Source organism: Nycticebus coucang, chromosome 8 (genome assembly GCF_027406575.1).
Source record: "Nycticebus coucang isolate mNycCou1 chromosome 8, mNycCou1.pri, whole genome shotgun sequence".
Classification (NCBI taxonomy): Eukaryota; Metazoa; Chordata; class Mammalia; order Primates; family Lorisidae; genus Nycticebus; species Nycticebus coucang.
The window spans coordinates 128,779,775-128,851,863 of record NC_069787.1 but is presented as its reverse complement, the minus strand read 5'-3'; the positions used below and the strand labels follow the sequence as shown (position 1 = coordinate 128,851,863).

Below are 72,089 nucleotides of genomic sequence, written 5' to 3'. Positions count from 1 at the left end.
TCGTAATAAAGATGATGATGTCAAATCTAAACAGCTCTACTTGCTAAGCTTTTGACAAAATCAGGAACACTCTCGGGTCATACTTAATTGAGCCATAAATGTTAAGGAGCAGGAACACAGAAATGGTTCCATTTTGTAGGTCCTCTCCAAAAGAAACTGTCTTTCAAGAGCAAAAATATTTTAAAGTTATCTTCTCAGGGAACACTTTTAAAAATTAAAATATATATATATATAATCACGGGATGACACAACTTGGGCCTTGGAGATTATGTAATTCATCTCTCTGTTTCAACAGAGAAAAGCAGACATGAAGAGGATGACATTCTAATATTAGCTTTTTTATAGCTTACTTTTTAATTTCTATAACTATATTTTTTTCCTGCTGTTCTTTTCCTTTATCTACAATACCTTCTACTTTTTAGTTCTGTGCTCTTTATTTCCTCCAATATTTTGAAATGCCTTATTTTTTGTTGGGTATTGTCAAGATAAACAAAGAGAAATAAGATAATGAAAATACCTCTGCACAATATTTGACAATATTCATCAACTTTATAAATGCAAATCATCATTTGGATTATTAATGCATTTCTGATAAAATGCTTCCAATATAGTATAATTAAAAATTCTATACAATAGTATGTTTATTCTTTGTCAAAAGACTGACATGAGATTCTTTAACACTCCTACTGAGAATTAAAACCTTTTCCATCCTCCTTGATCTGGGTTGCTCAGTAGATTATGGAGGATATGAGGCTGTGCCAATTTGAAGCATAAGCTTTAAGAGGAATGGAAGCACCTTGGTATCAAGAGTTCAGAGTTTTATTTTTATGTTTTTGCTTTTATTTTTTGAGACAGAGTCTCCCAAGGTAGCCTGTTGTTACATCAGTCTAGCTCATAGCAACGTCAAACTCCTGGGTTCAAATGATCCTCCTGCCTCAGCCTCCTGAGTAGTTGGAATTACAAGGCACCTGCCATAACACCAGGCTGTTGTTTTCCTATTTTTAGTAGAGACAGGATCTCTGTCTTGCTCAGGCTGGTTTTGGACTCTGGAGTTCAAGGGATTCTCCTGCCTAGGCCTTCCAGAGTACTGAGATTACAGGTGTGAGTCACCGCACCCAGCCAGAGTAGTTTCATAAGAACCTCAAATACTATGTTGGAAGTACCAAATGGAGACCACTTGAAGAAAGGCTAGCACCCAGACATGGGGATGTGTCCATTTGTATCACCCAGCCCCACTCAGCCATCATCTAAATGGTACTGAGTGAACCCAGTTGATATTCTTTAATCACAAAAAAAAATGTAGAGATGATAAAATGGTAGTTAGTTTAACTAATAAGTTTTAGAATGGTCTGTTTTGCAGCAACAGATAGTTGGACATGATGTGTGTACGATAAAATAATAAACAACTATAAATTGAAAGAATCAGCTCTCATTATCCAATATGGTCTTATCTCTGAGATAAATTAAGTGTAAGACTGAGTTAAAAGTTATTATCTATATTATGAGATAAATTAATCGCAAAAGAGAACTACAAAATGATGTCTGTTATGTTTCTACTCAAAATATTATCTATTATCTAGTTGTATGTTATAGCCATTTCATTAAAGGGATTGGGTACCTGAATTATATCCCTAAAACTTGTAAGACAGCTCAACTTTGGGAGAAAATAAAAAAGGAATTATATGTGTCTACATTGGAAAAAGATATAAATGTACTGTGCAACTTATAGCTTGGACTTTTATGTTTAATGAAAATCAATGCGAAGAAAGAAAATAGGACCGAGAGTAGTGTGGGCTTGAATTTCCTTAGTCTTACACTGCTTAGTACCTAGTATTATATAGATGCAGGAATTTTAGTTTGTGTCCTTGTCTTTGGACTGTCTTTTAAAATACTAGGATGATCAGTAAGTTACTATTGAGTGTCTTAGCAAAACATTTCATCAGATTCAATTGAAATTCAAAGCTACATTCCTTGTTGAGCAGATCTGGTCGGAGAAGAAATGTACAAATTCTGAACATCGGGTTTGCATTTCTAATCACCCTCCATACACCACGCAGCATACATAATGAAAGATGATTACACAGTCACTGGTAACACAGCTGGGAGGTGTTCTCTGAATAAGATTTTTGTTCTCTTTTCATTTCAAAACAGCTTTTATTTCCATGACATCTTGCCTAGAGCAGATGGTCTCAAAAGTTAAATTTGACCATGAATACTACATTAGTTGTCATGTAACTAGAGAAGAAAGATTATAAACAAGAAAAACTTCTTTTTAAAATGTTTCATTCATTTCACTTTTATATTATGTGTGTATGTTTTCATCTGGTGGAGAAAGTATTTAGCAAATATAGTTTATTTCTGTTTTATAACTCAATATTGCTTCGTTTTATTTCTGACCATTCAAATTCAAACAAGTATGCATCTCGAGAGTCATTAATATGCAATCATGCCTTACAATGATATCAACAGCACAGAAAAAGAAAAGTTTCTCTCATTGTTTTCCAACTAGAGGATCAATATAAGCAGATGTTCTGTTCTTGAGTTGGCAAGAGTATCAGCACTTTTGAAGAAGGTACACACAGAGTTGAAATATCCTCCAGTAATTGAAAAATGGATCTCAGCATGGCAATAAGAATGAGAAGTTGAACATTTTAAAATGGTGCTACCATCTGAAACGATCTAATACTTATATATTTTTTTTGCATTAAGTTCATAGACTGTGTGCCAGGTCTTTAGCCTTAAGAGATCATCTTCTGGCTCCCACTGATTAACATTATTTCCTCAGTATGAGAAAAAGAATAGGGGAGGAAGATGATTATCACAGGGCCAAAGTGTTGAAAAAGTGCGAAATATTCAGAAAATTTCAAAATAACACAAACAGAGAGAATCTCAGGAAATTATACTTATCGAGTGGATCTAATAACACATATTTTTATTTTTCCTAGGCAGTTATTATGTATTGTGTAACAAAACATTTGACAGAAGGTAAGACTAATTCGAGAATTTAGAAAAATATTCTAGTTGTTGATCAAAACACTAACTTGACATTTCTCATGTAAATATTAAAGATTATATAATGTAACAGATTATCTCAGTACCAACAACATATGACATAAAGGACAAAAAGATTTGTGTTCCCAGCTGATGGGATTGCTCAGGTGTGATTATTAACTAGAGAGAAGGACTAAATGCTTGATAGAGATTTTATCTTACCATTCAGCTGATTTTATACCTGGTCATTAAGCGACACCAACTTTTCAGAGTAACATTTGAATTTGGCCACTTTGCATTTATTCCAACGCTGATGCCCACCACCCTGGGGACAGATGTACACAACTAATTTGAAGAGAGAATGGTCAAAGCAAAGGTGATATTTTAACTAGAAGATTTCATGGGAAATCCATACACCCTTAATATTAGATAAAAGAACACTGGATTTGTTTATAATGAACATAATTGGGCATTTAAATTGGTATGTTAATAGCTTATCCACTAATTAACTTGTGATTAGTTTCCATAGGTAGTGCGGAATCAAGAAAATAATTTTATGATGATGTTTAGAAGGTTAATTTTAATTTTTCCTTTTTGTGTGTTAGAGGCAAATATTGAAAGTGTTCCCCATTTCAAAACTTAATTAGCATAAAGAAATATAACCTACATATTCATACACTTATAGAGGCTTTATTATTTTCATTATCTAACCATATATTTTTTTTCAGATGTAATCTAAACTTTACTTTTCTTTGTTCTTGAATAATAAATTGATTCTTTAAAAAAAAAACTCCTGAAATATATTTTAGTCATTATCACATTTTTGTGTTTTTTATATTCAGAGAAGAACAGCAATCATTAAGGCTCAGTTTGATTTGGTTTTCTGTCATAAGTGTCAGGTATAAAAAATACTTTACAGCACAGCTATAAAGTGTGTCAATATGATTAAAGTAGCAGTAGGATTTTTTTTTTTTTTTTTTTTTGGCTATAAATAGTGTTCTGTAGCAGCTCAGGAGTTCTGCAAATGACATTTACCCAACTAAAGTAATAAAAAGAATAATCATGTGGTGGAAATTTACATCTCATAAGGAAAAAATGGTAGATTCTAAATTGAGTTAGTATTGAAACTTTCTATTTTCTTTTTTCCATTAAAAAAAAGTATTTGATATAACAGAGGTTGCTGTCTAAGAGATTAGTATTCAAAAAGTGCCTCTGTGCTTACTTAGCTGCCTCAGCACTTTAGTAGTAAAGTTAAAAAGAAGAAGTAATAAAAACCAAATGAGATTGCTCAGTAGGTGCAGCTGGTCACTATTATGGAACCGCAGTGTAAACAGCATTGTTCATACACAATTTCTGGCTATGGGTGATTTTCCTGCAAGTGTCCTGATTACTGAATATCTAATAATATGCTAATCATGTAAGTCAGTCTATGTTTAGTATTATAAGTATTAGTATTAGCAGCACTTTCCTGTTATTAAGGTCTTAAATTAATATTTAAGACCTTTCCTATTAAGAAGGTCTTAAATAGTTTGAAACCTAGTTTATTTTTTTAAAAAAGCAAACATAGGGGCTTTGGAATCTTTGATTACTTGTTGATAATGGTTTGTTTCTGCAATAAAGAAAAGTTCATCTACAATGCTGATTGCACCTTCACAGGAACAGGAATTACATTTAATTGGAAATCATTTTCTCTGAAATAATTTCTAGCTTTAGGTCAACAGTTTTATGGACTCAACTTTCTGGAGGGTATATCTTAGTTGCCTGATTATATCACATTACCTAGATACACCTAGGAAGTCACTGAACACTTAGCCCTCTTGTGTTTCAATTATTTTGCAGAAAAATAGACTATAAATCAATATAGCTATTCTAATGTTATAAATGAAAACTAGCCAACGGAGCATATTTTTCTGCATATAAATTCAGAACGAAAGCAATCTTAGTCAACATTTTCTCAAAAATGTTGTATGCTATTATTGTTTAAAAATAATTTTTGTAGGAAAAATGGCAAGAAATTGTTATGGAATAATGAACAACACACTCTTTTGGAATAGTAACTAATAAACATCTTGATGATAAATAGAGATGGATGATGAATAGATGACAGATAGATAAATATAGATAGATACAATATTATTGATAAAGCTAATAGTAGAGTTTCACTTCCACAGAAAAGGAGAGGGTCATAGCTTTCAATATTTTCCCCACTAAGCATAACCCCAAACCCTAGACATCATATCTAAAACCAAACTAAGAAAACTTTCAAAGAGAGAAAATAATAGGCCAGATTTACTATGGACATTTTCACCCAAGAAAAGACGTGTAGTAAGTTCCTTATGCTTTCTGTTTTTGCCACATGGATCTCAGAGGTAGTAACTGAAAACACCAGCAACCCAGAAATGCCAGTTGCAGCAGATGAAAAGCTCCCTCAGTCTCCTGCTGTCTTTATTAAAGGACAAAGATACCGAAGTCTAGCAAAACAGGAAAATTTGAGGTAGCAATGCTGGATTGCAGAAAAATGGCTCAAGAAAAAAATGCTCTCAACTGCAATCAAAGCTTGAGAGGATAGGCAAGAGGCTATATTTCCACCCTCCTGATACTGTAACAACATGCCCCATTAATCCTCTACACTTGCCTGGGTGATATCCGAAAGGGCTATATAGGGATCTGGGACTTTCATCTGCTGGCATTGGGGGTGGGGTGGGGGCAGTGAGGCAGGTTGTCATGAATTATGGTAGTTTGTCCCCCTCAAGTATTAGAGAAAACCATGAGAGGTACCTGAACTTCAACTTGCTCCCCCATCTAATGTTATAAGGTGCCTCTCTCTCCCCGAGACGAGGTGATGTCAATGAAGGTCGAGTGGAGAGGCAGAACTTTCACCACTAACTTGTTCCAAAGCCACCAGCCTCCGTGTGGAGGCTACATGAGGAACAGCAATGATGCACTCTTCCTTCTATCGAAGGACATTTAGTGGAAGCTTAGTAGAGAATGAGAATGAGAAATTTTACCCCATGCAGCAGTAATAAAAAACCCCCATGTTTAGTTGTCACCAGAGGCTGAATGAGGAAACTGGAGTTCTGTTCCCAGCTACCAAAGACAAAGTAGCATTCCTTTCTCCTTGTCAGAGCAGCATTAATAAAATTCAAACAAACCAGAAGCTTTAAGTAATGTCCAGAGTCTCTTACATAATTCTCCAAATATGCAGACTTTAAAAAATTTAGTAAACATTGTCGCGGACCGCCAGTCGAATGAGTCTCAGTCCGAGGGCTTTCAGGGCGAACGGCTCAGGTTGATTGGAAGGTCGACGCAGGGTGATTTGACAGACTACTACACACCACGAGTGATGAGGAAAGTAGCTGCAACTTTATTGATTTTTAAGTCTGGTATTTATACATTTTCTTTCCAGGGTTAAAACAATGTAATCATTATTTTGCTTATGCTTGTAAATTATCTTTGTGCCTCCAATTATCTTTGTGTCTCCATATGTGGTTTATCATGCATTATATGTCTTCAAGGTTTTGCTCTTTGGAGGGAGGTGGTTTATTTTTTCAAGGTTTTTGTTCTAGGGAAGTGGTTTCATTAGTAACACCTGGTTGCTTCCCCTTATCTAGGAATGTCAAGGCTTGTAACTTCTCTTAGTTCTGTAATTGTTCTCAGTTTCTTATGATCTCTTTTAAAAACAGCTGAACATATTCTTTTATGTATAATACTTGACTACTACTATATATTTTTACTCTAATTAGTAACTATATTTTGATTTATAGTTAATTGTTTATTAAACATTAAACTACTCTATTGATTTGTGTTACATATGAAAATTAGTGAAGTAAGACATTTTTCTAAGTAAAGTTTTACTGCAGGAGGTGTCATGTTGGATCATCTTGTTTGCCGTGCCTGCATTCTCTCGATGTACTATTTCAATTCACTGACATTTATGGTGGGGACGTGCTGTTGTACAGGCTCTCTTGGAGCCACTGAGTCCGGCACAGCCATACTTGCTGTGTTTAATTGTGGATCAGTAAGTCACTGTGTTTATTCTTAGTTTCTCAAGACAATCAGGCAATAAACAGGCATTCAACTCACCAAGCAGGTTTCAAACAAATTTCAGGGTAAAGGTCCTTTAGGCTTTTATGCCGTACCTCATGAGTTTTTACGTTCACTAAAAGGCATGCTAGGCAACTTATGCGCTGCTGTCGCAAGCCAGGGGGACTGGGGGCAACGCTCCGGGGAGCACTCACCGCCTTACCACAGTTTTTACAACGCGGACAGAGCCATCCCGCCACGGCTTGATGCCGGGGGTGCGGCAAAACATACAAAGAAGCAGAAAGATCTCTAACAAGTGAAAAAGGTACAAAATAAATGCAAACACAAAAGTAGAGTAGTAGAGATAGTGAAATATGTGACAAAAAAGTTAGAGTAGGCATCAAAATAATATTTCAATAAGCAATTAGAAACATCCCTGGAGTTAAAAAAATAGTCTCACCAGCATTATATGACCAAAAATTATAGTTTAAAAAAAATAAAATAAAATTATAAAAAGCCTCAGTGAATGGGACCAATAGCAGAATGGAGGGACAAAAGAGAGAATGAGCTGGGAAAAGAGCTAGACTGACAACCTGTGAAAATACAGAAGAAAGCAGCAATGGCGGGCCTGACAACCTTTGATTACTGCTGAGCACATGGGGATTGTAGCTCACGGATCCACTCAACTATCTCAGCAGAAGCCAGGAATAGCAATGACATTACCCAAGACATGTCTAGAGAAGAGGCAGAATTGTTTGATATTTATATGTGTGTTTTATTCCTTCATGACATATAGAGATACCCACAAATTTCTGAGACTTTTATATCAGGAGAAGCACTACCAGCTTGTACTGAAAGGAAAAAAAAAGAAAGAAGGATTTCAGAACCCCCAAATCCCACAAGCAGGAAATAGGCTTATAAAACTCCTCTGCTGGGCAGCACCTGTGGCTCAAAGGAGTAGGGCGCTGGCCCCAAATGCTGGAGGTGGCGGGTTCAAACCCAGGCCAAAAACTGCAAAAAAAAAAGAAAAACCCAAAACATAAAAGCTCCTCTGCTACACATGTGTCTCCTTACACGAATGAGGACGTCTCACTTCTAGGGCAAGGCTACAAAACTAGATGATAAAATCCTGAGCCCAGAGAGAGAATAATTGATAGAAAGAGCATGCCTTGAAACCCACCAACATTTTTCTTGTTGGATTTCAAAATTGCTTAGGTCCAGTGATACCTTCTACTCTTTCAGTGTTCTCCTGTTTGGAATAGACCCGCATAACAGTTACGTATACCTTCCTCACTAGTGTACTTTGGATATAAATAAAGTTTTCCCAAGGATAAATTATATCCTGAGACCGTACCTGATTTGAATTATTTAGATGAGAGAGAGGGAGATTTGATGCACACAGAGAGTAGGTTGGAAGATGCTGGCCTTGGAAATTGACATGATAGAGCCATTAAGTGGAGGAATGCCCACAGCTACAAAATGCTGGAGAACACGGTATCAGGTTGTGCCTCACAGCCCCGAAAGGAGTCAGAGCTAGGAGTGCGCCCACCCAACTAACACTTGATTTCAGCCCAATAAAACTAATGTCAGACTCTGGTCTTCCAGAAATAGGAGAATGGTTTTGTTTGAAACCACCAAAGTTATGGTAGTTTGTTAGAAAAGCCATGTGAACTAATACAGATAACCATCAACCGACAGGATCCAGTTGACATGTATAGAACCTGCCACCAATAATAGCAACAAAAAATTGTTTCCAAGTGCTCATAAGAAAGATGCTAAGACAGACCATATCCTAAAGTATACCTCAATACATTTAAAATAATTTAAATGATAGAAAGTTATTAATCACAATGTAATTAATGTTAGAATCAGTAATATAAGAGTCTTCAGACACGTGGAAACTAAACAACACACTTGCAAATAAACTAGAGGTCAATATGCTGAAGAATGAAACTCAACCCCTGTCTCTCATTATATATAAAAACCAATTCTAGAGGAACTAATGACTTGATAGTAAAACTTGAAACTATGAAAATTATGAAGGAAAACCTAGAAAAAACATATAAACCTATAAAAAAACCTATAAACATCAACAGGATGTTTATAGCCCTAATCATTATATAAGCTGTCCATGTAACAAAAACTTTTCTACCCTCTTAATATTTTGGATTAAAAAAAAAAAAAATCCCAAAGCATGGGCACCAAAACCAAAAGTAAACAAATGGGACTTAAACTATGAAGTTTCTGCACAACAAAGAAATGATCAACAAAAAGAACAGCCAGCCAGAAGAATATCTGCAAACTATACATTCTTCAGGGGACTAACATTCAGAATTTGCAAAGTATTCAAGCAGCTCAACAACAAAGAAACAATTTACCCCATTAAAAAAGCAGGTCAAGGGGTGGTGCCTGTGGCTCAGTGAGTAGGGCTCTGGCCCCATATACAGAGGGTGGCAGGTTCGAACCCAGCCCCGGCCAAACTGCAATAAAAAATAGCCAGGCGTTGTGGCGGGCGCCTATAGTCCCAACTACTGAGGAGGCTGAGGCAAGATAATCGCCTAAGCCCAAGAGCTGGAGGTCACAGTGAGGTGTGACGTCCCAACACTCTACCAAGGGTGACAACATGAGACTCTGCCTCTAAAAACATTTTAAAAAGCAGGCCAAGGACATGAATAAATATTTAAAAAAAAAAAAAAAACACAAACAAATGTCCAACAACCATATGAAAAATGTCCACTATCACTAATCATCAGAGAAATAAAAATTTAAATCATAATGAAATATCTGCTTACACCAACGAGAATAGCTGTTATTAAATAGACAAAACATAACAAATGTTAATGAGAATGCACATAAATCTGACATCAATAATTTTAAGCTTCCACCTCAAGGACCTAGAAAAAAGAAGGGCAAACAAAACCCAAAGCAAGCAGGAGGAGGGAAACAATGGAGATAGCCGCAGAAATCGATGGGGCTTAAAATAGAAGACAATAACAAAGGATTACTGAACAAAGAAACAGTAAAATTGACAAACCTAGGGCAAGACTGACGGAGAATAAAGAGAAAAGGCACAGATTACCAACATTCGAAAGGAAATAACCCAACATCACTCTGGGTGCTGCCCATACCAAATGATATTTAAGGAATAATATAAAAAATTCTACCCACATAATTTGGCAACTTAAATGAAATGGACAAAGTCTTTCCAAAAAGTATGAACTACCACAAATCACCAAAAATTATATAGATAATTCAAATAATCCTGTATTTACCAAGGAAAATTGATTTGTAATGTGCAAAACTAACAGATAAATATATTTAAAAACTAACAAACAAATCTATGGACCCAAAGGGTTTAACTAAGGAATTCCTCCAAACCTTTATAGAATTAAGTCTAATCTTATATCTAAATTTTCTAAATCTATTCTAGAAAACGAAAGTGGAAGGAACACTTTCTAAATCATTTTATAAATCTAGTATTATCTTTATACCAAAATCAGATGACAACAGTGTGGATAAAGATATTTAAAGACAAATATCCCAATCCATTATCTATCTATCCAAAATTATAGATAGATAGATAATTGTACCATTATCAAGTGGGATTTATTTCAGGAATGCAAGCCTGGTTCTATATTAAATAATTAGCCAATGTATTCCACCATAGTAATGATCTAAAAATTGAAGTATCATATCAATTAATAAAGAAAAAGCATTCAACAAAATTCTATACCAATTCAAAATAAGGAGTCTCAGAAATTGGAATAGAGGCAAATGTTCCCTACTTGCTAATGGCATTCACAAAAAGCACCCTGCAACTGGCATACTTAATTGTGTAAGATTAAATATTTCCCCCTAAGATTGGGCATAAAGCAAAGATGTTTGCTCTCCCCTTGGGAATAAAGTGAGGATATTTTCGTTCACCTCTTTTATTCCACATAGCACTGAAAACTTTAGGCAGTGCAAAAGGAAGAAAAAGAAAATAATGTCAATAATGTCATCCAGAAATAAAACCATCTTCCTTTGGAAATGGCATGATTTACTACATTGGAAAACATAAATAAAATTTTCTATAACTCCTAGAATGAATAAGAAGAGTCCAGCAAATTTTCAGCACACAAGATAAACACACAAAGCCTGATTGCCTTCCTACATACTAACAATAAACAGATTACTACTGAAATTGAAAATACAGTGCCATTTGCAAATGCTGAAAGAAAAATAAAAGGAAATACTTAGATGTCAAACTAGCATAACATTATAGGACTTGTATGTTGAAAACTATACCATTCTGATTTTTAAAAAATCAAAGAAGATCTATAAGACTATACTTTCAGGGATCATTTCTATAAAAAAAAAATCAAAGAAGATCTAAATAAATAGACATTGTGGATATGGTTTCAAATACAACATAATAAACATGTCAATTCTCTTCAAATTGGTACAAAAATCCAAGCAAGAATTTTGTAGTTAGGGACAAGAATATTCTAAGCTCATATGGACATACAAAATAATCAGAATAACTAAAACAATTTTAAAATATATATATATCATCAGAGGAATAAATCTATTCAACTTTGTATTCTAAAATTATAAATGAAGCATATAATACAGCAATAGTAATAAAATCTATGTGGGCTTTCAGAGGGAGAGACATATGGAAAATGAATGGGATGGAAAATCCAGACCTATACCCACACAGATAGGCCCAAGTACTTTGATGAACACACACACACACACACACACACACAGATTCAAAGGGGGAAAAATAGTCTTTTTAATGAATAAGTCTACTATGCAGAATGCACATATATGGGGGCAAAAACCCCTCAAACTAAGTCTCACAACTTATGAAAATATTAATCAAAATGAATCACATATTTAAATGTAAAATATAAAGCTAAAAAACTGTTAGAATAAACATTGGAGGAAATTTCTAGTACATGGGGCTAGGAAACCTTTTATAAATCACATAATCCATAAAGAAAATTTTGATAATTTGTATTTTCTCTGTGCAAGACCTTATTTAAAGATAAAAATGCAAGCTACAGACTAAGAGAAGTATTTTAAAAATACATATATGAGATGTTCCAAAAATTAACATACATAGGAAAAGTGGTAATTTATAACTAAATATAGATTTATTTACAAAAGATTTGTTAAAAAACTTTATAAAATACCCTCTATATGTTGGCCGCCTGTTTGTAAAATTTTGCATTGAGTACTTCCTAAATAAAGCTACATTTAATAACAATTTCCTATTTATCCTTATGTATGGTGACTATGGGACAACCTGTAAAAGAAAGGGCTTACAGGGGTCCTCAAACTTTTTAAACAGGGGGCCAGTTCACTGTCCCTCAGACAGCTGGAGGCCCGGATTATAGTTTAAAAAAAAAGGGGTAGAGTCCCGGGCGGCCTGCGGCTGCGTCCTCTGCTAGGCGCTGCGAGACACCCCAGTGTGAAGATTGCTCCTGGAACAGTTGTATGTGTAGAAAGTGAAATCAGAGGAGATGTAACTATCGGACCCAGGATGGTGATCCACCCTAAAGCACGAATTATTGCAGAAGCTGGGCCAATAGTGATTGGTGAAGGTAACCTAATAGAAGAACAGGCCCTTATCATAAATGCTCACCTGGATAATATCACTCCTGACACTGAAGACCTGGAACCCAAACCTATGATCATTGGTACCAATAACGTGTTTGAAGTTGGCTGTTATTCCCAAGCCATGAAAATAGGAGATAATAATGTCATTGAATCAAAAGCATATGTAGGCAGAAATGTAATATTGACAAGTGGTTGCATCATTGGGGCTTGTTGTAACTTAAATACCTTTGAAATCATCCCTGAGAACACGGTGATCTACGGTGCAGACTGCCTTCGTCGGGTGCAGACTGAACGACCACAGCCTCAGACACTACAGCTGGATTTCTTGATGCGAAACTTGGTAAATGTAGAATATAAATGTTTTGGCACAGTAACTGAGATAACGCCGGAAAGGCTATGTTAACCACTGTGATAAAAATGTGTCAAATGGTTTATGAAGTGAGTGTATGATGCCCCATAATCATATCATTGTATACACTTATGATTTAATAAAAAAATTAAAAAAAAAAAAAAAAAAAAGAAAATCTTGCCAAATTACCACCACCTAAAGAAGACTATGAAAGGAAGCTCAACTCCAGTTAAGAACTAAGAACAGTGTATGATGTCAAGATAACATTTCGTCTTTGACTGTCTTTTGAAAGGACCACAGTGTTGTGTACTTTTAGCAGTTCATAAAATAGTACATGTTAACTTTATTTTGTAAGGTTGAGTTAGAGAGGAAAGTAATGGATTTTCATTGTAATTGTCCCCTACAATTTATATAAAATGTATTATTAATATTTTCCTGTATCCTTGCTTCTTTTCTGATAACTTACAGATTTAGTTTTTCTTCTGTAATATGTATATATTGTTAGCCACATACCTTAGTTACGTAAAAGACTACCTGTGATAAGAAAGGGCATATTGTATGTGTTTATGTTCTAGCATATCCTAAATTAATAAAAATGCTAATAACAGGAAAAAAAAAACTATGAACAAATTCCTATGCACACTGCACGTATCTTATTTTGAAGTAAAAAACAAAATGGGAACAAATACAATCACACCACCTCATGTGGCCCGCAGGCTGCAGTTTGAGGACCCCTGATTTATAACCAAACCATTTAGGAAACAGTAAAACCATGAAGAGACTTTGCACCAAAGGATACACAGAAATGGCAAATAAACATATTAAAAACATGTACAATATCATTAGCCATTAGGAAATGAAAATTAAAACCAATGATATATCACTACTAATCAGTCAGAATGATAAGAAAGTACTGGCAAAAATATAAATATATGTGCATACACATACGTTTTCTTTTATATTGTTTGGGATTCATTGAGGATGCAAAGAATTAGGTTACAGTGATTGCATTTGTTAGATAAACTCCCTCTTAACAATTGTGTCCCACCCACAAGGGAGGCTATACACCATGACCCCTAATCCCCATATCTCCTCCCGTTTCCCAGCACCCTCATTTCCCCACCCCCCACCTTGTGTTAGATCATCTACTGCCTTCATATTAGAATTGAGTACATTGGATTCTTGCTTCTCCATTCTTGTGATGCTTTACTAAGAAGAATGTGTTACACCTCCCTCCAGGTTAATACAAAAGATGTAAGGTCTCCATCTTTTTAAATGGATGCATAATATTCCACAGTATCTATATGCCACAGCTTGTTAATCCATTTTGGTGGGTATTTAGGTTGTTTCCACATTTTGGCAATTGTAAATTGAACTGTGATAAACTATCTAGTGCAAATGTCCTTATGATAAAATGATTTTTTTTTTTTTTATTCTCGGTAGATGCCTAGTCATGGGTTTGCAGGATCAAAGGGGAGGTCTAATTTGAGTTCTTCATACTTACTTCCAAAAAAAGGTTGCAATTACTTTGCAGTCCCACGTGTGAAGGTGTTCCCTTCTCTCCATATCCACTCCAGCATCTGCAGCTTTGAGAGTTTGTGATGTGGGCCATCCTCACTCCATAAAGGTGATATCAAAAGGTGGTTGATGGGCATCTCTCTGATGATCAGGGAAGGTGCATTTTTCAAATGTTTGTCAGCCATTCAGCTTTTTTCATCAGCGAAGGTTCTGTTCAAAACTCTTGACCAGTAAAAGATAGGATTCTTTACTCCTTTTTTGTTGATTAAGTTGAGTTCTCTGGAGATTCTAGTTGTCAATCTTTTTTTCTAGATGGATATCCTACAAATATCTTTTTGCTTTACTTGTGTCCTTAGCTGTGTAGAAGCTTTTAGACCTAATTAAGTCCCATTTGTTGTTAATTTTTGTCATTGTTACAATGACCACTGAAGGATTGTCATAAAATCTTCCCCTACACTTTCTTGGAAGATTTGTATCATTTTGTGTGTTAGATTTAAGTCTTATCCATCTTGAGTCAATTTTCGTAAGGGGTGAAAGGTGAGGGTCAAGTATCGGTCTTTTACATGTGGCTATCCAGTTCTGCCAGTACCATTGTTGAATAGGGGCTCTTTCCCCCACTGTTTGCTCTTGTTTGGTTTATCAAGGATCAGATGGCAAGTAGAAACTGCTTTCATCTCTTGGTTTTCTATTCTATTTCATATGTCTATGTCTCTACTTTTGTGCCAAAACCTGCTATGTTGATTACTGTGGACTCGTGATATAGCCTGGAGTCTGGGAAAGTGGTGCCTCCTGCTTTGTTGCTTTTACTAAGAATAGCCTTCACTGCATGGTTGTTGTTTTTTATTTTTTTTTTCTGGTTGCATACCAAATGAAGTACTCATTTTTCCAGTTCTTCAAAATATGATGTTGGTACTTTAATGGGGATTGCATTGAATGCGTAGATTGCTTTGGATCGAATAGGCATTTTGACAATGTTGATTCTTCCCAGCCAAGAGCATAGTATGTTTTCCCATTTGTTAGTGTTTCCTGCAAATTCTATTCTTAGGGTTTCATAATTCTTTTTGAAAAGATCTTTCACCTCTTTGTTTAGGTATATTCCTAAGTATTTCATTTTCTTTCAAGCTACTGTGAAGGGAATTGTGTCCTTGATTTGCTTCTCAATTTGTTATTGGCATATACAAAGACAATTGATTTGTGGACGTTGATTTTATACTCTGTACATTACTCTATTTCCTGATGACTTCCAAGAGCTTTGTGGTTGAGTCTCTGGGGTTTTTCAAGTATAAGATCATGCCATCACCAAAGATGGAGAGTTTGACCTCCTCTGCCCTCATCTGGATGCCCTTTATTTCCTTCTCTTCCCTGATTGCATTGGCTACAACTTCCAGCACAATGTTGAATAATAATGATGATACTGGATATCCTTGTCTGATTCCAGTTCTAAGTGGAAAAGCTTTGTTTTACTCCATTCAGTATGATATTAGCTGTGGGTTTATCAAAGATGGCTTCAATCAGCTTAAGAGGTGTGCCACCTAGGCCTATTTTCTTAGGTGTTCTTGATAGAAAAGGATGCTGGATTTTGTAAAATATTTTTGCTGCATCTATTGAGAGGATCATATGATCTTTGCTTTTGCTACTATTGATGTGATGTATTACACTTACAGATTTGCATATGTTAAATCAGCCTTGCATCCCTGGATGAGGCTACTTGATCATGATGTGTAAGTTTTTTTTTTTGTTTGTTTGTTTGTTTGTTTGAGACAGAGTCTCACCATGTGGTCCTTGGGAGAGTGCCATGGCATCACAGCTCACAACAACCTCAAACTCTTGGGCTCAAGAGATTCTCTTGCCTCAGCCTCCCAAGTAGCTGGAACTACAGGTGCCCACCACAACACCCGGCTATTTTTTGTTGTTGTTGCAGTTGTCATTGTTGGTTAGCTGGCCTGGGGCCAGGTTCAAACCTACCAACTTTGGTCTATGTGGCTGGCACCATAACCACTGTGCTACAGGAGCCGAGCCCATGATGTATAATTTTTTAATGTGTAGCTGCCATATATTAGCTAAGATTTTCTTGAGTATTTTCACCTCGAAATTTATTAGTGTAATTGGTCTGTAATTCTCCTTTTTGGTTGAGTCCTTTCTTGGTTTTGGGATCAAGGTGATGTTTGCTTCATAGAACATGTTGGGGAAGGTTCCTTCCTTCTCAATGTTTTCTAATAGATTTTGCAATATAAAAGATTTGCAAGCACATCTTTGAAGGTTTGACAGAATTCTAATGTGAAGCCTTCTGATCGTCGGCTTATTTTTTGTTGGAAGCTTTTTTATTGTTTCTGTAATCTCAGTGCTTGATATTGGTCTATTAAAGAGAGCAATTTCTTCCTGGTTAAATCTAGGAAGATAGTGTGATTACAGGTATTGACCTATTTCCTCCACATTGTCAAATTTCTGGGCATAGAATTTTTGATAGTAGTCAGAAATAGTCTCTTGTATTTCTGTTGTATCAGTTGCTATTTCCCCATTTTCTTTCCTGACAGAGGTTACTAAAGATTTTACTTTTTTATTTCTGCTTAATCTGGCCAATGGTTTACTGATTTTATTTATCTTTTCAAAGAACCATCTTTTTGTTTCATTAATTTTCTGAATGATTCTTTTATTTTAAATTTCATTTATTTCTGATTTACTTTTGGTTATTTCTTTTCCTCTGCTAGGTTTGGGGTTAGACTGGTTAGATCGTGCTTCCTTTCCATTTCTTTAAGATGATGCATTAGGTTGTTGATGTACTCCCTTTCTGTTTTTTGGATGTAGATACCTAATGCAATAAATCTCCCTCTTAGGATTACTTTTGCAGTGTCCCACAGGTTTTGGTAGCTTGCATCTTCATTGTTTTTATGCTCAAGGAGGTTAGTCATTTCCTTTTTTATCTCTTTTTTCACCCAACTCTCATTCAGCATAAGGTTGTTTTATTTTCATGCCTTTGTGTGAGGATGACAATTTTTGTTGGAGTTGAGTTCCACATTTATTGCCTTGTGGTCTGAGAAGATACAAGATACAATTTCAATTCTCGTTGAAGTCTGATTTGTGTCCTGGGATATGATCTATTTTCAAGAATGTTCCTTGAGCCAATGAGTATAACTTATATTCTTTAGCTTTGGATGGAGGGTTCTGTGTATGTCTGTTAAGCACTGTTGTTCTAGGGTAACATTTAAGTCCCTTGTATCTTCATTTAGTTTTGATTTAGAGGATCTGTTCAGCTCTGTAAGAGGAGTCTTAAAGTCATTTGCTATTATAGTGTTACAGGTATGATATTGCTCAGACTAATTTAGGTTTGTTTCAAGAATCTAGGAGCATTTAAGTTGGGTGCATAGATATTTGGAATGTCCTCTTGATGTATTGTTCCCATGATTAATATATAGTGTCCATCTTTGTCTTTTTTTTTTACTTTACCTGAAAATAATTGCAACCCCTCCTTTCCTCTGATTTCCTTTTAACTGAAAAATTGCTGAATCATTACTTCATTTACTTTGTTTACTTTTTCCTTCAAGGCTAGGTGTGTTTCCTGCTATCAGCAAAGGATGGCTTCTGTTTTTGTTTTTGTTTGTTTTTTTTGTTGTTGTTGTTTGTTTTGTTTTCCTAATTATCCAGCCTATGCCTCTTCAGTGGGGAATTCAAGCTATTAACATTTATTGAGATAATTGATAAGTGTGGTAGAGTTCTATTTATTGTATTTTGTGAAAGTCTATTGCTTCCTTTTATCTTTTGCATCATTGTGGAAGCTAGGTTTTGTATTTTGGCTTCTGGATGTTTCGTTTGCTGATGGTTCATGTGTGTTCAGTGTGTAGAATAGGTATAAGTATTTCCTGTGGAGCTAATCTTGTTGTGGCAAACTTCTTCAATATTTGCATATCAGTAAAAGATTTGATTTCTCTATCAATTTTAAAGCTTTGCTTAGCAGGATATAGAATTCTGGGCTGAACTAAGGAGTTAATTGGCACTTACTCTTGGCTGCTTGCCAAATCTTCTTTTCCACCTTGAGTTTGGATAGATTCATGACAATGTCTTGGAGAAGATCTGTTTGAGTTTACATGACTTGGATTTGATATCACTCTGACAGGAGTGTGTCAGAATCTTTCGTGATACTTGGGAGATTTTCACTTATGATAACCTCTAATAGGGCTTCCATTCCTCTGGAGTATTCTTCGTCCCCTTCTGAGATACCTATAATTCATATGTTTGAATGCTTCATGAAATCCCATAATTCTCTCAGGGAACATTCTGCTTTCTCTCTCTCTCTTACCCCCTCCCTCCTGGTCTCTTTAACTTCTTGTGTTAGCTCAAGAGCTTTATCCTCTACCTCTGAAATTCTTTCTTCCGTGAGGTCTAATCTGTTATTGATACTTTCTACTGCAACTTTAAGTTCCTTAAGCTCCACTATGTCCTTTCTATATTCTTCATATCATTCTTCATATCATTCATCTCTTATTTGATTCTGTTTTTAGTTATTTTCAGTTTTCTCAGCAATTTCCTTCATTGTTTTTACCATCCATGTTTTAAATTCCCTTTCTGTCATTTCTAACATTTCTTAATAGGTGGAATGCTCTGCATTAGTTACCTCATGATCCCTGAGGGGTTGCTCTGTTCTGGTTTTTTTATGTTGCCGGGATTTTTCTGTGGTTTCTTCCTCATCAGTGTTTTTTTTTTTTGTTTGTTTTTTGTAGAGACAGAGTCTCACTTTATGGCCCTTGGTAGAGTGCCATGGCATCACACAGCTCACAGCAACCTCCAGCTCCTGGGCTTAAGCGATTCTCTTGCCTCAGCCTCCCGAGTAGCTGGGACTACAGGTGCCCGCCACAACACCCGGCTATTTTTTTGTCACAGTTTGGCCAGGGCTGGGTTTGAACCCACCACCCTCGGCATATGGGGCCAGTGCCCTACTCACTGAGCCACAGGCGCCTCCCCCCTCATCAGTGTTTTCTTTCTGTCTGTTTCCTTGCCCGAATTTTCCTTTCACTTCTTCCTGTTTGTTAAGTTACCATGCCTCTGACTTAAGTTGTTAAAGTGTCCTTTTGTTAAAGGACTAAAAGAAAGAGAAGATTAAAGGGCAAGAAGGGATAAAAGATACTTAAAAGAGAGAAAAAAAGAGAAAGGAAAGGGGGAGATAAAAGGGAAAATTGACAAAAGAAGGAGGAACATAAAGAGAGAGACAAGAGTAATAGTAGTGCACAGTAGGGGACTTGACCCACACTCACAAATCCTAACCTCTGAGGGGCTGGGTTGGGTAGGTCCCTCAAGGTCTGGAGCTCTTTACCTGAGGAGATGCAAGACCCCACTTCCACCAAATAGAGAAGAAAGACAAAAATACTAGAAATCAAATTAAAACAAACAAACAAAAAACCTTGAGGGATGCAATTGGGGGTAAAAAAGAATAACAGAGCAGAAAAACTAACAAAACTAAAGCCTTTATTATTAAGGAAGGAAATGAAAAATTATAACACATGAGAAAAAAGAAGAAAAAAAGAAAAAATCTAGGAGAAAAAAGTTGACAAAAAATTTAGAAAGAAAAACTATATTTTTATGGTTTATATAATATAGTATCATATATATATATATTGCCTGGGCAACAGATGATCTTATGGGGTTTGTGATGCTAATCACCACACTGATACAGCTATATAAGATGGAGACTGGAAGTCTTTGCCTTTCTGAAAACCATGTTCCATCTTCCTGAACTCTTTGCCCTCAGACCCCACAGGGTTGGGAGCCTGAAGCTCTCCTCAGCCTGCTTAATAGACACACCTTGACCTTTTCCAAACTGTGTCCTTTGGCTACATACTTGCTTTGCCCAGGAAAGCATATGGAATTCAGATCTTTCCAGGAGTGCCTGCCCTGCTTATCAGGTACTGCAGAACTGGCCTCACACTAGGACTCTGAGTGTCAAGACTGGAAGTCAGCTTTCCCACAATGGCTGTGTCAGCCTGCAGCTGAACAACAAGCACTCTGCTCTGCCTGGGTGGCTCAGTCCCAGCCCCTGGGAGCTGCTCAAAATCACTCGCTCGCTCACCCAAGCTCTCCTAACATAACTCAACCAAGGTCCCAGTTCCAAAAAATCCCCGCAGGACAGGCCTTCTCTGTCTACGAACTATCCTGGCTGCAGCCACAGCTGCACCAGATGTCCTCTACTGGAATGCAAGTACTTGCCACTTCTTCACTACTTTCCTCCTTGTCTTGGGGTCCTGAAGTGTTCTGCTGCCTCCCTATGTCTCCAAAGGTATGTTTCTGGGCACAGACCAAAAGCCAGAGGTCCCTGGAGTGTTTTCTCCCCAATATCACCACGCTTGCCTGTGAAGACAGCTGTCTCTAGTCTGCCATCTTGCTCCCTCGCTATACATTTATATTTTGAAACTAGCATGAACTTGTAGCACCCTGGATATAAAGATATCCCTGGATTGAGGATACAGAGGAACTGGATTATTCTTACACTGCAGTGAGAATGTAAATCATTACAGCCACTCTGGAAAAAGGTGGGAAGTTTCACATAAAACCAAGTACACCATTATTATAACTCAGTAATTTGTCTCCTAGGCATCTGTCACAGAGAAATGAAAATTTATATTCACACACACACACACGGATGTAGATGTGGATGGTTACTTTAGTCACCATAGGCTTTTACACGACATAAATGAATAAAAGTTGCCCTCCGATGGGTAAATGTTTAAACAAACTACATAGGAATTAACTATTGATATTTACATATCCGGGGTCAGAAAATTACGTTTGGGAATGCATCCTAGGAAAAGTGCTACATACCTTATTGCTATCCAATATCCCTATGGTCACCTCCAGGTACTTCGCCTGGGAAGCTATGCTCAGAAGCCAGCTCCTAGTCTACCATTCAGGGTGCTTTTTGTAGGATGAGTTCCCAAACTTAATTGTCTGACACTATATGACAAGTGCTCTGCTAGGTATTCCAGGAAAATAATTCTACAATGGCTTTGAGGGGTGAACGAGGCACTGGCCGTAATGCCTATCTTCCCCTGCTTCCCATTGAGGATGATTGTAGTGATATTCAGTGATGAATTATATAGCATTTTTTTTTATAAGTTAGTGAACTTAATAATATAGATTAATCTCAAGAAAACTATGCAGAGTTAAATAAAAAACAACTCCCCAAAGGTTGTAAACTATATAATTCTATTAATATAATATTCTTGAAATGACATTATTACAGCAGAGAAGTTCCCAAAGATAAAGAAAGTACAGGTGATATAGGGTGGGTGGAGGCCCTGGTCGTGCTGCCGGAGCTGGGAGGAAGACCTACAGCAACTTCTGTGTCCCTCCCAACCCAGGGGTGTTGGTGCAGCAGGGGCAGAGGAGCCAGTGGGTTGGAGGGTAGGCAGAGGGGGCCACAGGAGGCTCCAGTAGCCAGAGGGACCAGACAACTGCTGGGGAGACACCTCCAGGTTGCCAGCTCAGGGCATGTGGTAGTGACTCACTCCCCAGCCACTGTCTCCCTCCTCTTACACTGTTCATTTTTAGAAGTAATTGCATAGAAGTTAGCTAGCTCCATAGTTCACAAAGCTCCTTCTCCTTTCTGTCTCTGGTGTGTCACACCAACCCACAGGAGGTGACAGGGCAAGCATTGTACCATACTGATACAGGGTTCCCCCATTCATGGCCAAACATGGGAACCCCCCATTTCCTAGGCCTGATCAATTTCATGTAAGTTTCCTAGGCCTGGAAAATTTCATGAAAGGAACACACTGACATTTTCCCCAAAAGTGACTGTATCCATTAATTTGCCAACACATTCATTAACCTTGCCCCACTGGAAGGGACTGTATCCATTCATTTGTTAGGCTATATGTATATACCCCTGGACAAAGGACCCAGGCTGAGATGTTCCAGCTTGGGGTCTTTCCTTCTGCCTGAAGCTCTGGAGCTTTTTCTGTATTCTGTTCTGCATAATAAATCCTATCCTCTGTATTCTGTTCTGTATAATAAATCCTATCTGTGGTCTGTGTGTTCATTCTTTGAATGCCCAAGACACAGGACCTATTGAAAAAAGACATTCTGGCAAATAGGGGCTGGAGGCAGGTTAGGTAGCGATAAATTAATAATGTCAGGAATTCTCGTGGTGACAGAAATGTTCTATAAAAGCAACAACACAATATATATCAATATCCTGTATTAATATCAATATCCTAGTAACGATATTGTAGAGTTTTACAAGATGATACCATTGGAGTAAACCAATTAAAGGGTACACCAGATATCATTGTATTATTTCTTACAGCATCAGGCCTATCTTCAATTATCAGAAAATTAAGAGTTTAATTTAAAAAAATTAGAAATATTTTAAAAGCCAGTAGAATGTTATATTAGGAAATATGCCTGAAACAGATATATGTTATTAATCTTCATTGTTAAGTGGCTGAATTCTTTAAGATCTTTTTAGTAGAGGAGGCAAATATTAATAGTAGAGTTAATTCCGAATTCACTTTACCACACAAAGAATGTTTTGTTGAAGGTCTATGTTTCATCACCTTTGTAACTTCTTTTCAAAAGTTTACATTATTATCAGAACAAAATAATAATTTGTGACCCACGAAAACAGGTGCATTATCTGCTGTAAGTAAATAATAGTCTGTTCTCTGTCAGAAACTTGTGGTAGTGCTTCATATAATATTAACAAATAAAATTGTATAGAAATAATATTTTGAGACACAGTAGTTCCTTTGAATTAATGAAATTAGCATTTTTCTTTAAAATTAAAGAAATAACTTACCAGTCAAGTGACGTCATAATAATAATAGAATAGAAAAATCCTTCAAGGAGAGATTTAAATAAGGCAGAGTAGCAATAACGCTTGGAACTTTGACTATGTGGAGACATTTCAACAGAGTGCCGAAATAATTAATATTTTACGTATTTTAGGCTGATTTACAGGCTTATAGATGAAAAGATTCTTTGCTAGGCCAAACTTTAGTCAGACTCATGAACCTTCTCCCAGGCTCATCTGTGAACTTACTTGTACAATTCAGTTTTAAAAAGAACTCTGCTCAATCAGTTCAGAGAGAATGTCCTACTCCTAGTACACTATCATCTTCAACATATGTTCAGGTTTCTCATCCTCCACTGTCCCACAGGTAATGTCTGATCACATGGCCTGCCTGCAGCAAGAATCCTGCTCAATTTCTTTAGCCAGCATTCCCCTTAGCCTGGTGGTTCCTCTAAGTAATTTTCTATCCGTGCTCTTTGGCTATAAATTCTCACCTGCCCACACCATATTTGGAGTTGAAACAGTGATCCCTGTATCTATCAAGATGATCCTATATGAAGCTGTTGGCCTTACCCTGCTTTAGCAAGTGCCAACAAATAACTTTTTAATATAAATTAGAAAACCTCAGAAGAATGAATAATGAATTTTAGTATTAATTCTTAAATAAATGCTGCTGTAAGATAATTATAATAGCTGAATTATTAGACATTCATGACAGAATTCCTGATAGATATATATGATAAATATGTGCTATAAGAAAGGCTGATATATACATACATTATATATATATATGAATATGTATACATGTATGTATGAAATTAGGAAACAGTCCACAATATCACTTTCACTCTTGATGCTACATACAAATTTAGGAGGGGTTTCCAGAATCACTACAAGGTTCAATAATTCACTGAAAATAACTCACTTAATATAATACTCATGATGATGGTTTATTGCAGTGAAAAGACACTGATTAATTTTAACAATCAGAAAAGCTCACCTTGGCATGTTGTCCAGAGTCTTTATTGGGGCTCCATCACACAGACATGGTCATACAGTCAACTACCTACACGGTTGGCCTCACTCTCCAGGCCTTCTACTATTCAGTGGTTACCACATGATGGAAAGTTCCTACCGTAAGTCTAATTGTTAGACTACCTGGCACATCCCAAATCCACCAAGTAAAAAGTACAGTACCTTCTAAAGTATGGCCTTCCCAGGCATTAGTAATCCCTCCCAGGAGCTGGAAGGGAGAGCAAAGCCCATACGGCCCTTCATGCAACATTAAATTCTTTACTATGGAGTATTTTGATAAAACACTCCTAGGTTTTAAGTCTGGAACTAACAATACAGAGTCAGTCTTTGATTTTCAAATGAAGACCAATGATACCAATAGCCTGCTTTAAAATTTGAAATGATGAGTAAGACTTTCATATGGAAGTGAGACCATTCATATTATCCACTTATTAAGACTCAAACAATCTTCATCAGCCTAAGGTTCAAGTACTTCTTTCAATAAATGCCTATTCAGATATAAGCTAATAAACCGATAAAATTACCTTGCAATTTTCTCCAGCAAATTCTTTTTTTTTTTTTTTTTTTGTAGAGACAGAGTCTCACTGTACCACCCTCGGTAGAGTGCCGTGGCGTCACACGGCTCATAGCAACCTCTAACTCTTGGGCTTACGTGATTCTCTTGCCTCAGCCTCCTGAGCAGCTGGGACTACAGGCACCCGCCACAACGCCCGGCTATTTTTTTGTTGCAGTTTGGCCAGGGCTGGGTTTGAACCTGCCACCCTCGGCATATGGGGCCGGTGCCCTGCTCACTGAGCCACAGGCACCACCCAGCAAATTCTTGAGAAACAATTTATTCAGACAAAGATTTTGTTCTTCTGGGCAACAATTGTTCTATTGCAGAGTAAGTTATACATTTAAGAAAACTATTGACTTATCAAAAATAGATTGCTCACCAATACTTTTTTGTTACTGTATTAACCAATCTTAAACCTCTAGACAAATTACTCATTTGAAATACACCTTACAATAAAAAACAAGCAAAATACCAAACATACATGGATATGCATTTTGATTAAATGTGAATACTTCCAAAGAGACTCAGATTACAAAATTATTTTTTCAAAAACTTGTAACCTAGGTCAATTTTTAAAAATGTGAAAAACTGCAGTATGTCTCTCTCTTAGATTCCCCAAACAATAAACTGAACATATGGCTTTCATCCCACCGTATCTCTTTCCTTGTTCTATACACTACCTCACTGTTTCCTTCCATTGAACAAATGCCACTGACAACCCAAGAACTTTCAACGTTCAGTTGCCTGTGAAAGTTAAGCCATAATTAGAAGACAGCATGCCCCTTACAACTTATTTTAAGCCATAGTCTTGGTGGGTGAGAGCTGTTGTTAAAGATGTTCAGAAACCTAGAAAGATGGACAGAAGATTATATAAGAAATTAGAATGCATACAGTTCTAGGAATGGAACCCAGGGATGCAAATAAAATATGGAAAATACTGAGTATTCCTCACTTCGCCTCTGGAGTTTCTTCTTTGTGAAGAAGACTACAGTTTAATGAAGTCCTACCAACAAAAAAGATAATTCCTTAGAAGGCTCCAGGAACTGGTCCTTTTACACTTTTATGTAACAACTTTGTGTAGATCCTGAAACAGAAGTGCCCAATCTCTCTCTTCATGGCTTGTGGCCTTATGCCAGAAATAGAGAATTTAAAATATAGCAGAATCTTGGATGGAAAGTATTTCTTCTGCCAGATCGCCTACTATTTTCTGCATAAGTTGAAATAGTCTTAGAATAAAAACAGAATAAGACCAGGAAGCACCCATGTTGATTAACTTTACACACAAAACAGATGGCCTCTTCCATCCCGGCATTATGTGTAGGAAAGGGAGCCTTCAGGCTAAAACACCCTCAGAACTCCAAGCAGAGAACGAATTTGGGTAAAACTGTCCTATGTTCACTCACAACCTGAAGGAGAAATAGTATCAGTCAGCTAAGCAATAAAGATGTTTGAGTCAGAACAAAGTGCCCAGTTTCCTGTTTCACCCATAAATGATAACAAACAATACATCTAAATATGAAATGAGAACTCTGCAGGTGTTTCATAGATACAGGCATGGAATATCATCATTCAACTGACACTCTCGCAACAACTCTGCTCAGAGTCTTTTTTAAATAACCCACAGATAAGACACTTCCTGTGCCTAGGTCTATAACCTCTATACTTGCTGTTATTTTACAACTAAAAAGTAAATATCCAATTTTCTTTGTGTTTTGTACCGTTAGAGTTAAGTCTCAGGGGGTTACTGAAGTACTCTCCCCTTTGCAGGCCTTCGAGGTCTCTTGGATTTCCTTAAAATTCTATCCTTATCTAAACATGCAGATGACCTTTGCTATGTCTTCAATCTAAGATAATGAGTTCTAAGACAAAGTGCAGCTATCAGCTACTTAAGCTCAGAAAGAATAGCAAACTTACAAATTCATAATTTAATATTAAAAAATTCCTCTAGGATATGGCTTATACCCAGGAAGCAAATTCTTATAACATTTTTTCCTCACATATTTACACCCATTTCTCCTTTGACTATCAAAATAGAAAATTCCTCAGTGTTCTAGTATCTTTCTGACAACATTCCATATTCCAGGTACATTTATCAAAACCCCCCAGCAAGTCTCAGTTCAGTCTGGTTTTGAGGTCCATACTTTATGACAGGAACAGGTGCATATCTTATCGGACGCCTACAACATGTCCCCTTACAAGACGCACATGCTGTTCAGATTGCAGAACTCACATCGTTCACTGGAGCTTGCTGAATGGTTAGAAAGAAGAGAGATAGTATATTCACTGACAGCAGCAAAACTTTGGGGGTTGCCCTTAATTTCAAATGTTATAGAGACTGTGAAGTTTCTTGATTTCAGCAGAATCCTCCTTAAAAATAATTAAAAGATTGAAAGTATTTGTAAATGCTCTGTTGCCTGTAGTGGCATATAAAAAGGAATAATAGAAAAGAAATTACTTTGCTTAGCATTATACCAGATAAGAAGCATTCACTAAAACTTTGTCTTGTAATGCTTCAAAGTGCTTTTTGGAGAGTTTCAAGAAGCCCTTCATAGAATGTCAGCAATATTCTCCAGAATCTGAAAAGACATACACAGAAAAATATAGTTGAAATTTCTGATAACCCCTGGCACTTTTAGAACAACATTTGATAACAGCAGATGTTATCAAGTGGAATCATGCAAAAAAAATTGCATCAAATTATCCAACACACACAAAATACATTGCCAGTACACTCTGTCAACATCAGTGGACAACTTTTACTAAAACTGTTGATATCTTTGGTGAACATCTCATATACCACTAGCATAGTACTGGTAAAACTGTAAAACTTTATCATAGAAAGAAAGATCTTTGGCCTTGAGATTCTTTTCAATGCCTCTAAATAGATTTTATACAACTGGGGTGACTTTTGAATAAATCCTGATTATCATTTTTTATACAAAAGATGAATTTAAATTTTACTTTCCTGGAAAGCTATGGCCATGGAGGTAGCAAAAATATGATTAGATTTGAGTTCTCTACCTTAGGTTGAACAACTCACAATCTAAGAACTTTAATGACAAGGATGATGATTTTATTGAGGTACTGTTTTCCTTTGGAAAGAGCTTTGCAAAGCCTTGCCATTTATAAAGATATTTTTATTATTTCCTCACCAAAATTTTCATAAAAAGCAGAGAAAAGCAATAGCATTTTGAAATTAATACTGTCAACCAATCTGATATAATTGGGCTTTGTTAGCCAATCATGTTACCACTGACCCTCATGATCTGTTACTATCATTGATCCTCACAATAAAATTTATTGATGGTCATGCTGTAACATTCAGCTTTTTCCCTGAGTTCGGAATCCACATTAATTCAAGACAACATGAAAAAAATGTCGAAGGGACTCATGAAATACATTCAGCCTCCTATATCCAAGTACAACCTGCCTTCTCTCAGGGCTTTTCCTCACAGTCTACTCATGCACAAAGATTATGGACTTCATCTTCTGGAAAAAAAGAAATATTTCTTAGAATCACATTAGAAAATATTTACCATCTACTTTATTTTTTTTTTATTTTTTGAGACGGAGTCTTATTTTATCGCCCTCAGTAGAGCGCTGTGGCATCACAGCTCACTGCAACCTCCAACTCCTGGGCTTAGGTGATTCTCTTGCCTCAGCCTCCCAAGTAGCTGGGACTACAGGTACCCACTACAATGCCCAGCTATTTTTTTTTTGTTGCAGTTTGGCCAGGTTTGAACCCGCCACCCTGGGCGCATAAGGCTGTCACCCTACCCATTGAGCCACAGGCGCCACCCTTTACCATCTACTTTTAACACTGGCATAGCAATTACTCACCATCAAGTAGGGCCCTGGATTCGTCAGAGAAGATACACAAGTTTTATTCGTCATCAACTGTGTTTTTATCCAAGTGAGAGAAATAAAACCACAGATTCTCAAAAGTCCTTTGTAAACAAAAGACATTGGAAGAAAGAGAACAACCCCAAGGTCACAGAGCCATGCTGATGAAAGCGGGATACACGGTTTCTACTTACGGTACTGGATTAAGAAATTGCCTCTTCTGTTGTTTCTTTCTCCATCAGGTTTGTTTTTGTCTGCGTCTGGATTGGTTCTGTGCTGTTTGCCGTTTAGTGAAGTCATCCCACTACCCTTCTTCACTACCTACTTTCTGTCACTTAAATGAGAAACATCTTTTGTGTGTGTGTGTGTGGTTTTTGGCCGGGGCTGGGTTTGAACCCGCCACCTCAGGCATATGGGACCGGCGCCCTACTCCTTGAGCCACAGGTGCCACCCAATGAGAAACATCTTACTCCCTCTTCCTATGAAGGCCATTGGTTATTTTATGATATGATCACAATAGTTGGTTAAGAACAGTCAATACTGAAGAAAACAACCTCAACTTGGACTTTACCTTACAAAGACAAAGTAACTTAACCCTATGTAACCTCATATTTTCTGAAATTTTTTAAAATATCAAGAAAAAATTTTAAAAGAATTACATGATATTAGATCATCTAATACAAGGGGTAGGGTAGGGGAATGAGGGATCGGGGAGAGGGGAGGAGGTGGGATGGGGCATTGTGGCAGGTGCTATACTCCCAGCTATTTAGGAAGTTGGGCAGGAGGAATCCCTTGAACCCAGGAGTTGGAGGTTACAATGAGCTAGAATGAGGCTATGGCACTGAATATAGTCAGACACAAGCTAAAAAAAAAAAAAAAAAAGTAGGCCAGACAGTGGCTTACGCCTGTAATACCAGCACTCTGAGAAGGCAAGGCAGGTGGATTGCTTACACTTAGGAGTTTAAGACCAGCTTGAGCAAGAGGGAGACCACGTCTCTAACAAAACAGAAAAACTAGCTGGGCGTTGTGGCTGGCACCTGTAGTCCCAGCAACTTGGGAGGCTGAGGTAAGAGGATCTCGTGGGCCCAAGATTTTGAGATTTCTGTAAACTATGACGCCATAGCACTCTACCAACTCAGACTCAAAAAAAAAAAAAAAAAGAAAGAAAGAAAAGAAATTTTTATTTTCAATTTTTTGTATTTCAACATAGTTTACAGAAAAGTATATAATTCACCTTCATCTTTTCAGAATATTTAATTCTGATATTATTTCTATATTACTATTATTTTTCTTTCAATGTTTAAAATATCTTTTCTTTAACTCGTGGCATCCATCACTGTTTAAAGAGCCTTTCTAGCACTGTTCTCTGGACGTACCCTGCCTTTTTTTTCTCTCGTTACTCTCGGGGCTGCCTTCACTTTGGGTCTTAGGAAGTTTGGCTGCAGCATTTCCACATGTGATTTTCTCTGTGGTTTCCTTTTATGGAGACTTCCCCAGCAAGACTCTGTGGGATGAAATCTTCCTTCAACTCTGAAAAATCATTTTGCCACCACTTCTTTGAATATTGTTTTTACTCTCAATCTCACCTGCATTCTGGTATTCTATTTAGACCAGGGGTGTCCGACCTATAATTTTGTGAGGACTTTTTTTACTTATCTGCAGTGTTTGTATTACTCATGGGGGGGGAAAAAGTTATCTAAACACCACAGATAAGTAAAAAAACCAGAACTTTGGCCTGTATTCCACAGCTCTTTTAAACTTACTTTTGCATTGTCTTTTTTCATTGATTTTTTAAGTTCCTCTCTTTCAGTTTTTTTCTATTCATCTATTTATTTTCACCATAATTTTCCTCACAATTTTCTATTCATAATCCTTCAGATTAACAATCCTGTATTCTGCCATTAAACACATGCAATAATTTCTTAATTACAGATATTTTTCAAATTCTAGAATAGATTCTAATTTTTCATTTAAATTACTTAACACTTCCTATATTCAACGCATATTGTCTTTCTCAAATAAATTATTTCTCAAATAAAATAATTATAATTCTTTTAAAGTACATAGTTAACAACAAATATATTGGAATTACTTAGAGACCTATTTTTATTTGTTTCTTTTTCCTGGTTTTTGGACATTTCTTCTCTATGTTAGTATGCTGCATTTTTTTTTTACTTTACCTTTAAAAAATATTTATGATAACCTTACAGATATATGAAAGATTTAATGCATAAACTTCTTGAATAAGATAGGTTATGCCTAAATCTTATGAAATAAATGTACCACGTCTCTCTTTAAACATTCAGAAAATGCACAAACTTATAAAAAAGAAAATAAATTATCCAAACTGTCATGCCTCCACCTCAATGGCTAAGAATTTTTAAATTCTCAGGAGGTGCATTTTATTTTATTTGTATGTTTATTTATATATTTGTAATAGTCAACAAAGTTGAAAAAGTACATAAGGAAATTGCAAATGCTCTTTGCCAAGTTTCCACAAGTTAGAGCAAGCCTCTTACTCCTTAATAATTCAGAAGTTTTTCATAAAACCAAAGCATTTTATTTAAATAACAATGCTATAGCTGTCACATTTACAAAATGTAAACTTGACACACATTTTAATGAGAGGTATGCATTGAAATTTAGCAGACTTCACAATGATGTACAATTTTGTTTGCTTTCCCTGAAAGGATCCCATCAGGACAAGTTTGCCCCTGTTTGGCACGCTTGTTTTCATCATCTTTAATCTGGAATCTTTCCCCAGTCTTGAATTGTCTTTCTTAGCATTGAGGATTCCAATTATTTCCATTTAGAGTAATTCAAATTGTTTTCCACATTTCTTCCTCATTTAGTTCAGGATATGCATTTGGCAACAATAAAATGAAGGTGATTATTTCATCATAGAGCATCACATTTCAGGCACATGCTACCTGTTCTGCATTATCAATTATGTTAACTTTGATCATTAGGATGGAGTCTGCTTTCTCTTTTTCCTTTTCAAATTGTTAAAGAATTAATGTAGAAACATTTAAGACCATGGTAGTGCTAATACTAATACATTAAGAAACATGGTAGTTCTAATACTCTATTACATATTAAAACACCATTGTTTCCAGTATATCTCCTGGGATTTAATTTTAATTTTTTTTTTTTTTTTGAGACAGACTCTGACTTGGTCATCCTCAGTACAGTGCCATGGCATCTTAGCTCAGAGCAATCTCAAACTCTGGGGTTCAAGTGATTCTCTTGCCCCAGCCTCCCAAGTATCTGGGACTACAGGTGACTGCCATCGCACCCGGCTAATTTTTAGAGACAGGGGTCTCACTCTTGCTCAAGTTGGTCTGGAATTTGTGAGCTCAGGCAATCCATTTGCCTCAGCCTCCCAAGTGCTGGGATTGCAGGTGTGAGCCACCGCACCTGGCTTCTGGGAATTTTTTAATCCTTAGTGATGACATTAAACTCATACCACATGGCATAGTTGAAAAGTAGATGATGGTTACTGAAGTGCAAAGGTAAAGCAGATGTTAGGGATCGGGAAAGTTGCCACTATTCTTAGGATGAAGGTTTACTGGAGAGGGGCACCAAGGGGTGATTGCTATTTCAGGCTCCATTTGAAAAAATGAAAATAAAAAAAGCAGTGAATAGTCAAAAAGAAAAGTAGTTTAATTGTTTAAAAGAGAAAAATGCTAAAAATTTCACCTCTGGTCTATTTAAACATGAGAGTTGTTTTCAAATCTCACATTTTGGATATAAAAATGTGTTTTTGGAATTCAAGGTAATTTCAGAGAATGTATCAGACTTTTTAATTTGTCACGTTTCATTTCTCTTTTAGAAAAAGTAAAATCACTACACATGCTTTGCAGAAACAGCAACAAGAACAACAACAAAAACCTTTAGTACCTCATCTGTGAAGCTATTTGTTTCCTGAGTCATTTGCTTTAAGCTCTGTGTATGACATGCAGCAGGATTATTTCCCATTCACAGCATTTTTGTATTTTTTGTGTGAACAAAATTAAAATGCCATAGAGGGAAGACGAATGTTTCATTTTATTTATACATTTGTGTGTGTACATATGTGTGTTTGTATACACAAATACATATTAAAAATGTATGTTCAATTTTTAAAAGTTTGAGTCATATACAAAATTTAAATATGTTAGAAAAAATAAATATATGCCTCTTTGTAAAGCTCCGTTTTAGAATTTAGTAGTATTTCCCAAATGAAAAGTAATTTACAAATGTATTAGACATCATCAAAGTAGAAACATTATTTAAATTGGCTTTGATAATAGACAAGGATTAGTCCTTGATAAGTCTGCAGTCAGTATCAACATCAATAATATTAAAGATGCAGCAGAAAATCATAACATAATATAAACCGTCATCACCGAATTTTAATAATAATAATATTCACTTATACAGAGGGTGCTCTGAAATAATTCACTTGCACATTTTTTTTTTTTCTTTTGGCCGGGGCTGGGTTTGAACCCGCCACTTCCGGCATATGGGACCGGCGCCCTACTCCTTGAGCCACAGGCGCCGCCTCACTTGCACATTTTTAAGTAAATAGCAATTTGACTTATGTCTTCTCTCTAGAATGATTAAAACTGAGAAACTCAGTATAAAAATTTGGAAACACTAAACCGTAAAACTTTGAGGTTAAATAATAATATTTAAATAACAAAGAAAATATTTTCAAAGCTTTGCTCCAGAAAATGAACTTTCTCTTTTTACATTCTATGTGATTTTCTCAAATGTGACCTCTGCATTCCTCATTTGGTTTTCTATAATTATCTTTTGTGGCTTGTTAGCCCATCCTGTATTCGAAACAATAATTAGCGTGCTTACATTCAATTTCTTACTACTGCCGGCTTCATTTTGCATTTCTCTTACTCAACTAAGACTTACAGAATCAGAGAGCACATATACAAAAATAACTTAGGGATATTTTCTTGGAGAAAGTAAATTGTGCAAAAAATAGTAGAGAGCCCTTATATTTGGAAGAGGAATGTAGACTAAATGAATACCTAGATTTCAAACAACGCAGGATCAACATGCAGTAGACGTCTTAGACTAGTCTCCACAATTCTCAGAGACAAAGCCTAAAGGCTGCCTCAGCCAGGTGGCTGCCGAGTGCAGCTGAGGAGGGAGAGTCTGCGCAGGGCAGTGTTATTTATTCTGTCCCACCCCCACAAAGAGCAACTGTGTGTTTCACTTAGTGGAGCCATCTTTGGACAAACTAAACTGCTTTCCCCTCAGCCCTTCTCGACAAGAATGGAGAATTTATACACTGACTGGAGTTCTCCTATTTATTAAAGATTTGCCCCCAAATTTATTACTTCTGCAGTATTCCTGGAGGTCTTATATTTTGAGTCCTCTTCAAGTTAGCCATCTTGATGATTTATTATTTTAGTAGTGGCTGAAAAAAGAAAAAAAATTGGAACAAAGAGATCTAGAATAGTTCATAAGAAATGTTTTTGATATAATAGAAAAATTTAATGATAAAAAATCATCAAAAGCATCTTTTGCATTTTAGGGGAAAGAAAATGCATTTTATATAAATGTTGGAAGAAACAATTCATCCACAGAATGAACAAAATGGGCTAAGCTGAATTATATCTTACAGGTTGCTAAGAGTAAGAACAGCATGAATAGTTCAGACTTTGGGATAAGAATACAAAAGCACTGAAAGTAAAAAAAGAATATAAATATATCTCCGTTAATCTTGTAAGCATCTTCTTTTAGGATGCATTGTTTGTGTTTGTCGGGTACAGTCCAAGGTGCAGCTGAGCCCTTCACCAAGGATATGTGCTATATACGTCTACATTTTACCTGATAGGTGAGCATTTACCACACCCTCCCCCCACCCCACAACTTAAATGTGTTTTCCTCCTGTGTGGACATGCTTGCATTTCCATTATTGTGGTACTTTATTTAGGAGGATAGTCTCCAAATCCTTCCAGGTAAATACAACAACATGTGAAGTCTCCATCACTCTTCATGGTTGAATAGTATGCCATGATCCATATACCACCGTTTATTAATTCATTCCTGACTTGATGGGCACTTGAGTGTTTCCACATCTGGGCTATTGTGACTTGAGCTGTGATAAACATTTGAATGCAAATGTTCTTTGGTTCAAGTATTTCTTTTTCATCTTGGTACATACCTAGTAATGGGATTGCAGGATCAAATGGAAAGTCTATTTTTAGCTCTTTGAGGATTCTCAGTACTTGTCTCTAAAAGGACTGTAATAGTTTACAATACCACCAACAGAGTATAAGTATTCCCCTCTCTCCAAAACCACACAGCATCTGCAGCTTCGGAACTTTGTAATATGGGCTGTTCTCACTGGGTTACACAATGTCTCAAAGTGGTTTTCATTTACATTTCTCTCATGAGTAGGGACTATGAACATTTTTTCATGTATTTGTTAGCCATGTGTCTAACTTCTTGGGAGAAGGTTCTGTCCATGTCTCTTGCCCAACGATAAACGGCGTTGTATTTGATAACGTCAAGGAATGTGGCACCACATGCTGATTAGTTGGAGCTCTCTGTAGATTCGGTTATTAGGACTTTGTCAAAGTTGCAGCACTCAGGGAGGCTGAGGCGGGTGAATTGGCTGAGTTCATGAATTTGAGAACAGCCTGAGTCAGAGTGAGGCCTCGTCTCTAAAAAAAAAAATCTGGCTGTTGCATCGGGCACCTGTAGTCCCAGCTCCTTGGGAGGCTGAGGCAAAAGAATCGCCTGAGCCTGAGAGTTTGAGGTTACTGTAAGCTGTGACGCCACGGCACTGTACCAATGAGTGAGACTTTTTCTCAAAAAAAATTGTAACATGTAAATATCTTCTTATTCCTAAGGTTGTCTATTTGCTTTAATTGTTGTGTCCTTAGCTGTGCAGACGCTTTATAGCTTGATCATATCTCCTTTATTTATTGTTGGTGTTGCTGTGATTATCAAGAGGGTCTTCATCATTAATTCTTTCCCAAGGTGGATATCATCAAGAGCTTTTCCCACACTTCCTTCTAGAATATTTATCATTTTGTATCTTAGATTCAAACATTCTATCCACTTGAGTCACTTTTTTTGTAAGTGTGAGAGGTGTGGGCCCAGTTTCAGCCTTTTACATATTGGGAACCAGTTCTCCCAGCACCATTCATTAAATAGGGATTTCTTTCCCCCAGTGTATACTTTTGTTTGGTTTATCCAAGATTGGGTGGCAATAGGTGGCTGGATTCATCTCTGGGTTCTCTATGCTGTTCCATAGATCAATGTCTCTATTTTTGTGCCTGTACCATGCTATTTTGATCACTGTGGACTTATAGTATAACCTGAAATCTGGTAACGTGATGCCTTGAGATTTGTTCTTACGAAGTATCTTCTAATCAAAAAATTATTAAAAAGTGAAATGTAAGCCCTAAACATAGAAAAGACACATGAAGCTTGTTTTATGAAGAAAGATTAAGAAATACTGAATGTTCTTTATTTTCCACAAACTTTTATTCAATTGTTACTGTTTATTATTTGACTTAGTTCTTTTTAAATGGATATTGTCTCTGCAATTATAATTTTGGAGATTTTTGCAAGCCGATTTTTCTAATTCTTTTCATACTGCTCTATCAAATCATTTAGTTAAAAAACTTCACATTTTATTTAAACTTTTTCTATATTCTATACACTACAAAAATACTCAACACTTACGCATATGTATATATTTGGATGCCAGACTGGATCGTATTGATCACACTGTCTACATAGCTGTGTAATTTTAAAATACAATAAAGAAAAAAAGGCAAGAATAATGCATAGAGGCCAAATAAACTAACTATGGGAAATTATATAGTAGCAAAGAATTCAAGCATAATAGTCACATTTTTCCAAATATAATGCTTATATCCACTAATATTTTCTCTCTTATTTAGTAATAAATCTTCATATTTGATTACATCCTTACGAAGCTATTTTCTATAAATAGCATCACTTCTTCTAGCTTGATTAGTCTGCTAATCAAATATTTTAACAATAAAATGAGACCCGCACATATATAAGTATATAAATGACTATGATACATTAAATAGTTCTCCCAAAGTCATATTACTGCTAAAACCATGAACTAATGCCAGGGGCTAGATATACTCTTGCCTTTTAATTAAGACAGATTGAAGCAGAGGATTGAAGCTCCAACTCCCTGAGGAAAAATTTCAACTCATAATCATTTTATATTAGCCTATTTGCCAAAGCAATATTTCCTGTATGACTAATATAGTCTGTTAGAAGGGTTGACCCTTCAGTCGTAACAAATTAATTATTGAAAATCACTTTTGTAACACTTGCTAGAATATTATGTTAAGTAGCAATGCCTACTTTTTAATATTCTAGTTCCTCTCTCCATTGGTTAGGATATAACATTTATTTTATAGCATCAATGATTATGGCTTCCCATGTTATTATTATAATGTGTAAAGTGCTCAGATAAACACAGGAAGAGGAAGAAGACAGGAAACAATATATAATTCATATTTAATTTACTAAAAAACGTTTGAATTTAAGTGTTTCTTTACTTTTAAAATTCTGTTTTTGTTGGTAAAAACATTTTACATGGCAAAAGTGCTATCTGATTCCAATAAGTGAAAAGTCAGTGACTCTACATCGTAACTAAAGGAATTTTGAATTTAGAAACTATGAGTTAATGTGTTCTGTTCCAAAATGGAAAATAGACGTGAAAAAAACATGATGGAAGTGTGTGTTCAATACTAACCATCGTAGGACGCTGAGACCCAGATGAAGGACATTACACTCTGAGACATAATTAGAGCACTTTAATAGGTAAGATCAAGGTCCTTAAAGTGATTTACTGAAAATTGGTAGCATAAGTAAGACATAACAATAATTATTCTAAATGGTAAAGTATATTTTATTTAAATAATAGTATTATGATTAAGATAGCAGTGCCTACTCATGCTCCAGTCATAAAATAATCCTTCCAGTTGGGGTATTTCTTGAATTTTAACAGGAATAAAAATAGCATAGTCAAATACATGCTCTAAGTTTGCGAATTTTTATAATATGAAAACCCTTAAAGTGTGCATGTCTAAATGAGCATATTAGATATGATATGCTTTATTAGGATCATATATTTTCTGATAGTCTAAGCTTTCTCCCTGAATTATTTATTTCCAGGAAGAATAATAAGTCATTGAATACAATACCATGGTTAGAGTTCTAACATATTACATAATTTTTTCCAAATTTTAAATTCATTGAATATTTACAAATTCATTATAAAGGGAGACATAGTAAAATAAGAGGTAAACATCTAACAATATGTATTAAAACAAAATCACATTTTAACCACACTATGTATTACTATTCTTATTCTTCCTACTACTATCTCTACTAACAAAGAGATATGGCCATCAATTCATTGGCAGATCAGAGGAAACTTTCTAAAATGAGCTTTTAAAATAACTATATAAAATTCACCAATACTTAAAAATACCTTGAAAATGGGATAAAAAACCAACTTTTCATGAATGAAATATTCTTTTCTTTAATGTTTCAATGCATTTTTTAATAAACAGTAGGCTTAGATTGGCTCCTTACACTGATATATTAAAATGCTATTTACAAAATAATTTTTATTTGTTTTATTAAATCATAGATGTGTACATTAATGCAATCATGGGGTACAATGTGCTCGTTTTATACACAACTTGAAATATTTTCATCTAACTGGTTAACATAGCCTTCACGGTATTTTCTTAGTTATCGTGTTAAGACATTTATATTGTACATTTAGTAAATTTCACATGTACCCTTGTAAGATGCACCCTACATGTGGTCCCACCAAGAACCTTCCCTCCACCCATCCTCCCCCGCCTCCTCTCCCTATCCCCTTTCCCCATGGTCTTGGGCTATAATTGGGTTATAGCTTTCCTATGAAAGCTATAACTTGGTTTCATAGTAGGCCTGAGTACATTGGATACTTTTTCTTTCATTCTTGAGATACTTTGCTAAGAAGAATATGTCCCAACTCTGTAAACATGAAAGAGATGAAATCTTCAACTTTTTTTTTTCTTTTTTTTTTTTTTTGGCCAGGCTGGCTTTGAACCCACCACCTCCATCATATGGGGCCGGTGCCTTACTCCTTTGAGCTACAGGTGCCACCCATCTCCATCTTTTTTTTAAGGCTGCATAATATTCCATGGTGTACACATACCACAATTTATCATCTTACACAGCTACTGGACTGTGTAAGAGTCAATGGGCACTTGGTCTTCTTCCATGACTTACAAATTATGAATTGGGATGCAGTAAACATTCTGGTACAAATATCTTTATTATAATGAGGTTTTTAGTCTTTTGGATATATACCTAGTAGAAGAATTGCAGGATTGAATGGCAGGTCTATTTTTAGTTCTCTAAGTGTTCTCCAGACATCTTTCCAAAAGGAACGTATTAGTTTGCATTCCCACCAGCAGTGTAGAAGTGTTCCCTTTTCTCCACATCCACGCCAACATCTCTGGTTTGGGGATTTTGTGATATGGGCTAATCTTACTGGAGTTAGATGATATCTCAAAGTAGTTTTCATTTGCATTTCTCTGATGATTAGGGATGATGAGCATTTTTTCATATGTCTGTAGGCCGTGCGGTTATCTTCTTCAGAGAAGTTTATCTTCAAGTCCCTTTAGATCTTATCTTTTAAAGTAAAATTATTTATAAATTAACCTTTGTGTATAAAATGAATAATTTTACTTTATTGTGACATGCAAAATGTTAAATATGCTTACATTTGGCAAGAAATTTATGGAGATTTGTATTTTTTTTACATGATGTGATGTCATGCCTGCAAATATGTTTTAGTATTTCTAGGTATTTGTCATTATGCATGTAATTATTCTACATTAAAAGCAAAACCAGTAAGGCCACTTTAATCATTCAACAGATACTACTGACTTGCTCTCTGTAAGGCACCAGACTGTGTAAGTTACTGAAGTAATTGCCATAAATACAAAAAATAAAAATTCTAGACATCAATATCATGTTTTAGTTTGATTAGAAGTAAGGGAGGGATCAAAGAGGCTGAAACTGAGTAGCTTATATCTGCCTTTCTTATCTTGGGCATGTTTTGAGTTACCAATAAAAATGTGTAGGAACAAAGAGCACCGCTACCCAAAGCTGTTTAGGGAGGTGTGCTGTATTTGCGTATTAACCCCACTGTGTGCCGGGCACACCACATACTTTGTTTACAACCAGAAGGGAATGTGGTGTAGTGAACTTGGGTAGCTCACTTCCACTACGGACCTTGTGTAGGTTGAAGAGTTTGCCTCATGTCTCCAGATGCACCGTATAATCTCATCACCAAGTCCTGTCTGATTCCTCTGGGACCACCAGGGCATCACTCCCGATTGACTCCTCTGACTTTGTGTAGGTTGAAGATTTTGCTTCATGTCTCCAGATGCACTGTATAATCTCTTCACCAAGTCCTGTCTGATTCCTCTGGGACCACCAGGGCATCACTCCCGATTGACTCCTCCGACTTTGTGATTCATGTCTGGCACCTGAAGATCTGAAGCCTGCTGCCCTCACAAGCTAGAAGCCTCTACTGGAGTAATTCTGATGTTAGTTTCACTCCCCTGAAAATGACTTTAAAGTGCAAGCAATGGTTCTTACCTGAGTTTAGAGTGAAGGGGAAGTTGATCTTAGTTGTGTATTTTATTGTTGTGTTTACATAAACTTTTCCATAAGTACAAATAAACCAGGGAAAAGCAGCAGTGGCAGAATCCCCAAATCATGGTTTTACTTAATTTTGTTAACAAGGATAATATCAAACTTTAAAAAATAAACGTGAAAAATCTTTACTACCCAAAAGCATAAAACATGTATTGTTTCTATTACTTCAATGTTTCAATACTAAATTACCAAATGGTACCTATGAAATATCCCTGTAATTATAATAATACTGGTATTGCAATGTCACTTTTAATTGATACCATAATAAAAATGAGACAGAAAATTAACAATATATAAAAGCATAATCATGCATTTTCTTATCGCTTTAGCAGCTTTCATTTTCTTTCACATTAGTAGAATGTAACCAAGATCAACAAGCTGACCATTTCATTTTTGCACATTAAATTTTTGTTTGTTATTTTATCTTATCTTACTACTGTCTCATCTCAGTAGCTCATAGTGAAAACCTAATGGTCTGTAGCAAAGCTCAGCCTCAGAAATCAGAATCGCACGAATGTTAAGAAAGACACATCCTGTAAAATAAAGTCTCAAACAGCCTTATTATCTAGTCTTCTAATTTCAAAATGCTATTCTCACCAAAGCTTATTCTTCCCTCTCAAATGCCAATAATTACCAGACATCACGCCCCATTAAATTCCTTTCCTTCATATGTTATTAAAATACAATTCACTGTCTCCTTTATTGTTTCTTCTTGCTCTCTCTCAAATTCATTTCTTTCCAAATATGTTGAAAACATGATCAGGCTTAATGACCCCAAGCCTGTTTAAAGACAGATGGCCGAGCAAAATCTTTGAATGGTTATATGACCCCCATTGTTGTAAAGGAATATAGGTCTCTTGGAATTTTTCTTTTAAGTTGGTTTCTGTTCACCTCATTTTCTAAATGTCAGTAAGAAAATCAACTACTAGCATGTGTGTAAGGCAAAATAAGAAGTGAGCGAACTTATCAGGGGCAGAATCAGAAAGTATATTAATCATGTATCAAGAAAAATCAATTGGAATATTCGGTAAACATGTAATGAGTAAAGTAAGCAAATTAAGGACAAAATACACACACTGTCAGGTTTATTTGGATTATGAAATCAAAATAAATGTAAATGAAATAATTAGAAAGTAGAGGCTGAAGGCAGAAAGTTCTTGCAATGAGTCTTGGTGTTTTTACTAAAAAAAAAAAAAAATGGAAGAATGGGTACTATAGAGTTATATGAAACTAGCATGTTTAGGAACCTCTCGAGAACTACACATCTACTTTATCTGCCTTTGCTCTAGACATGGTCTGGAAAAGTAGTAAAAACTGTTCCTTGCGCACATGTTTCCTTATTTAACCTGCTGATGATATTGTTACATGGAAAGCAGAATGGGAACGAGGCGGTGCATGTATTCCTAAAGAATGCTGCTGGCAATAAATACACTACTGACGATGGAATTTATTCGTATCATGAAGTCCAAAGCTATCATGGTGGCTCAAAGTCGTTATTGGGAATTCAGGCTGTTTTCATTTTTTCACTTTCGCCCTACAGGGCCCAGTTTTCCACCAGTTGTTTGTGGTTTGGGGGTTTATACTTCTCCTTCTTTCCCCAACAAGGCACAAAAAAGCTGGATGGGAGACAAAGAAATGATTGTATTCTTAATGGGAAGGTGATCTGTGTTCCCTAAAATGCCCATGTGAATATGTACCATTGACTATAATTATGTCTCATATATTTCACATCCAGATTGCCACCCTACACAGATTTGGGAGTATTTTAGCCTGAAATAATACCAGAGAGTAATCAAATATTTATATCAGACTCTGCATCCACAAATATGATCCTTGAGGAGAGGAATATTTATAATATTTGGAACATAGTAGGGAAAATGAAAGAGAAATGATACAAAAAAATAACTCCAATATTAGAAACAGCTGGAAGTGGCCATTACCATATGCAGACTGGAAGAAAAAGAACAGAGAACAGGTACTGTTGTCCAGAAAGACAGAGCTGTAATTGCAGGGGAGGTCTCCTGAACAGTAGCTGTGCGCATCTACAGGCTAGCAGGGGGTAGAGGGGGTCCCCCAGTATCACTACTTTTCCATCCCTGACTTGTTGCTGATGACATCTGCCACTGGTCAAATCCAGTGAGAGAACGGAGGGTGAGGGACTTGTTAAAATAGTCTATAAATTTTCATCTCTTGGGTGAGGTGGGAGGGGTAGGCCAATCAGGAGTCAAATGGAAAATTGTCAGTGCAGAACACAAATCCCAAGTTAAATGTGTGGAAGAAATGACCACCAGAGAAAGATTTAGAGAGTTATAGACCTTCATGAAACCTAAGAATGATTAGGCTAGTGGTGCAAATAAATAGTTCAGTTGGTTGTCCAGTTAAGATCATCTTGGTTAAATGTACTGAAGCCACTTACACTTCTGTTTAGCACTTATCAGACATTTTCCTTATATCATTACTTGGGCTTCATCTGTCCTTGCAAACTGCACTGTGTATATTCAGAAGGAAAAACGATGATTGAGTTGTTCACTGGGTGTGGTAAATAAGTGATGAGAACATGTTACGGATGAGAACACACAACTCTTCCATCGCAGCCATATGAGAGCCACAGCAGAGAACCAGTTACACTGTGCCACCCCTGACCTTCAGGACTGATCTGCAGAGCCGGGCTGCTTCAAGCCACTGAGTCTGTCACAGTGAAAATAAACTCCCGCACTGCTATCTCCACAAGCACAGCCATTACTCCAGAACAGATGAACAACATTGAATTAAAATTTTTTGAGTACATGAGAAATAAATCAGAATGGGAATCTTATAGCTCATATACGTCATATTTCTTATTTGCACCTTTGAGAACAGAAACTCAGAAAGTTTGTACATTGGTGAACAGACAGGTTAAACTAGCTAAAAACTCTTTCTGTCCTCCCGTCCGTGTCTACACCCTCCACACTTATGTTTCTTCTGAAAAATGTCTCAGATATAGAGCATGGCACTTTCTATCTTTCCAAATATCGCAATGCTTAATGAGCAGACTGATAGTAATCTTGGGAAATAGATTTTTAATTTAACTTTTAAATTGCTAGAAAATTGATAATCCCCTCGATTCATGGAAATTATAATTTTATTTTAAGTATGTTTATACACTTACCCTTTATCTATATAAGACATATTGAACAGAATAAGAAGATTGTAAATTTAAAGTTATACTAGAAAGGTATTTTACATGTGTTCATAGTTCACAAAATGGAGAAATATTATGTTACAGGAAGATACTTAATTTGGATCATTCTAGGAATAATTTCATTATCGGTTTTTGTTGTACTATATTCTGGTACACCATTACTGAGTGCTTCCCCACTCAGGGTAAAAAAAAAAAAAAAAAAATGAATCAATAAATTTTAAAAAGCACACACAAACAGAAATTTTCCATTTGGTAAACGATGTAAGAGCTAACAGAGTGGAAACTATGTCTTTTAAAATTTAATTTCTGGCGTGAATATGTTATTTTGAACATTATGTCTTGGATCTAAACATAACTTTCAGGGTTTTAATTTATAATAAATTAAACATAACTTTCAGGATTTAATTTATAATAAATTAAATTTTGAACAATGAAAGCTTCCTGTAAAATTATAATATTTAATTTTATATAGACATAAGGAAAAGATGTTATTCTAGCAAATAAAATTTGATACATGAAATTAACTCACATGAATGAAATTATCTTTATAAGAACTTAACTATTTTATTAATTATAGTATAATTATGGCATCAGAATTTTCTGTTCATTGTAAGTAATGGCAGAACATCCAGTCTTATTAAAATTACGTTTCCGGCTACAAAAATTCAATAGGAAAGTTGTCACTCAACTAATTAACTAATTACTAAACATGACGGGCTCTGTGAGGCCTCTACTTAAAACCAACATTTTATTAAGTAAAAATGTTTAATTTAATTATATCTAAAGTTTGCTTTTAAATGATGCAGAAAATATCTTTACTTAGATTTTTCTGAAAGTTAAAAACACTAAAAGTTTCAACAATTATAAAATTAATTACAAAATTCAACAATCTATAAAATTAATCAGGACTTTAATTGGAATGTTTATTTTAAAAAGTTGAAAATTGGGAGGAAAAGTTTTCTAGATACTAGAGTGTATTAACATTACCATTTAAATATAATGAATTAATTGAAATTTAAGGACCTTTATTTCAAGCAAATAATTGCTTAGTAGATATTGTGTGGATGTGTATTGCTTTGCATTGCCCCTAACTGTATTGTTTTCCCAAATTTGGACTAATTTTGAAACTTACACCTATGTTTAATTTACAAGTAAGTTTAGCAGTTACTTTCAATAACTCTTACTTCCCCTGCTAAAAATTAAAATGGAATTAAATAAGAGAAATTACCTTTTTACATTAGCATAATTTAATTAACCAAAGCAAAATATACATCTACTTTGTCATGCTATGACTTTATATTTATCATGCTATGACTTTCTCTTTGATAAGTCCTCATTGCCTGCACAAACTGTAATTCACTCCACTATAAGGTTTGAAATATCAATAAAAATGGTTAACTTATCTTTTATTAAAGCTAAAATTAGTCATTTTTTTTTTAAAGGACACTAAATACTATTCAACCTAGATTGACATAAATAATAGATACTTACACCTTATTCTCATGAGCAAGCCAATGTTAAAATTCTAATTCAGTCTATATTGGGTCAAATTTTTCAGGATTGATAACTACATCTAAATATTTAATATAAGCACTTTTCAAACTTCATGTAACCTTATCTGACATCCTGATAACCAACAACACATCATTTAACAATCCTAACTTAAAGTCACTGAACTTCTGTGATAGCTGGTGTTTTGTTCTTCCTTTCCTCAGGCCTACCTATTATTTTAAGCACCTCCATTTTTCTGTAATCAACTGAGAACTGAGTCTTAGCGTAATTGCCATCTTTCAACCAACATACCAATCTTACTTTGCATCTCATTAAATAATAAGAATTGTTATTTTACTTGAGCACCTTTGCTAAGTAGCAGAGAGAACCCACAAATGTTTTGGACAGGAGTTAAGTGACGTTCATGCAGATGAACTTCGAACAAAATATTTCATTGCTTATTAGTAAGGGTAAGTAACATGAGATGATATAACATCTCATATCTTAAAGTAAATTTAATATCTCAGTGCCAGAGCCTTTTAACATACAATGTATACTTAATTTTTCTTCATGCAACTACTCACAGTGGTATTTCCTGGTAGATGATTCTCCTGAACAACTTCATCTAAAGAGAAACTCTGTTGCCAACCTTCTTCCATTTCTGTAGCTCTCTTGGCACCAGGAGTATCAGAGTCTCTCCAGTTAGCTACTGGGTTGAAAAAAAAACAAAAAAACACTTATTGGAGAAGATACTTCCACTTTTCAGCAGCTCCGCCTAGAAATGACTAGTTGGTGAAAACTAGTCACAGTCATTTAGATTCAATGAGAATGAGCTATGTGGTCTAGTTGTTACCTTCAGGGACATTAGCACCGGCAACCTCTATCACAAATTATTATAGGTTTTGTCAGAATATTTTAAATTCCATTCAATAAAAAAGGTACAATCTGTTTTTAGGGTCTTTTGTGAATAACCTTCTTAAGGCAAAGCACCTTTACCCAGAGACAGAGGGGAGCAGAAATTTGGTTCGCAATTTTTTTCCATCCAATACGATGATAACAGAAGCTATGGATACTCCAAGTTTGATCTGTAAACTTGGATTTGCAGGCTGCCTATGAAGTCAAAGAGATTTTACTAGCACTTAGATCCACTAATTAACTAACTAACCACATGACAGTTCAAGTGACTTTTTTTTTTATTAAATCATAGCTGTGTACATTAATGCAATCATGATGCACCATACACTGGTTTTATAGATCATTTGACACATTTTCACCACACTGGTTAACCTAGCCTTCATGGCATTTTCTCAGTTATTGTGTTAAGACATTTACATTCTACATTTACTAAGTTTCACATATACCCTTGTAAGATGCACTGCAGGTGTAATCCCACCAATCACCCTCCCTCCGCCCACCTCCTCCCACCCTCCCCTCCTTTTCCCCATATTCCTAGGCTATAACTGGGTTATACCTTTCCTGAGAAAGCCATAAATTAGTTTCATAGCAGGGCTGAATACATTGGATACTTTTTCTTCCATTCTTGAGATACTTGACTCAGAAGAATATGTTCCAGCACCATCCATATAAACATGAAAAGGTAAAGTCTTTCGTTAAGGCTGCATAATATTCCAGGGTGTACATATACCACAATTTATTAATCCATTCGTGGATCGATGGGCACTTGGGCTTTTTCCATGACTTAGCAATTATGAATTGGGCTGCAATAAACATTCTGGTACAAATATCTTGGTATGATGTGATTTTTGGTCTTCTGGGTATATGCCTAGTAGAGGAATTATAGGATTGAATGGCAGATCTATTTTTGTATCTCTAAGTATTGTCCAAACATCTTTCCAAAAGGAATGAATTAATTTGCATTCCCACCAGAAGTGTAGAAGTGTTCCCTTTTCTCCACATCCATGCCAACATATCTGGTTTGGGGATTTTGTGATATGGGCTAATCTTACTGGAGTTAGATGATATCTCAAAGTAGTTTTGATTTGCATTTCTCTATGATTAAAGATGATGAGAATTTTTTCATATGTTTGTAGGCCGTGCACCAGTCTTCTTCAGAGAAGTTTCTCTTCAATTCCCTTGCCCAGCCTACAATGGGATCACTTGTTCTTTTCTTGCTTATACGTTTGAGTTCTTTGTGAATTCTGGTTATTAAACCTTTGTCGGAAACATAACCTGCAAATATCTTCTCCAATTCTGATGGCTGTCTGCTTGCTTTACTTACTGTGTTCTTGGCTGTGCAGAAGCTTTTTAGTTTGATCAGGTCCCAGTAGTGTATTTTTGAAGCTGCTTCAATGGCCTGGGGAGGGGTCCTCCTAATAAAATACTCGCCCAGACTGATTTCTTCAAGGGTTTTCCCTGCACTCTCTTCTAGTATTTTTATAGTTTCATGTCTTAAGTTTAAATCTTTAATCCAGTGAGAGTCTATCTTAGTTAAGGTGAAAGATGTGGGTCCAGTTTCAGTCTTCTACAGGTTGCCAGCCAGTTCACCCAGCACCATTTGTTAAATAGGGAATCTTTTCCCCACTGAATGTTTTTAATTGGCTTGTCAAAGATCAAATAACGTAAGTAGCTGGATTCATCTCTTGGTTCTCTTTTCTGTTCCAGACATCTACTTCTCTGTTTCTGTGCCAATACCATGCTGTTTTGATCACTATCGATTTGTAGTATAGTCTGAGGTCTGGTAGAGTGATTCCTCCTGCTTTGTTTTTATTTCCGAGTAATGTCTTGGCTATTCGAGGATTTTTCTGATTCCATATAATACAAAGTATTATTTTTTCAAGATCTTTAAAGTATGACAATGGAGCTTTAATACGGATTGCATTAAAATTGTATATTGCTTTGGGTAGTATGGACATTTTAACAATGTTGATTCTTCCCAGCCATGAGCATGGTATGTTTTTCCATTTGTTAACATTTTCAGCTATTTCTTTTCTTAGAGTTTCATAGTTCTCTTTATAGAGATCTTTCACATCCTTTGTTAGATAAACTGCCAAATATTTCATCTTCTTTGGCACTACTGTGAATGGGATAGAGTCCTCAACTGTTTTTTCAGCTTGACTATTGTTGATATACATAAAGGCTACCGATTTATGAATGTTGATTTTGTAACCTGAAAAGCTGCTGTATTCCTTGTTCACTTCTAAGAGTTTTTTAGTAGAATCCCTGGTGTTTTCGATATATACAATCACATCATCTGCAAAGAGTGAAAGTTTGATCTCTTCTGACCCTATATGGATACCCTTGATCACCTTTTTGTCCCTAATCGCAGTGGCTAAAACTTCCATTACAATGTTAAAGAGCAGTGGAGACAATGGGCAGCCTTGTCTGGTTCCAGATCTAAGTGGAAATGATTCCAATTGAACTCCATTCAATATGATATTGGCTGTGGGTTTGCTGTAGATGGCCTCTATCGGTTTAAGAAATGTCCCTTCTATACCAATTTTCTTAAGTGTTCTAATCATGAATGGATGTTGGATGTTATCAAAAGCTTTTTCTGCATTGATTGAGAGAATCATATGGTCTGTGTTTTTTAATTTTTTATGTGCTGAATTAAACTTACAGATTTACGTATATTGAACCAGTTTTGAGACACTGAGATACAACGGACTTGGTCATGATGTATAATTTGTTTGATGTGTTGCTGGATTCTGTTTGTTAGGATCTTTGTTGAATATTTTTGCATCTATATTCATTAGTGATATTTATCTATAATTTGACTTTCTTGTTGGGTCTTTCCCTGGTTTGGGGATCAGGGTGATTTTTGCTTCATAGAACGTGTTGGGTAGCCTTCCTTCTTTTTCTACATTTTGGAACAGGTTGAGTAATATGGGTACTAGTTCCTCTTTAAAGGTTTGCTAGAATTCTGACGTGAAGCCATCAGGTTCTGGGCTTTTCTTTTTAGGAAGATTTTGTATGATTGATGCTATTTCAGAACTTGATATGGGCCTGTTCAACATTTCCACTTGATTCTGCCTAAGTCTTGGAAGGTGACGTGCTTCCAAGTATTGATCAATTTCCTTCAGATTTTCATATTTCTGAGAATAAAGTTTCTTGTAATATTCATTAAGGATTTTTTGAATTTCTGAGGAGTCTGTTGTTATTTTGTCTTTGTTGTTTCTGATTGATGAGATTAGAGATTTTACTCTTTTTTTCCTGATTAGGTTGGCCAAAGGTTTATCTATTTTATTGACCTTTTCAAAAAACCAACTTGTTGATTTATTGATCTGTTGTATAATTCTTTTATTTTCAATTTCATTTAATTCTGCTCTAATTTTGGTTATTTCTTTTCTTCTACTGGGTTTGGGGTTGGAATATTCTTCCTTTTCCAGTTGCTTGACATTTCCCATTAAGTTCTTATTCCTTCTCTTACAGTTTTCTAGAGGAAGGCTTGCAGTGCTGTAAATTTCCCTCTTAGGACTGCCTTTGCGGTATCCCAGATGTTCTGATAATTCGTGTCTTCATTGTCATTTTGTTCCAAAAATTTGGCAATGTCCCTCTTAATCTCACCTCTCGCCCAGCTATCATTCAGCACAAGGTTATTTAACTTCCATGTTTTTGTGTGGGTATGCAGATTCCTGTTGTTACTGAGTTCAACTTTTATTCCATGGTGGTCGGAGAAGATGCATGGAATAATTTCTATTCCTTTAAATTTACTAAAGTTAGACTTGTGACCTAAGATGTGATCAATTTTGAAGTATGTTCTGTGGGCTGATGAGAAGTATGTGTATTCAGTTTTGTTAGGATGAAATGTTCTGTAGTTGTCTGCCAAATCTAAATGTTGGATGGTTAGGTTTAAATCTAAATTTTTTGCTCAGCTTCTTCTTGGAGGATCTACCCAAAACTGCCAAAGGGGTGTTTAAATCTCCGACTATTATGGAGCTGGAGGAAATCAACTTGCTCGTGTCTGTTAGAGTTTCTCTTATAAATTGAGGTGCATTCTGGTTTGGTGCATAAATATTAATAATTGAAATCTCATCATATTGAGCATTACCCTTAACAAATATGAAGTGACCATTCTTATCCTTCCTTACTTTTCTTGGTTAAAGCCTATTGTGTCTGCAAATAGAATTGAAACATCTGCTTTTTTCTGATTATCATTTGCCTGAAAAATGGATGACCATCCTTTCACCCTGAGTCTATATTTATCTTTTAAGGTAAGATGTGACTCTTGTATGCAGCAAATATCTGGCCTGAGTTTTTGTATCAGTCACCTAACCTGTGCCTCTTTAGAAGACAGTTTAAGCCGTTCACATTAATGGAGAATATTGATAATTCAGGGAAAATTTTGGGTATCAAGTTTTTTGAAAGTCCAGTGTACATTTTTAATCCTTTTGCCACTGTGGAAGTTGGAATTTGATCAAAAGTTTCTGAGTGAGTTTACTTTTGTGGTAAAGGATTGGGCTGGTCATGATGGAGGTTAGGTCTGAGAATATCTTGAAGAGCTGGTTTGGTTATGGCAAATTTCTTCAACATATGAATGTCATTAAAGTATTTAATTTCTGCATCATAAATGAAACTCACTTTAGCTGGATACAGGATCCAGGGTTGAAAGTTATTTTACTTTAGGAGATTAAAAGTCAGTGTCCACCCTCTTCTGGCTTTAAAAGTTTCAGCAGAGAGATCTGCAGTCATTCTAATATTCTTCCCTTTGTAGATAATGGATTTCTTACGTCTGGCTGCTTTGAGAATTTTCTCCTTCATATTAACTTTAGTGAAGTTAATTATGATATGCCTAGGGGATGTCTTATTGGAATTGAGTCATGCTGGGGTTCTGAAACTGTTTGCTATCTGAATTTCAGAATCTCTTGGCATGTCTGGAAAATTCTCTTTCAGAATTTCATGGAGAAGGGCCTCTTGGCCTAGCGAGGCCACTTCATCACTTTTAGGGATTCCAATGATGCGGATATTAGCCTTCTTCGAATTATCCCCGAGCTCTCTGAGAGAATGATCCATTTCTGTTTTCCATTTCTCTTCCTCTTTGAGAGTTTGTGAGCGTTCAAAGGCTTTGTCTTCAATGTCAGAAATCCTTTCTTCTGCTTGCTCCACTCTGTTACTGAGGGCTTCTACTATATTTTTCAGATCTTTGAGGGCTGCAAATTCTTGCTTCAGTGTATCAAAATCTTTGGTGGTTTTGTCTTTAAATTCGTTAAATTCTTGAGACAACTTTTGATTTTCTCCTCAAATTTCTAATTCTGACTTTTGAATTGCTGCTCAAATTTCTAATTCCAAATTTTCCTCCATTTTATTAATCTTGTCTGCAATCCAAATTCTGAATTCAATTTCTGACATCTCAGCCAGCTGTTTATGAATGGGATCTTCAGTTACATCTGCCATATATTTTCTTGGGGGAGTTGATCTATTCTGGTTATTCATGTTACCAGAGTATTCCGCTGATTCTGCCCCATGATTGTTTTATACCATTTGATTTTTCCCCTGGAGCTTTGTTGAGGACCCGTACAGTGCTATGGCCTGAGAAACTGGGGACCTGTTTGGTGTGGTGGGGCTAAGTGTTTCTGTCTTGTTTTCAGCTGGTATCTGTTCGACCCTAGTGAAACAGTTACTCTGGGTTGAAGTCTCAGCTGTGGAGAAATACAAGCAATTAAGTCACCCTGCCCCCCACCCAGGCAACAATTTTAAAAGGAAAATCAAACCTTCCTACAACCACACACCCAAGGCACCACCTGAATAGTCCTTGGGTGATTGGCTCAGTTCAAAATGTCCAAATCAATTGTCTCAGTCAGCACCTGTCTCAGGTGGGAGAGTTTAAAAGGTGTCTGGCAACCGGATCACAGGGGTCTGCTGACTACTCTGATATGGCTTGCTCCAGTGTTGCGTGGAGTCAGGAGGACCCACCTAGCAAATAGATCAGTCTGGGAATGTTGATGTCTCTTTCCCCACCTTGTACCTCTGTCATACCCAGTCACTGATAGTCCCGCAGTGCTTTGACCCTGTTGCCTGTAGTGAATAGATACTCCAGGGGTTTGCACCTGCCTGAATCACAAGGAAATCTATTTCTGCTCAGCCAGGCCACTGCACTTTGCCTCTATCTAGCAGGGAAAGGTGAGCCCTGACAAACTCAGGCGCTTGATGTAGGCTGGGGAGTGTTCACTCAGTTCCAGCCCCACCCCTGATTGATGTTACTGACAGAACATAACAGCTTTGCGGGAATTTGTGTCTGTCCCTGCTAAATTCCCCTGCAGAAGAGAAGCTGTTTTGAGTTCCCAGAGCCTGTGCTCAGGCCCTGTCTTTGCTCCTGCAGGTTTATATTTGGTTACCTGTCAGTTCTAGCCTCCTGTCTTCCTTTATCTATAGGCTGACGATCCCCTGAGGGCCGGGGATAAAACTACTAAGTTTTAGGCTTAGTAAAGCGGTCCTCTGGGTCAGCCCTGCCCTGGGAACTTCCTGGCTCTGCATGTGCATTTCTATTCCCTGCTCTTCACCAAGGCTGGTACCACCTCAGGCAAACCTTTTACTCACAGGGCCTATGTTTCCATTCCAGCTCTGTTCTGTGGTGGTTGCCACCTGAGTAGATGCCCAGCCTCCTCTGGTTGCCCAGAAAGACAGGGGGTGTGGCTTCAGAATATCCGGGAGGGAGCCCTTGTTGCTAAAAGACGGCTGCTGCTCTACGCCTCAAGGCACCGCTGCTCTGATGTGGTTCCCTCTCAGCTGACCATCCTCTCCTCACTCCCATGCCCCAGAGTCAGCACTGAACAGCTGCATTTTAGGCCCTGTCCATACCCCTTGAGAAATCTGGACTCCTGGGGGACAGGCCTTCAGACCTCAGAGTGAGAGTGGAGGGGAGAGCTGGGAGCTCAGAGTTGCAGATAGAGAATATATACAGTTTTATACAGTTTTATGCCTGGCAGGAGAACGCCGTGGCATCCTAGTAGGGGAGGTAGGTCCAGTTTTTAGAGGGTCTCTCCCATGAAGTGTAGTGGGAGGACCTTTGAACTCTGCTCATTCGTTTGTGGGGCACTCTGAGCCGTTCTCATTGGGGAGGGGACTCCCATCCACTTGGTGACGGATTTTGTATCTTTTGTTTGTATCCTTGGGGTTACAGCTCACCTCAGCAGGGTTGATGTGCATTCTTTAACCTTCTCTCTTGGTGCAACTCAAATCCACCAGGTTACTTGCTAAATTTCTGTCCTTTAACTCTCCTTCTGGATGGGAGCCTCCATGGAAAGCTGGCTTCAGTCAGCCCGTGACATTTTTTAAATGAAAAGTTTCTGCATAAAGAAGTCCATTGATTCACCTTCTGTTTCCTTCTGTTTCTGGCTCCTTATCTCTGGTAGATCTTCCTTTTGTTGAACAGTCATATAAATCTCCTACAGTTATTGAATTTTTCTTTTTGTGGCCCTAGATCTTTCTTATGCAATTGTTTCAGTTGTGGAAATCACAATCCTTACGTGTCACCCTCAGTTGGTCACTTTTAGCATTTCTGAAGTCCATTTTTATCATGTCAGGTTGTGCTGTTCTATGAATCATTTTGAAACTTGGAACTCCCATGTCTCATCTTTAGAAATTGTGCAATGTGGATAGTAAAACTTCTCATTTTCTTCTTTACTCCCTGATGAGAATTCTCACTAACTAAAAATAGTTTGATTTTATCCTAATGGTGAGCTCAATGCCTCCCTTCTTACCTCTACGCAAAAACAGTACATCATTAAGCTCCCACTCATTGGCGAAGATAACTATGAAAGAAATACTACTCAACATTTGTCTGTTTTATTACTTCTGGACTTTATTTTTGATTACTAATTTTTATTATTCCATTTTTATTCTGCATCATTTATTGTCTATCATAAATATGTTTGTATCAAAATTATTGAAACCTGCTTAGTTTTTGATTCTGTCATTTTTCTGAGTCTACATGAACCTTAAAACATTTTAGTCGACATCTTCCCTTCCATTTTTTGGACTGTCAATGACACATGTTTTCATTTAATGCATGCACTAAACTGCAGAAATCATTACAATGTATCTTGATGCATTAATTTTCTAGGTCCTTAATTCATATTAATTTATTAGTATGAATTTAAGATAAAAATATTAATATTTTATTTTTTCCTATAGATGTGACAATTTCATATGGCTCCATATATTTACCACAAATTTTCAGTAAGTTTTTTCTTTCTGCTTATGCACTCCCAGGTTTCTATCGGATGTAAGTTATCTTTGCCCGTGTTCCCAAAGCATTCGTTTTATCTTAGTGATGATTTGGGGCAACATATTACTCACTTCATGTTTTTCAGAAACTTACTTTATTTAATCTTTACATTTGAATATTATTTTCCCTTCACTTTAAGGGTAGAAAAAATTTTTGCCTCTATGTTCCTGGGGTCCTGGCTGGGTCCAAGATTAAACTGTCATATAATAGTTGAACAGGGGAAAAGTTTAATATAAGTTTTACATAGAACAAGTGGCCCTCAAAGAAATGAAAACCCCAAACCAGCAATTAGATTCAGTTCCTTATATACTGGATTGGACAAAAAAAAAAAAATAGGGAATTGTGAAAAAGTGGCTACATTATCTGGGATGGCTTAAAAGGTAAGAATTATTCTAATAATGTCTGTACAGTACTCTCTCTGCCTTGACTTGTTGTCCTTAAGGACGCAGATATTGCCTTTCATCCCAGTAGAAGGAGAGCATCTTTCTAGTGGGAATTTCATTGCCTTCTTTAAGAAAGAACACAGATCTTTCTGTAGCTGCTTTCTTTACTGTGTCTTTATATTAAAGGGTCAATATGTCAGAAGAGCATATTTTAACTTCTTTACAAGGATTGAAATACATCTGTACATTATCTTGGGGGAAGGTCCTATATATAATATTGAATCTTCCAAATAGAATCCCTATTTGGTTGCTTTAATGATGCCCCATGGTGAAATTTGACCTAGTCAAACAAAGCAAGTCTCCTGACTACACAAATGCCTTCTAATCTATTATTTTCTTTCTCTCACTCATAAAACACTCAGTAAATATTTGCTTAATGTAATTTATTTAGCAATTAGTGATGAGTCTGTCTGCATCGTCCTTACCACTGGGAATAGGAGCACTGGCAAATCTGGAGCAAACATCCATCCATCTCCACAGGAGGTCGTCGATGAGGAGACAGATGCACCTCCCGCCTGTTCTGCTTCATACATTGTGCACTTCAATCGACTATGCTTCATTTAAATTTCATCATTTTGTAATTACCTTCTCTGAAAGACACCTCAAAGAAGCACACTCTGAGCATCACATGTATTACCTGACACACAAAATGTAATAAATGTCAAAGGAATGTAATGGAGCTCATGCAGCGGGCCAGATACATTTCATTTCTTAGCTTAATGTTTAAAGATAGTACAAGGAAAATGGAACTTAGAAAGTCTATCTGAATTGAAATAATTGAATAAAGAATATGAAAAGAAAATCAAAGCTATTATCTAGTAGTGTGAAAACATTCCATGATGGCAGCAAGTTCTATGAATTGATTAAAGAGTTTTACTAATTAAAATAGAGAAAAGATAGATGCTGCTTTCAAATGCTAAGTGTGAGAGCCCTCTATATGGAATAATTAATATAGAGAATATAAAGAAAACCGTACATGAAGTTACAAGAGAATACATTTGAGAAAGAATTTGCACAATCTGTGTAGGAGAAAAGGGAGTAAGAAGTAGGTGGAACACAATGAAAGGGAGAGGAAAATCTCAGGAACTCAGGAGGTAGAGGACGCTGGCAATGAATCAGCCAAAGAGAAAAGGGAGGAAAGGGAATCATTCAATAACTGCTGTTAGCACGGTGATCCTTCCTGGCTCTTTGTTCTGTTTGCCATTCAATGCTCTCCAGTAGGCTGAGCGCAGTGGCTCAGGCCTGTAATCCCAGCACTCTGGGAGGCCCGAGGTAGGTGGATTACTTGAGCTAAGGAGCTTGAGACCAGGCTGAGCAAGGCACAACCCCATCTCTACAAAAAGAAAAAAAGAAAAAACTAGCTGAGTGTTGTGGTGGGGACCTGTGCTCCCAGCTACTCTGGAGGCTGAGCAGGAGGATAGCTGAAGCCAAGGTGAATGAGGCACAGATAAAGTGGAGATGAGCTATAAAATGCCCATTTTTCCTTATTTGCTCTCTAGTATGGAAAGAATAGCGCTAATTCTAACCTATTTCTATAAGGAAAAAATGACAGTATTTGATCCCAGTCAAAATAATCTATACTTATTTTTATAAAAAGAATGTTGACAATATTTTAGAAAGCTAAAATTCTAGAATTTTAAAAAATGTTAGTAATTGATTTCTCTTTAAGACCAGGAATGTATCTTTAATTCCTCCTATAATTCTTAAACTAGAGCAAACAGCAGAGAATGATTTTTCTCAGTCTAAGAGTCTAAGATTAATTATCTCTTATTTAAATGTATGGAAATCATGGAGAAAGACCAGGCCAGTAGAATTAAGTTTTCATAATGTTGCACCAATTATATTTAGCTAATACCCAAATTTTGAAAGCATTTGTAGTCTCTATTTAATGACTATTATAAAAATCTTAAAAGCTTCCAATTTTGAGTTTTATTCATTTATACATCCCCTTCTTCCAATTATGTAAACAATAAAAACTTATGTCCAATCCTAATTTTTAACCCATTTCTTCTACGTGAAAAAATATATTTTACAATCATATAAATGATGCATATGAAACTTTAAATAATATTATGATACTTGATTGGTAGGTGGAGGTTAGATGTGCTCATTTAAACACATGTAAATTTAGCAAATAAAGTGGTGAAAACATCAGACTTTTCAGTAATATCTGGCCACAAAAAATATTGTTTCCTAGTATTACTGAACTCCATCTTCAGAACAAAATCAGACTCTTACAATTGCAAAAATTAAACATAATTCTTTCACTTATGCAGCTGTCTTCAGAGTAAACAACAAAGTAAAAAAGTAACTCCTTGATTTACAGTTGTATGTTTGGAGAGTGAGGTAGCAAATCAAAAGTAACAGAAATATCTGGTTTGGTCAGTGTCTCACTGGCCTTCATCTCAATCCCAGTCTCTCACCTGCTGACACACAAGTCAATGTTTGCTGATGGCAACACTCTACATCCCAGTACAGGAGGAAATGATGAACTCACTGTCAATTAAATCCATCCCTAGGTAGAAAGAAGGCCCAGAGGTCTCTGACTGGTGTTAGAAACCAAGAAACTCCAGGCTTACTCCTTCTTACTATTTTTAAGTACTCTGTGTATTTGTGATGGTTAATTTTATGTGTTGATTTGTAAGGCGTTTTTTTGAATGAAATAAACATTTCACTTGGTGAAGATTAAGAAGATTTCCTCCTATAAAGTCGTTTAGCCTCATCTAATCAGTTGATGGTCTAACTAAAAGATCATCCTCTTCACCCAGGGTAGTCCCCTGATGACCTTTAAGGATCATTGTCTCAGCTGGGTCTCTAGGCTACCAGCCCACACTGAGGATTTTATATTTACCAGCCAACTTCTTGTAACAAATATCTTCCTCTTGATATGGGTTCTTCCACTTCTTATGGGTTCTGTGTCTCTGGAGAATCCTGAAGAATAACATAATCAATTTGACTATTTCAAAAATGCCTTCAAAAAAGGCAGAACAATCACAAATTAAGAACATAATGACACATCTCAAGTGCTTTGACATCAATTCATTAAATTTTTTTTTAAGAAATTAGAAGCAGAAAGTTGTTTTGTTTGTGCTAGACTTGAAATATCTAAATGATTTTTTAAATGTAGGTGTTTATCGGTTTCTTCAAACAGAACTATTTTATGAGTTACGGGTTTTGAATTTAACGTCATCTTCCTATCATTGGCCACTCAAACCATTAACATAGGGATTGTCTAAATGGAAAAGAGAAGTGCAGTTGATTATTTGATGATTATAGTTAAAAGCAGGGTGGAAGACCAAGCCCCCTTGATCCTCAAGGGCCAGTGGCATAACAAGAAAGCAAACTGAAGATCTCAGAACCAGCACTCCATAAATACTCTGAGTGTGACAGTTAGTGACACTTTTATAAAGATCCTTCTCCATCCTTCATTAGGCTACAATGTTTATCACCCAAGATGCATAATAAATTTCAGAGGTCTCAGAAGGCAAGTAGGCTGACCAGTGTTGTGGCATTCCCCACGTTCATGTTGATTAGAATGCCCAACAATTCCACCCATTTCATGGATTTCCCTTTGATTCAGAATAAGGACTTTTTAAGTTTAGCATAGTGGGAAAATAGAATTTTTGGAAATTTTGCTTTGACCACATATGTGAACTTGGATAAGACATTTAAATTATCTGATTGAAAAGTTTATCTTATGAACACCGTCTAGTAATACTAATTCTTGGACTTTTATAAGGATTAAGTGTTATACATTTTGTGTTGTATAATGTATGTGTTGTATATGGTATTATCACTTCAATAAAAGTATCTGAGATAATAGAGTAATCTTAAGACACACTTTATAATTTATTTTAAAAAAAAGTACCTTCTGGATACTTCCATGAGAAGTGTTGCTAATTATCAGATATTTGGTGTATGAATTAAGCCTTTGAACTATTTTGACATTTGGCTTTGTGTTCTAGGATAGAATAGTCATGTGAGTAAGTTAACATCCAGACATTCTTGAGTTTATGTTAGAAGTTGTAATTATCAAAGATTTTAGAATATATTATATAGTTTCAAATATTTTTGAACTATTGATATCCAATTTTGTCTTTGTTTTTCTCATTATCCTTGAGTAAACTGTTTTAAGTAAGCCATAATGTTTTCTTAATTAGTGGATTTTCAGCCCCAAGATAACATTTTTTCTTCTCATTACTAGAGTTCTCAAATAAAAAAATTATTTTTAAACATTTTCAGATATAGTATCTGATCAGGAGATCTGAATGCTATAATAATTAGTAGTTAAGCTTAAGTCACATAAAATAGCCTCTTGCCTTCTTTGTTAAATGAGTTGTGGTTATTTTATTCTTTTACATAAAATTGCTGGATTATTTCATAAATACATAGCCACTGGGGGAAATACTGCGGGTACATAGATAAATAAATATGTTTTTAAACGCGGCTATTTTTAATTCTTAAAAGAAAAAATTATTAGGAATATAATCACTGTTATTTGCAAATTTTATTATTTATGCTATTATACTAACTCAATTTTGACCAACTTCCCTTTTTTTCAGAAAAATATTTTCAGATTCAAATAGAAATGTATCTTCAACCAGTGATTCTTTATTATTTTTAACATAGAGGTCAAGATAGTATTCAGTATAATCAATATAGACATCTGGAAGAGATGAAAGTGCATAAGAGTTTTTCTCAGTACCCTCCTTCTTTGCGAAATCAACATTAGCTTTATTTTCCTTTTCATACCAAATACTGTCATATCTTATTGTAATACCATTTTTTTCCAAGAGAAAATATGATGGCAGTGGTAGAATTATTTTTCTTGTATAAAAGTAAAAATAGCAAGAAAAATAATAGCTCCCTGAACAAGGTCTGTTTTTTTTCCCTTTGTGTATTGATAAAAATCTGTATTGCCCAGATGCAATGTATTCTCTCAGAAGACTTTGACTGTTGTTCCCACTTTAAGAACAAAAGGAGAAAATAATAAAAAAAAGTGTGGGAGATTTAAAAAAGGAACTTTCTTTTGTAAATGTTCCCTGACCCACTTTTTTCTCCATGCAGTTATTTTAATTTAACTTTCACAGTTATGTTCCCATAGAATTGATTTCATTGAATTGCATAATATTCTGAATGAATAGAATTTATTTCACTTACAAACATCCTTTTCCGTGTTGAGCGCCCTTAGGAGAGGAATATTTTTTTAATTTTTCTTTGTAACTTAGTCTATTCATAGGTTAAGTTTTGAGTAAAACTTTGTTGAATTCATGCATATGTGTAATTAGCATTTTTAATTCTAATATATATAGAATGTACATTTACATTATAATCACATTTTTTCCGTGAAAAAGGTATATTTCTAGAAATATAACAGAGCAGTCTAAAATTTAATCTTTGATAATCTGGGAAAACTTTAAGAAAGGACAATAATCTCTAAGGGAAATATTGACAAAATGAAGGGAGATTTTGTGATGGTTAATTTTACGTGTTGACTTTATTGGGCTGCAGGGTGCCCTGGGATTGGATCAAACATTACTCTTCATCCATCTGTGAAGGTGTTTCTGGATAAGGCTGACATTTGAATCGTTAGTCCAAGGAAAGTATATTGCCCTCCCTAATGTAAGTGAATATCATACAGTCTAAACTAGCTATCGAGGACTCCTGCTTGAATCCTCTCCTGAGACATTGGCTCCTGTGGGTCTCAAATCTGCTGGCTTTTGGCCTGGAACTTAAAATATCAGGCCTCAGGGGCTCAAGGTCACCAACTTCAGCTGTTTGGACTTTTTAGCCCTTATGGTGTAACATGAGTGAATTCCTTATTTTCATTATTTTTAGATTTTCAAAGTTTACTTGGTAGATAGAGAAGCAAATTATTGCCACTATGTCTTTTTAGAACAGCATTCCCTATTCTTTTTGCCTGTTTTCCCATGTTTATTTTCCTTGGTATGAATGAAAAATCCTCAAGGGACTAGTTAAAAGTTTCTTGCCATTCATTGTATTTCTGCCCTAACTAGTCGTAAAGTAGAGAATTCTTCCTCAACACTTCTCTAGTAAGGGTTATGTTGGGTGGAAGGAATGCATTCTGTGGCCAAATAATCTTGTAAAAAATCTGGGTTAATCTTTTTTTAAACTAAATTAACTAAGTTTTCTGATCCTTTAGTACTCGTTAATGTCTGTTGTGTGGTTCACGAATAACCATCAATATCCAGGGTTAATCTTTAGGAGTATGCCATAGAATGAAAATTTCTCTAAAATATTTGTCAAGAATTTATTTTATTTGCTATTGATTTATAATTTTATGAGTTCGTGTGTAATAGTTTTAGAAAATTTACTATATTCAGAGAAAATTTTTATTTTGGCTTCCTTCAGGAGAGTACAGGTTCCCTCTTGTTATCAGCCTTTCTCCCTTAACTTAAAAGTGCTTCGGTTTGGAAATCTGTAAAATGAGATCCTTCGACTACTGGACTTTAAGGTTCTATATTTAAAACATTATGAATCTATGAGTCACAGATTTCATAATTCATATTATTGATAAATCCTGAGTAAATCAATGGCTTTAATCAATAATCTAGACCTTTTTCTGCATTATTTTTAAAATAAAATGTTCCTTGTCTTAACAAGAAATGAAGCCTATTTGTCTCTAAGATTTATATGAACATCTCAGAATATTTAACTGGATTCATGCCAATTTGAATTACAAACAGTTTCTCTGGATAGATGCTCTCACACACATGTATAGTTTGTATATTTACCTCTCATGACTGCTAACTGTCTTTTAGGTTTTATGTTGACAGTCTTTGAAGGAAGGGAAGTACTCAGACGATCCTACCGTGATTATGTCACACTTCACCTTGATCTGTATGAAGTGAGCTTCTTTGCGTGTTTCCATTATTACTGGCTATTAATTACTTCATTGATCATTGCATCAATTTCTGAAATTTTAGAAGCATTTCCATTGGTATGGTCTGCACTTTTGTCAAGTTTATAATTTTCTTTATAAGAAAATGATGCAATAACCTTTTCAAATATAAAATAAGTGATTAATTTTCAATTTAGCTTTTAGTATAGGTAAACCAATATAACACAAAACATGCAAACGGGTTAATTAGAAAAACTATGTTTTTAAATTTTATTCTATCTTGGGTAACTAATACATTCTTAAAATATTATATGTGCTTAAAAATGCCTTTATACTGAGAACGCAAAATACACCAGTTCACGTTAAAAACTGTAGCTTATTGTATTATCACAATTAAAACTACTGCTTTCCCCCTTCTCCAAGGTTCCCCATCTTGATTTTTTGCAGTTTAATTTTGAAATGTGTCGAAGCAAAATAATACACATTACAGTATGTCACGTCCAGTTGGCTTGCATTGCTATACATTTTTGTGAACAGGTGCCCACCACACACCTGGCTAATTTTTTCTATTTTTAGTACAGACAGAGTCTCACTCTTGTTCCGGCTAGCCTCAAACTCCTGAGCTCAAGCAGTACTCCTACCACAGCCTCCCAAAGTACTAGGATTACAGGTGTGAACCACTGCGCCTGGCCTGACATAATAATTTCTTACCATATAATGGGCATTTGAGTTGTTTTCATCATGGCAACTACAAAATAATGGAGCTGTAAATATTCTGTTATATGTTGTTCACTGCACCATAGCGTGTGTTTTCTTTGGATATATATCTAGGAATGAGAGTGCTGGTTCAAAGCTATGTCTTTGTCCAACTGCATGTACAGTATCAAAGTAGTTACTTTATTCTACCAGTAGTTTGGGATAGATGAGAAGTCTTACTTTTATTACAACCTATGAGAATCTATGTTACCTACAATATTCACTGAACAGTCTCTTTCCAGCACCACTGTTGTCACAGATAAGATGTCACTGCGTGCACAGGTTGGTTTCAATACTCTATTATGTTCCAGTTTTATTTTATTCTTGATTTTTGCTTTGATTTTAATACTACATCATCAAAAATGACTTATATTGAATTTAAAACAACTGATATGATCACAACATATTAAAAACACATTTAGCAACAAATAAAGCAAATATCATTCAACATAGATTTGTTCAGAGTTCCAGGAGGTTTCTAAGTAAGAGAATGGTGAAAATAACACACAGTTCTCATGGATTTTATATGGCAATCTATCAAAATCAAATGTTCTTAGACTATGGGCTGTAAGTTTTGACTTTAGGTCACAAATTCTCCTGGAAAGATTACTAAATCAATAACAGCTCTGGATCACATATAAAAGATGTGTTAGAACTATTTGGGGGAAATCTGTTGAAACCACAACTAAAAGCTGATCGTGTCTCCAGCATAATAGAGCCAACCCTCTTGAATGAGCTGAACTCCACCAACTGCAGACTCAGCTATGTGTGCAGACAGGAGCGTGTCTGTCTTCCTCCAGGGTGAGAAACTCTGCTGAATTGATGTTCTAAGATTACTGGTGATTTTTCCTGTGTTTCTTGCCCTGATGTCCTTTATGATAAAATGCGTTGGTTTATAGTTTGAAAATTGAGGAAAATAATATCAGAATCACAACAGTTAGAAGAGGTAAATAACTTTTTGTCTATTAGGCTTTAATCAGCCACTTCAAAGACGAGGATATATATTCTAAGAAATAAATAAAACCTCTTCTGAAGCGTGTCCCTATGCTACCGATCATTACTTTCAATGGCTCAGAGTAGATATAGCATCAATAATACACATTGCCTTTAAGAGCTCTTCATTTGAGGACACGAAAGTTAAATTACAATATTTTAATTGATATTTTACAAATAAAAAATGTGTTAACATTTTTAAAACTAATATAACTCGATAAGGAATTGTTTCAATATCATTGTGGTTCTATCATTTAAAATGTTCTGATTTTTAGTTTCGGCACCTATAGCACAGTGGTTATGGCACCGGCCACATACACATGGGGTGGCAAGAGTGTACGTGGCTGGGGCCAGCTAAACAACTGCAACAAAAAAAAATAGCCAGGCATTGTGGCAGGCACCTGTATTCCTGGCTACTTGGGAGGTTGAGGCAAGAGAATCACTTAAGCCCAAGAGTTTGAGGTTTGCTGCGAGCTGTAATGCCACAGCACTCTACCAAGGGTGACATAATGAGACTCTGTCTCAAAAAAAAAAAGTTCTGATTTTTAATGTATTAGAAAAATTAGTAGTTGAGTCATGCAGTGTGTTGGCAGATAAAAATTGGGAAAAAGCAAACAAGAGGTAAAGCAGACTAAGACAAGTGGACCATGAACTCCTGCACACTCTAACTCCTGTGGTGATGGCCTGCTTAAAACAGTGGTGCAAGGTGGTGACCTGATGAAAGGCAAAGGAAGTTACGCTCATACAGCTCCCCTTTGATATTAATATCATGTGTTGGCTTATTTGTCTCCAAATTTGTCTTCAAAATTCTGTGTCTCTCTCAATCTCTCTCTCTCCGTGTACAGGAGCTAAGAACATCTTTAGGACACTGTTTTCATGAATTCCCCAGGGATAAACCCTTTGTTTAATCTTCCATTGACTGCAATATCTAAAGTCAAAATGAGCATAAAATTAATACTAGTTGGTATTACCGAATTGCTGTTTCCTGCGGAAGGATTTCGTTAGTTTTTCCTGCTAAAAACAAAATCAATAACATTAGCAGACCTTGATTTGTGCACTCAGAATTGAAAACATTTATTATGACCTTACAGAATCACTGATATGAAATTCCTTTGATCTCCTTGGAACATTTAGAATAAAACTAACAAAAAATAATTTAAACATCTTTTCTCTCATGGGAAAGTAAAATGCAAGTAGACTAGTCATTATATTCACAACGGCAAATGAAAGGTATATTACTCGCCTTCCTTCTGTTCTGGAGAGGATCATCACTCAAAACACGGAGATGATTGCTCCTGGGTACTTTTAAACTCTATCCTTTCTACCTACCTTTCTTTCCATTTTTTTTTCTCTCTTCTTGGAAATGCTACTGCCTCTTAGATTTGCAGTCTTCCTAATTTCCATCCTCTGCTTTCTCCTTGATCACAGACTCTGCAGGAACTTGCTTTGGTATCTACTTTTCTTCTGAGACTGAACTAGAACTTTCTGAATTACTGACCTCTCCTAAATGAAGTTCACTCACTTGAAATGCTGGCAGTGATAAACTCCAACTTACTATCCCACAAACCAAAAAGCCTAAATAATCACAAAAGGTGGTTAAATCTTTTTAACACTTCCTATCAATTCTTCACTGTTGTAGGACATCCAGCACTGGAAACCAAAACAAAGTCCACTGAAAATACAATGGAATAAGGTAGAAAAAAATTGCAAAAGACAAATAAATGCTTATAGCATTTGAGATAGAGGTTAGAAAAACAAGTCAAATGGTAAGTTATGTATTGTTTTGTTTTAGAGAGAAGTAAATGCATGCTCAAGAAATGCTTCACTCTACAACACCAAAGTTTACATTGATTTAAAACTTCTGCTATTTCCTCCTCTCTTACAATAAACACTTATTTTTTTCAGAATTTTATCTTTCCGATATAAACACTTATATCCAGTGCTGCATTAGCTTCATCCCATGTGGATTTGGGAATCATTATTGTAAGTATTTTTTTATTTTAATTACTATTTATCCTAGAACCATGAGTTGAGTTATTTAAAGTAAAGTGTTTTTAAATTTGAAAAGGGTAGGGTTTTTCTGTTGAATTATCTTTTGTTACTTTTAGTTTCTCTCACTATGGTCAGAGAGAGAGTGGATCCTCTGAATTCCCTCCTCTGGCACTTTTTGAGACTTGCTTTATGGCAGAGAACATGCATAATTTTCAGAAATACTTCATATTTGCTTACATAGTCTATAATACATGGTATTAGAAATTCTAAATATAATTTATATATCACTCAGACCAAGACCAATATGTGAGGGGGAAGGAAATTGTTAATCTATTTTAATTTTGGTCTAAAAATGAAAAGAAACACAATTAAAAATGTATTTTTTTTAGTTAATGGTGAAAGGTGTGGGTACAGCTTCAGTCTTCTACAGGTCACCAGCCAGTTCACCCAGCACCATTTGTTAAATAGAGAATCTTTTCCCCACTGAATTTTTTAATTGGCTTGTCAAAGATCAAATAACAGTAAGTAGCTGGGTTCATCTCTTGGTTCTCTATTCTGTTCCATACATCTACCTCTCTGTTTTTGTGCCAGTATCCTGCTGCTTTGATCACTATTGGTTTATAGTATAGTCTGAGGTCTGGTAGCCTAATTCCTCACTTCCTCCTGCTTTGTTTTTATTTCTGAGTAATGTCTTGGCTAGTCGAGGTTTTTTTCTGATTCCACATAAAATGAAGTATTTTTTTGAGATCTTTAAAGTATGACAGTGGAGCTTTAATACGGATTGCATTAAAATTGTATATTGCTTTGGGTAGTATGGACATTTTTAACAATGTTGATTCTTCCCAGCCATGAGCATGGTATGTTTTTCCATTTGTTAACATCTTCAGCTATTTCTTTTCTTAGAGTTTCATAGTTCTCTTTATAGAGATCTTTCACGTCCTTTGTTAGATACATTCCCAAATGTTTCATGTTCTTTGGCACTACTGTGAAGGGAATAGAGTCCCTGTTTTTTCAGCTTAACCATTGTTGGTATATATAAAGGCTACGGATTTATGAGTGTTGAGACCCACACCTTTCACCATTAACTCAGATAGACTCTCACTGTATTAGAGATTTAAACTTAAGACATGAAACTAAAAGAATACTAGAAGAAAGTGCAGGGAAAAATCTTAAAGAAATCGGCCTGAGAGAATATTTTAGGAGGAGGACCCCCCGGGCAATTAAAGCAGCATCAAAAATACACTACTGGGGGCACGGCCTGTGGCTCAAAGGTGTAGGGTGCCGGCCCGTATGCCAGAGGTAGTGGGTTCAAACCCAGCCATGGCCAAAAAAAAAACTGAAAAAAAAAAAAAAATACATTACTGGAACCTGATCAAATTAAAAAGCTTCTGCACAGCCCTGCAAATACCTTCTCCCATTCTGAGGGCTATCTACTTGCTTTACTTACTGTGTTCTTGTAAGTAAAGCAAGTAGACAGCCCTCAGAATGGGAGAAGGTATTTGTAGGTTATGTCTCCGACAAAGGTTTAATAACCAGAATCCACAGAGAACTCAAACATATTAACAAGAAAAGAACAAGGGATCCCATCGCAGGCTGGGCAAGGGACTTGAAGAGAAACTTCTCTGAAGAAGACAGGCGCACGGCCTACAGACATATGAAAAAATGCTCATCATCCTTAATCATCAGAGAAATGCAAATCAAAACTGCTTTGAGATATCATCTAACTCCAATAAGATTAGGCCACATCACAAAATACCAAAACCAGAGATGTTGGCGTGGATGTGGAGAAAAGGGATTACTTCTACACTGCTGGTGGGAATGCAAACTGATATGTTCCTTTTGGAAAGACGTTTGGAGAACACTTAGAAAACTAAAAATAGACCTGCCATTCAATCCTACAATTCCTCTACTAGGTATATATCCAGAAGACCAAAAGTCACATTTTACCAAAGATATTTGTACCAAAATGTTTATTGCAGACCAATTCATAATTGCTAAGTCATGGAAGAAGACCAAGTGCCCATTGACCCACAAATGGACTAGCAAATTGTCGTATATGTACTCCACGGAATATTATGCAGCCTTAAAGAAATATGGAGGCTTTTCCTCTTACATGTTTACATGGATGAAGCTGGAACATATTCTTCAAGAATGGAAGAAAAAGTGTCCAATGTACTCAGCCCTACTATGAATCCAATTTATAGCTTTCTTATGAAAGCTGTAACCCAATTATAGCCCAAGAAGAAGGGGAAAGGGGAATGGGGAGAGGGAGGGGGGAGGAGAGGATGGGTGGAGGGCAGGTTTTTGGTGGGACCACACCTACGGTGCATCTTACAAGGGTACATGTGAAATTTACTAGGTGTAGAATATAAATGTCTTAACACAATAACTAAGAAAATGCTGTGAAGGCTATGTTAACCAGTTTGACAAAAATATTTCAAATTGTATATAAAACCAGCACATTGTACCCCATGATTGAATTAATGTACACAGCTATGATTTAATAAAAAAAGTGTATTTTTTCTTGATTACCCACTTTTCTCTTCTGTTTTTAGTAATAAAATCCTTGTAACTTTAATAAAATATATAACTTCTCATCTACAAATTATATTATCAGCTTTTTTTTTTTTTTTTGGCTACATATGGCCATGACTGTGATTTCAGGACAATGAGATACAATGATTGTGATTGTGTGAAACTTCCGTACAGACAGGCTGCTTGTCCTAGATTTTCTCTCAGTTAATCCTATCGTCTGGAAAGGTGTTAATTGGAGCAGATGCCTTTTATGAAAAGGTGAAAGTCACATATCCAGAATGCAACAAGTGCCCTATTTGAGTAAAAGTTCATAATCCAGGTCTGTGAATTGGCTCAAGCCTTGGAATTGGGTAAGTCATAAAGTTTTTGCACTCAATTTTTAATAAAATGTTCATCTATCTCAAACCTGTATGCAAGTACTCACAACCAAAGATGTCTGTGTCAAATATTCTGATTACTGCTGGCTCTGCTGTTTACAGTGACGGTCATGCTCACCCAGCTGTGATTGTTGATCTCTGGAGCCCTCGGATCCTGCCCTGCAGCTAGAGTCTAAAAGCTCATTGCGCTGACAGTATATTTACCTCCAATCTTTGGCTTGCAGAGCACAGCCAATATACAACATAATTAAAGGATATGATACTTCATATACAACATATTGCCCACGGCAATGGTGGCAGGAATGTCCTTTGTCACAGGGAACATAGCTTTGGGATGTGGACCAGGACGTATGTTACAAATTCACTCATATGCTTTTATTTCCTTAGGCCTTTAGGTTCCTTCTTACTTTAAAGTATAACAAGGACACCCTGATTTTTTCAATTTATTTGATGTAGTCAGATTGTGAGCCTGGGTCTCTTTTAAGCAAATGAATAATGTATTCGGGACACTTACTACATTGCAAATCAACATTACAGATTCAATATCATTAATGCCCAGAATTTTTGCTCGGTGTACCCCTATCAATAAATTCAATCTTAATTTTTTTTCTTCTAATATAACACTCTTAGAAATTATTCGTACATGTAGTTAGCAGGTTTCTACCAACATAGCTGACAAATCTTATAGTTCTTCAGAGTACATGGTGTATCCTATCAAGATGGCATTTGTAGTCATCCTTTTTGGTCTTCTGTGAGATTTGAGTCGTTTTAAGCTGAAAGCAGGAAAAAGTAATGAAATTTGAAACTGAAAGTTGGCATCCACAGAAAAGTCTACTGTCTTAGGAGAGATAACTATGGGGGTGTCAGGCAAGACTTGGCTAATTCCCTGACAGGGTTTCACGGTGTGGGTCACTCCTGTTGGTAAGGGAGGCCCAGAGGGAAGTTCAAGGTCTTCATAGTCACCAGAATCCACCTAGATGTCCTTATTATAATTCAGGGTCCCAGTATCTCCTAAATAATATCCTAATTTTAATTAAAAAGACCTGCTGAGGCTTAGAATTAAATTTACATATTGAAATTTAGCCACTACAGCTCAAGCTTGTTTGCATATCAGTAAATTCAGCCTTGTGACTTCATGAAATTAGGGATTTCTCAGAGTAATCAGAAAAATTCTTCAATTTTCTCCTCATAATTTATTCAGAGAATTTAAGACCTTAAGCTTGTTATTTTCTTCCCACAAATCTCTCAGGGTTTAAGTGTACAAACTGTAAACCCACAGATTTTTACACTTGTGTTCTGTATTCTCTCTGATGTTCTAATTCTCAAGCTGATAGTTCTCCTATAGCCTTGCCTCATAGAGATTCTTTCTTCCAGGCATTTTATGAAGTATTTTTCCAATGATTGCTGTGGAATGCCAGGGTCTTATTTTCCATTAATATTGGAACTCATTACTGTTTTTGAATCTAATTCGAGCTGAAAACTATTTACAGATCCTAGAAATTAATCATCTGTTTTCCAGAGCCGCTTCTGATGAAAAATGCTATGTTGATTAGTTTGCTTAGTAACCAACTATGAAGAATTTTAGTACAGAAAATGTGTGAGTCCATTTTGAGTTGCTATTAGGGAATACCTGAGTTTAACTGATAAAGTTTATCTGGCCTTGGTTCTACCACCTATACAAGAAGAGTCCCAGCATCTGCTTCTGGTGAGGGCTTCAAGGGGCTTCCATTCAAGGCAGAAGGTGAGGGGGGAGCAGATGTGTTACATATCACAAGAAGAAACATGAAAAGGAAGAGGTGGTGCCCGATTCATTTGAACAATGGCTCTCTTGTGAAATATTTAATATCAAAGTGAGAACCGACACATTCTCACAAAGTAGGCATCAATGCCACCAGGACTCACACACCACCGAGCCTCACCTCAAATTGCAAAATGACATTTGGAAGGACCCAAACAGCCAAACCGTATCGGAGAACCAGAGCCCTCAACCTTGGACCCGAGAAGGCCAAAGAAAGTTGCAATTGTATTTCAGGGACTCTTGGTGAAGGCAAACAGATCTCAAGAAACTGAGGGAAATTCCCACAGGTTGTCACAGATTAGGGCAACATATATGAAGCACAAATCAACTGGAGTTGTTTAAAATTATGCTGGGAAGCTGCTTAGGACAGTACATCCACACAGCTATGAAATAATTTCTAGAGTCTAGAGAACAAGCATCCCTTAATCTCCCGAGTGTCTCTCGTCCGCAGACACCTATGGAAACCTATACATGAATGCTCATTGACAGCGGCCAGATGGGCCCACACCCTGACCACCTGGTCTCTGGGGACACATGTGCAAGAACTTCCAAGAGCTGAAACTACCCACCAAATTTTGCAATCTTACATGAGAGAGAAATCAACTTCTATCCTGTTTAAACTGCTTGTCATGGCACTCTACCCAAGGGCGATACAGTGAGACTCTGTCTCTACAAAAAAAAAAAAAAAAATTCTTAATGTAACAGCATAATATACATCACAGCTAAGCAAAACAGCTTTATTTAATCCTAGCATTACATTCTTTTAAATATTTACTTTCCTAAACCACCTGTTATTATATTATCTCGGCCTAATTTTTTGAGGTATAATGCAGTTACCTCTCACTTGCTTTCTTGCCATGTTTGCATAGGAGCATGGGAGAGGGAGGGTGGAATATAAGCCGCTTCACCGGATCATCACTGCATTCATTTTAGTTTTCCTGCACACACTAGTACACTAGTATTCCTCCTGCTGGTGGGAATACTAGTCAAGTCATAATTTCTGAAAGCTAATTTAACAACATATATCAAGAACCTTAGAGTGTAGCACATACCAACATTGATAAATGTGTGAAAAATATTATATAATGTATATAATTAGGATTATTTTAATTATAATAACTAAAATTTAAAAATCACTTCAACCAATAGGATAATGATTATTCTTATAATACACTATTTCCTTGATGTAACCACTTTCAGTGTAGTAAGTTGTGTCTCTCTAAAATTCTTAAGCTGAAGCCCAAACCTCTGTTTCACTGCATTTAGACATGGGGACTTTAAGAGGGTAATGAAGGTTAAATGAGGTCATAAGAGTGGGTCCTAATGTGATAGAGTTGATGTCCATCCAGCAAGAGGAAGTGACACCAAATCTATCTGTCTATCTGTCTGTCTATCTATCCATCCATCCATCCATCCATCCCTCTCCACATGCGCAGAGGAAAGGTCATGCAAGGCTCCAGAAGAGGCAGCCATCTGCAAACCAAAGGGAGAAAAAAGAAGCCACCCCAGAAACCACACTTGCTGGTGCCTTGATCTTGAACTTCCACATTTCAGAATCATGAGAGCACAGGTGTCAGTTGTTTGAGCCACTCATTTTATGATAGTATTTTGTTATGGCAGCTGTATCTGATGAATACACCATTAAAATCAAGTTTTAGGCAATATTTAGTAACATGAAGTGAAAAGGAAGGAATAGAAATTATATATATATATGTATATGTATCTATGTATTTGTGTATATATATGGCCATAATTTTGAACTTAGACACATGAATTCATATATATCTAATATGTTGAAGAGATTCTGAGGAACTAAATTACAATAAAGTCTGTTTATTAACAGGTCATGAAAAACACTCCATTTCTGGGTATGGAAATGCCATGTTTCCTGAAAACTCTGTCCCAGCTGGCAGCATGTATTAAAATCATCCTAGTTAATTTTGTTTAATCTCTGGATTCTATTTGTAACTCTCCCTGTGTAAAGATTGGTCTGAACCACTGGGGGGAGGACAGGGGGAGGGTGGAGTGATGAGAGGAATAGCT

At 36.1% G+C, this 72,089-nt stretch overlaps 1 protein-coding gene across 1 annotated transcript; it reads left to right on the top strand.

Annotated features, from left to right (window-relative positions):
- Positions 1 to 12,417: 12,417 nt before the first annotated feature.
- Positions 12,418 to 55,297, top strand: LOC128591442 (dynactin subunit 6-like). The gene is made up of 3 exons (XM_053598855.1): positions 12,418 to 12,961; positions 54,275 to 54,287; positions 55,125 to 55,297. Exons 1-3 carry the CDS (start codon positions 12,545 to 12,547, stop codon positions 55,295 to 55,297), a joined length of 603 nt encoding a protein of 200 aa, XP_053454830.1. The 5' UTR covers positions 12,418 to 12,544.
- The last annotated feature ends 16,792 nt before the right edge of the window (positions 55,298 to 72,089 follow it).

What these genes read in the sequence shown, in the direction of transcription:
- LOC128591442 (XM_053598855.1), top strand. Translation starts at nt 12,545, where the DNA reads ATGGTGATCCACCCTAAAGCACGAATTATTGCAGAAGCTGGGCCAATA.